General features: G+C 35.3%; 1 pseudogene; it reads right to left on the reverse strand.

The window, feature by feature from the left end:
- Window positions 1-30,218: 30,218 nt before the first annotated feature.
- LOC139854657 (uncharacterized protein At4g26485-like) lies at window positions 30,219-33,530 on the reverse strand (annotated as a pseudogene).
- Between the last annotated feature and the right edge of the window lie 33,502 nt (window positions 33,531-67,032).

Below are 67,032 nucleotides of genomic sequence, written 5' to 3' on the forward strand. Positions count from 1 at the left end.
CATATCATATAGATATAGAACATGTGTTTAGTTGATTTTAAAAGTCAAGTTAGAAGGATTAACTTTTGTTTGCGAACAAGTTTAGAATTAACTAAACTATGTTCTAGTGATTACAAGTTTAAACCTTCGAATAAGATAGCTTTATATGTATGAATCGAATGATGTTATGAACATCATTACTACCTTAATTTCCTTGGATAAACCTACTGGAAAAGAGAAAAATGGATCTAGCTTCAATGGATCCTTGGATGGCTCGAAGTTCTTGAAGCAGAATCATGACACGAAAACAAGTTCAAGTAAGATCATCACTTGAAATAAGATTGTTATAGTTATAGAAATTGAACCAAAGTTTGAATATGATTATTACCTTGTATTAGAATGATAACCTACTGTAAGAAACAAAGATTTCTTGAGGTTGGATGATCACCTTACAAGATTGGAAGTGAGCTAGCAAACTTGAAAGTATTCTTGATTTTATGAAACTAGAACTTTTGGAATTTATGAAGAACACTTAGAACTTGAAGATAGAACTTGAGAGAGATCAATTAGATGAAGAAAATTGAAGAATGAAAGTGTTTGTAGGTGTTTTTGGTCGTTGGTGTATGGATTAGATATAAAGGATATGTAATTTTGTTTTCATGTAAATAAGTCATGAATGATTACTCATATTTTTGTAATTTTATGAGATATTTCATGCTAGTTGCCAAATGATGGTTCCCACATGTGTTAGGTGACTCACATGGGCTGCTAAGAGCTGATCATTGGAGTGTATATACCAATAGTACATACATCTAAAAGCTGTGTATTGTACGAGTACGAATACGGGTGCATACGAGTAGAATTGTTGATGAAACTGAACGAGGATGTAATTGTAAGCATTTTTGTTAAGTAGAAGTATTTTGATAAGTGTATTGAAGTCTTTCAAAAGTGTATAAATACATATTAAAACACTACATGTATATACATTTTAACTGAGTCGTTAAGTCATCGTTAGTCGTTACATGTAAGTGTTGTTTTGAAACCTTTAGGTTAACGATCTTGTTAAATGTTGTTAACCCAATGTTTATAATATCAAATGAGATTTTAAATTATTATATTATCATGATATTATCATGTATGAATATCTCTTAATATGATATATATACATTAAATGTCTTTACAACGATAATCGTTACATATATGTCTCGTTTAAAAATCATTAAGTTAGTAGTCTTGTTTTTACATATGTAGTTCATTGTTAATATACTTTATGATATGTTTTCTTATCATAGTATCATGTTAACTATATATATATATGTCATCATATAGTTTTTACAAGTTTTAACGTTCGTGAATCACCGATCAACTTGGGTGGTCAATTGTCTATATGAAACATATTTCAATTAATCAAGTCTTAACAAGTTTGATTGCTTAACATGTTGAAAACATTTAATCATGTAAATATCAATCTCAATTAATATATATAAACATGGAAAAGTTCGGGTCACTACACCTTTAACATTACACGATCACCAACGTTGAATTCAAAGTCTTTATGTTTAAGATCGGCATAACTCTTTTGGCGATCACGGGCAGTCTTAAGTCTAGCTTGAATCTGAGCAATCTTCTCCGTCGTTTCGTGGACTACCTCGGGTCCGGTGATTTGCTTTTCACCTACTTCGGCCCAACAAATAGGAGATCGGCACTTGCGGCCATACAATGCTTCAAAAGGTGCGGCATTAATGCTCGAGTGATAACTGTTGTTGTACGAGAATTCGGCGAGTGGCAAATGTCTTTCCCAGGCCTTTCCAAAATTAATGACACATGCACGCAGCATGTCCTCCAAGGTCTGAATCGTTCGTTCACTTTGCCTGTCAGTCTGGGGATGATAAGCAGTGCTCATGTCGAGACGAGTTCCCATGGCTTCTTGCAAAGAACGCCAAAATCTAGAAGCAAAACGGGGATCGCGATCGGAGATGATCGATAAAGGTATACCATGACGAGATACAACCTCTTTGATGTATAATTGGGCAAGTCTTTCCATTGTATCAGTTTCCTTCATCGCTAGGAAGTGTGCAGATTTGGTGAGGCAGTCAACAATAACCCAAATGGTATCGTATCCGCCCACCGTCTTTGGTAGGTTGGTGTTGAAATCCATTGTTATCCTTTCCCACTTCCATTGTGGGATCTCCGGTTGTTGAAGTAAACCATAAGGTCTCTGATGCTCGGCTTTGACCTTCGAGCAAGTCAAACACTTACCAACATAAGTCGCAACGTCCTTCTTAAGATTCGGCCACCAATACTGTTCTTTAAGGTCGTGGTACATCTTGCCCGCACCGAGGTGAATCGAATATCTCGATTTGTGTGCTTCATCAAGTATCAGGTTTCGTAGATCTCCATAATAAGGTACCCAAATTCTTCCGGCATAACATCGGAGTCCAGACTCCCTAACCTCGAATCGAGAGACAAGTATGTTCAAATGTTCGTGAGATATGTTCTCCTCCTTGAGAGCCTCAACTTGGGCTACTCTAATCTGGTTGTTGAGGTTCGAATGGATGGTGATGTTCAGAGCCCTAACACGAAGAGGTGTCGTCCTCTCCTTTCGGCTTAAAGCGTCAGCTACAACATTGGCCTTTCTAGGGTGATAACGGAGTTCACAATCGTAGTTGTTGAGCTTCTCGATCCATCGACGCTGTCTCATATTTAGTTGCTTCTGATCAAAGATGTGCTGGAGACTCTTGTGGTCGGTGAAGATAGTGCTCTTAGTTCCATACAGATAATGTCTCCACAATTTGAGTGCAAAGACAACGGCTCCAAGTTCAAGATCGTGAGTAGTGTAGTTCCGCTCGTGGATCTTCAATTGGCGGGAGGAATAGGCAATAACCTTTGATCGTTGCATCAGTACACAACCAAAACCACTCTTCGATGCATCACAATAAACAACAAAGTCATCATTGCCTTCAGGAAGTGATAGGATAGGTGCGGTGGTTAACTTCTTCTTCAAAGTTTGAAATGCTGATTCGTGTGCGGGTTCCCAAATGAACTTCTTGCCCTTGTGAGTCAGCGCGGTCAAAGGACGCGCAATCAGAGAAAATCCTTTAATGAACCTTCGATAATTACCGGCGAGACCTAGGAATTGGCGAATATGTGTCAGAGTAGTGGGGGTCTCCCACTTGCTGATGGCTTCAATCTTGGCGGGATCAACTTTGATACCCTGGTTGCTTACAACATGACCTAAAAATTGTACTTTCTTCAACCAAAATTCACACTTGGAGAATTTGGCATAAAGTTGCTCTTGTCTTAAGAGTTCAAGCACTAATCGGAGGTGTTGCTCATGTTCTTCTTCGCTCTTAGAGTAGATGAGGATATCATCTATGAAGACGATAACAAACTTGTCCAAGTAAGGCTTGCAGACACGATTCATGAGATCCATGAACACGGCAGGTGCATTTGTCAAACCAAATGGCATCACGAGGAACTCATAATGACCATAGCGGGTTCTAAATGCAGTCTTCATCACGTCACTTTCCTTCACCCTCAACTGGTGATAGCCGGATCGCAAATCAATCTTTGAATAAACGCTCGATCCTTGTAGTTGATCAAAAAGATCGTCAATTCGTGGAAGAGGATACCGATTCTTGATTGTCAATTTGTTGAGTTCACGGTAGTCGATACACATACGGAAAGATCCATCCTTCTTCTTTACAAACAACACAGGTGCGCCCCAAGGCGAGAAGCTTGGTTGAATAAATCCTCGATCAAGTAGTTCTTGTAGTTGACTCTGTAATTCTTGCATCTCGGAAGGTGCGATTCTATAAGGTGCGCGAGCTACAGGTGCAGCTCCTGGCACAAAGTCAATCTGAAACTCTACTGCTCTCTGCGGCGGCAATCCAGGTAATTCCTCTGGGAAGATATCGGAAAATTCGTTCACAATTCGAACGTCATTCACGCTCTTCACCTCAGTTTCTACCGCTTTCACATGTGCTAGGACAGCAAAACGTCCCTTCTTCATAATCTTTTGCGCTTTCACGCAACTAATGAGGTTCAACTTCGAGGTACATCTCTCTCCATAGATAACCAGTGGTTTGCCATCTCCTTGTGGTATGCGAAGTGCTTTATCTCCACAGATAATATCGGCCTTTATCTTGCTCAACCAATCCATACCGACGATCACGTCAAAACTTCCCAGTTTGATAGGTATCAAATCAATTTCGAAATCTGCACCAGCTATGTTGATAATAGCTCCTTGACTAATGTGGTCAACTTTTTCAAGTTTACCATTGGCGACCTCGACAAGCATACTCTCTTTTAACGGGACTAATGACCAATTAATCTTATCGCAAAAATGTCTACATACATAACTTCTATCCGCACCAGTATCAAACAAGACAGAAGCTAAAAGATTGTTGATTGTGAATATACCTGTCACCAAGTCGGGGTTATCGCGTGCATCCCTTGCATTAACATTAAAAGCTAGTCCACGGGGTGGTCCTCCGTCTTTTCGCTTGTTTGGGCACGCATTTCTAAAATGGCCCGTCTGTCCACATTCGTAGCACTTCTTTGGCCCATTGGTGTTCGGCTTTCCATTCAAAGTGGTGACCTTGCAGTCCTTCCCGATGTGCCCAGCCCGTTGGCACTTCTCACAGACAACATTGCAATATCCAGTATGGTGTTTGTAGCACCGTTTGCATTGTGGTAAGGTTCCTTTATAGTTCGGGTTGGTGTTGGTGTTGTTGTTGGGATTAGGGTTTCCACCATTGTTGTGCCTCTTGGCGGGGGTTTGATCGTAGTTTCTCCCCCTGTTGTTGTTGTTGTTGTTGTTGTGGTTGTTGTGGTTGTTATGGTTGTTGTCCCATTTCCTCTTTTCATTACTACCGGCTTCAAACTTAGCCTTCTCCGGCTCGTCAAGGATGATTTGATTCAGGAGAGTATGCGCCATGCGCATTGCTTCGGGAACATTCGGTGGTTTGGATGAGGTGACATTTCCTTTGATGGACTTAGGGAGTCCCGAGAAGTATTTCTCCATGCGCTTAAATTCGGGGGTGACCATGGTCGGACACATCAGTGCTAACTCCAAAAACCTACGATTGTAACTGTTAAGATCGTTTCCCACGGCTTTCAACTGCATAAATTCGATCTCCATCTTTTGTATTTCGGTCCTTGGACAGTATTCCTCAATCATAGCACACTTAAACTCTTCCCAAGGCGTAGCATACGCCTCATCAATCCCTTTTGCTTGAGCTAACGTGTTCCACCACGTTAGCGCGCCGTCAGATAGCGTGCAAGATGCAAACTTGGTCTTATTGTCCTCCGAACAGTTGCTAACTCGGAATACTGATTCAAGTTTCTCAAACCATCTGGTGAGACCAACTGGTCCCTCGGTGCCGCTGAAGTTATGCGGTTTGCAGCTCTGGAATTCCTTGTATGTACACCCATTTCGAACTGGTGGAATAACCGGTGGTGGTGGCGGTGGAGCTTCGAGATTTCTTTCTGCTAGGGCTGCAGCGACCCATTCGTTGATCATGTCCTCAATCTGGGCGGCAGTAGGTGTGGATCTTCCGTTAGCCATGGTATTCTAAACCAAAATTTTGACCCAAATCAAAATCCAGCATGCAAGTAGTAATAATACAGTATATAGTGACCAACATGGAATCAAAACATCACATGTTATTAAATAATGCATCTAGGTACAAATACCACAGAATCATCGTACAGCAATGTAAATAGAACATCGTGCAAGAATTAAATAACGCAAAGTTCCATTCATTAATAATAATAAGTTTCATACATCTGAATAAGTTCGTACAATACATATGAAATACATGAAACTATATCTAGATTACATCATGAAATCTAAATACAAGGTCCTACGGTGAAGGCGGGTGAACTGCTCCTCGAGCCAACTGCTCCTCGAGCTCAGTGACTCGAGCTCGGAGAGTCTCAATCTCCCTCATCAGTTCCTCATTAGAGGGAGCTGGTGGGGCAGGCGGTGCAGGTGGGGCGGGTGGTGCGGGTGGTGCTGGTGGTGCTGATGTAGATGGTCCGGCTCCGGATGTAGACGGTACGTCCCTAGATGTAAGTGGTCCGTATCTAAATCTAGGTGGTACGGTTCCAGGAATAGTCAATACGTAACGGGGAATCTTACGTATCTGTGGGTCGGTAGGGTATGGCACAACTCGTTTACGAGCAGTAACCATACGACGATGGCCAAATGCGTCAGTAAAATCACGACCTCCATTCACCCCTGGAATGATGGTGCCGTCGAAACGGTACCGCTTCTTCGGCGGGGTGGAGGGTGCCTGAATAGGTCTATCAGCAGGATCCTCATCATCGCTGGAGTCGTCTGATGATGAAGAATCGGCGGATGATGAGTCATCCGAATCGTGTGGTGGTGACACTGGTGGCTGAGCTGGTAATTCGAAGCGTCCGAAGGCGGCCAACATCTGTCTGTGTCTGCCTGGCGGAATCATGACTAAACGTCCGTCGGGAGTGCGTCGGCAAGGCGTGCGCATGTGGTTACGAAACGGCCCTTCCCCGAACTCCGCGAGGATCTCAATACCACCAATGCGGGGATGTGACCTCGAGGGTCCGGGAGTAGACACTGGGGCAGGTGCACTAGTACCAGCTCCGGAAGTAGAAACGCCGGGATCACTAGTGGGTGTCGGGGCCGGTGTATCGGCAGTAGCAGCAGCAGGTGTAGCAGTAGGTAGGGCGACGGGGTCTGAGTCTGTACTGCCCGAAATGCCAGCAGGTGGAACATCCGACATCTGAATAAGGAAAAATAAATTTTCCATGTCAGTATGTCATAAAGCAAGCAAATAATAGGCCAACAGTTTAAATCATGTATAACGGTAACTAGCATGGCAATAACAGTAATTCGTATGAAAGTAGCATGCAATCGAAAGCAAGTAGCATCATGCAGTAGTGAAATCATGTAGTAGCATACGGCATATAGCGGAAAAAGTAAGCAGTAGCATGCAGTAAATTCAGCGGAAACAAGTAAACTAGCAAGTTGTAGATTAGTCCTATTAGTGAATCCTAATCGGGTCGGTCTTAGACTCACTAATGCAACCTAATTCCCTACAACTATTGCTCTGATACCAAATGTGATGCCCCATACAAAACCATCGTGTACGAATCATCAATAACAGGATCATTACAAGGTTAAGTACTATATGTTGTAATTAAAGAATTTGCATTCACGATAAAAAGGTGATGTCATAACCGACATCAAATGTTTTACATTTCAAAAAGCATGCTTCACTAAGTAGAAGAAAATAAACAAGTGTACGTGACCCCAAATGGTCGTTACAAGTCATAGTTCAAAAGTACGAATGTTTGAATGCAAAGTAAAGTAGTTCATGCGATGACAACTCTAAGCAGCGGGTGTCTACAGCACGACTAGTACACAGCGGAAGCTAACCTCAAGCACATGAGAAAAACATGCTTAAAAACGTCAACACAAAGGTTGGTGAGCTATAGTTTAAGTATAACAGTATGTAAGGTAGGCCACGAGATTTCAGTGCTACAAAGAGCGTTTCAAAACAGTATGATAAAGTATATGTTAACCGTAGGCACTTGGTAACTAACTTAACGTTTATACCCCCTGAAAGTACACTTGGAAAGTGCGTATGTTTACGAAGTATTAAACACTCGTTAAATGCTAGTGCTACTAGCCCGAGTGGGGATGTCAAACCCTATGGATCCATATCTAAGATTCGCGTTCACAGTTCAAAAACCGATGATTAAACGTTACCGAGCTAAAGGGAATGTTTATGCCGTTGTATAACCCACACATATATAAGTTTAAGTACTCGTGCCTAGTATGTAAAACATAAAATCCGCATGTATTCTCAGTTCCCAAAATAAGTTAAAGTAAAAAGGGAATGCTATAACTCACAATGATAATGTAGTCGTAAAGTCGGTTCGGAAAAGGTATGCAAGTAAACGGTCCGAAGGTCCTCAACCTAAGGCAAATAATACTAAGTCAGTAAATCATCTTAATAGGTTTAAAAGTATGTAATTAAGGTCTTAAGGGTCATCATCATTCATCATCAAACAAAAGGCGTAAAGTAAGTTTCGTTTATGAAAGTAGTTTTCAACAAAGTCTGACTTCAGTCAGTCACCACGGCCTCTACCCTTACTGAATTATGGTGAGACCAGTGGCCATGGCTCCGTCTATGAGTCCCTTAAGTGTGGTAAAATTTATAGAAGGAAACTCGGCTTCGTTTAACCGTGGTGACGGTTTAAATGCGAGTAGGTCTGAAATTTCTGCACAACGTTAAAGGACATAGTAACGATCGGAGGGCCATAAATCCTAAACCGTAACTCGGATTAAGACGAGTCCTATATGAAAAGTTATCTACTCGAAAAGATATATCTAAAAATAAAGGTTAGAACAGCCCAAGTCTACTGGTCTGTTACAGAATCACCAGACCAGTAGCTTTTAGACAGAACAGTGAGTTTAAAAGGGTTCCGGTGGTCTTGGTGCTTGATGTTCATCATGGTTCTCATCCTTGATGCATATAGCTTCAAGTGTACAACTCATTGATGTATTTACATCATCTTAACCAAGTCTTGACCATCATAACCCATGTGCAAGTCTAAGACATGAAGCGCAACTCACTTAAGAGTTGTATGAAGTTTGATGAACCAAAGTTGCATCAAAGTCTTAGATCTAACACATACATGGACTTTAAAGCTAATAACAAGTTACAAACTTGAAAGTAAACTAACTAATCAAGATCATAAGTAGTAGAACATAGTTCTTAGTTTGATCTTGAAGATCCAAGACTCAAAAGTCTAGATCCAAAGTTATATTTAAAGAAAACTTATTTGTGTGTTCTTGAACTTTCAAAGTTAACTTAATTTGTTCAAGAGATATGAGATCAAGACTAACTTGTAGTACTTGACCATATAAACTAACTACATGAAATTAAAGTACATAAATTGAAGAAGTAAACTTAAATAAACAAGAAAAGGTTCATGGTTGTTCATACTTTAAAGATTCAAACCAAGGTTTGATCTTTAGAAAGTAAACTTTAAAGTTTACTTCATGAACTTCAAGTATGTCTTTCAACCATGAACTTTATAAACTTTGAACAAGTATTTAGTGGAGATCATAAACTAGAGAGTTTATGTCTTGTATGTTCTTGAAGGTTCAAGATAAAAGAAGAATTAAAACTAAAAAGTTAGATTCTTGAAAGTTAGTAAGTAAGTAAAAACAACTTGTAACAAGAATCAAACAACAAATAAAGATTGATGATGATGAATGCTTATGAATTCAGTTTTTAGCAAGGAAAAAGAGGAGAGAAAAGTTCATATTACTTACAAGTATTTGAGAGAAAAAGAGAGAAAAAGCTTGAGAGAAAAGTGTAGTAAGTTGTGTGTGTTTTATGAAAGAGTAAATGCAAGTAATTGTAATACAAAAAAAAAAAGAATTTTGAACACCCTTCATGGCCATAAGGGCCACGACCAGCTGCTCAAAAAAAGGGGGAAAGAGTTGGTTCTTTGGTTACTAGTATGTAAAGATGACAAAAGTTGGATAAAATGGGTGTTTGCATGGGAATGAACAAGTAACTTGATTCCTTACTAAGTTAACTAACTAGTTTGCTTCTAATTGATACTTACAAGTGTTAGTGGGCTAACTAAGTCCACTTAAAATGTAGGGTGGGCTTGGAAGTCCAATAACATGAGTCCATTACACTAACAAAGCCCAAGTTCAAATAAATCACAAGTTAAACCAATTAAAGCCCAAGTAACTAACTAATAGCCTTAGTTAATTAAAATGATTAATAAATTTAATCATGAATGTAAATAATATCTAAAAATATTATTCGTGAAAGTTCCGGGTGTCACAAAGACGTTTCGGGCAATTAAAGTCAAGTTCGGGCAATCATGGCAACATGTAAATGTAATGACATACATTCGTTTTATCACACGTATTAATAATAATAATTATTAATAAATAAACGTTGGAAATTCCAGGGTCGTTACATCACCGATTTAAAGGGGAAAATTACTCTTATTTGGATATAGATAGAGTAGAGTTAAGAGTAATTCATAGGTTTTTAGCTAATTCGATTACACAAAGAGGTAAGAATAAGGAAAAGGTAAATGAACAGGATTTGTTTTACCATATGTGTATTCGAGACCCACAAAGCGCTGTAAGTATACCTTATTGTGTGAGTTGTTATTTATCAGCTATGGTTAGGGGGATGAGACCGCATAGCATAATAGGAGGTGGTATATTTATTACTTTGATTGCTGAATATCTCGGTGTGGATATAAGTTGGGGGGGATTATTAGTCGAAGAACCAGTACCCCGCGATACAATAGGTTTAAATGTATACCATGGTGCGAAGGTTTTGAAGAGGCGAAATAACGCCACAGTACAATACCATGGTAGACATCCACAGGTTGAGAGAAACCAACAGCCAGGTAATGTGGGAGGGGGAAATGAAATGACAGAAATGCAAAGGTTTATAGCTTCACAAGAGTATGAAAATGCTAGACATCGAGCATTTGAAGATTGGCAAGTTCATCAAAACCAAATCATAGCTTATTGCCAACAAATAGGTAGAAACTATATTCCTACTCAATCGCCCGTATTTCCTCCCTGGTCTATAGAGATCCAACCACCGTATCCTACGTATAACCCAGCCGAAGCATTCTATAACACATACGGTTATGCATGGAACCCCTACTGGCATCAGTATCATCCCTAGTCTACTTAGTTTTATTTATTTTATAATTTATAATGTTGATACATTTAATACTTATGTTAATATTGTAATAGTTTTTATATTTTTCTAACTTTTATTATTAGATTTTAATAATTTTTGAATGTGGGGTAATATACCAAACTTCAAAAATATGTATATATGTTTGCAGTTTATCTTATGTACACAACAGGGTAAAACAACGCATTTTCAAAGACTGGCATTAAGTTCAGCAAAAGCAACTAATTTTGACGACAAGATGCAAAATAAATGTGATATAACAACAAGACGGAATGAACAAATGATATGCACCATTTATCATTCAGCAAACAAACGCCAATATGTTTGGAAACTTTGGTAAAATTTAATCATTTTCACACAAATCACCCTCAATAATTTAAATTGTTACTGATTTCTTACAAATGAGGGCATTGCAAGATCTTAAGTGTGAGAAGGGGTTAAATTCTTTTGGATTTTAAAATTTTTACTTTATACACTTGGTTACCATTAGAAATACTAGTAAAGTAGTAGTTGTATTAGAATCTAGTGCTCTCTGATAATAAAGAACAGCCCTAGTCTTATATACTGACTACCCAATTCTAGTAAATTTTTTCAAAATTTTCAATTAAATGAACTCAAAATCATGTTTATACATATTTATGAACGATAAAACTAGGTGTTAACACCGAAATTATTGTTACCTCGGAAAGGACATAAATTGAGAAACAAACCAAAATGTTAAAATTCATTTAAAATGGAATAGAGGACAATAAAAAGGAAAATAAAAGCCAAGTGTGAGAAAATTCTCCAAGTTATTCAAAACATATGTCACATATTTTTGTACAAATAACTGAAAATACTTTTGCTTTGGACTAAACTAAAATTTTTTACCTGATTTACTGTAAGAAAGATGGATCTACACGATGAATCAATTCCATCATTAAAAGGAAGTAAAGTCTTCCGAAAAAGAAACGCGCTTCTTTAGGTCAGGAAGTTGTCGTCCAGACCAGCTGTAGGTTGACGAAAAATCTAGAAAAGTCATCACTAAAATCAGCAAGAAATCCACGGACCTCAGCATAAAACAGAGTCGCCAAGTGGTCAGATTTATCCTAATCATGAGAAGGATTTATCTCGTAAAATGGGGGGGCACCGTGCAAATTAGCTTGATAAGACTAATGAATCAGATCCCCAGAAAGGATAATCTCCTTAAAGATTAAAAATCAGCTTTTAAGACTGATATTACTCAATCCTTGAGATTGACCTTAAAGATTGAGAATTACAAACTCATGGAATTCAATGATATCTAAACTCGAGCCTGAACGAGAAAATATTTTGATCAAAATTACAAACCGATTTGTTTTCTAAAAACCCATTTTCAATGCGTTCATTACCATTAAACGTAAAATCCTAGGAATTCACCTGGAATTCATTAGGTCACCTGAATCAAATCGGGTGTCAACCGTAAGAACGGTGGTTGCATAGCATGGTCAAAGACAGGACCTTGTGCCAGACCAAAAAATCATAAGAGTGAGCTTTACTATTGCTCCTACCAAGGATAGTAATTGCGTCCGACACGTTATAGACCATAATTAAAAGCATGTCAGGGGACATTGCCTTAACAGTTGCTTGTTCAACGCTTTCCTTTACAACCGGACGGTAGTTTACCGAAAGGTAATATACGGGACAAGTAAACTGGACGTGTTGCTTTCCTAATACAAGGTTAGCAAGTGGGTGACACAAAACCATAAGTTTTGAGCTAAAATTTTCAAATATGAAACCCACCAAACCCACAAAAATATTTTGCAAACACCGGTGAAGGGTTATTCCGGAAAACTTATCTAGGGTAAAAACTAGATTTAATTTTCAAAAGATCAAATATTTTCATAAAGATCCAATTTCCTTAATGGATCTAAATTTTTATAGTCATGTGGGACTGTAAACCATATCGTTACTACCATTGTTTATACCGCCGTATAGAAGTCACTGATGTACAAAGTGTGAAGAATAAAGAAGTGATTCTAGTATTTCAAGACTATATTGCTTGAGGACAAGCAACGCTCAAGTGTGGGAATATTTGATAATGCTAAAAACGAACATATATTTCATAGCATTATTCCTCAAGAAAGACAAGCTTTTAGTTGCAATTGTTCTATTTACAAGTGATATTCGTTTAAATAATAAAAGGTGAAGACAAAAGACAGATTCGACGAATTGAAGACGCAAACGACCAAAAAGCTCAAAAGTACAAAATACAATTAAAGAGGTTCCAATTATTGATAAGAAATGTCTCGAAATTACAAGAGTACAAGATTCAAAACGCAAAGTACAAGATATTAAATTGTACGCAAGGACGTTCGAAAATCCGGAACCGGGACCAGAGTCAACTCTCAACGCTCGACGCAACGGACTAAAAATTACGAGTCAACTATGCACATAAATATAATATAATATTTAAATAATTCTTATAATTATTTAAATATTATAATATATTAAAAATTCGTCGGCAAAGAAAGACTCCAAAGTTGGTGAGCTGGAAAATCAAACTCCGCGACTCGCGGAGTTTGAAGGCAAAAATTGCCGCGAGTAGCGGAGCCCCAAATTCTGAAACCACCTATAAAAGCAAACGCAGTTTGATCGCAAAAATATCAATATATATCCATCCATCTATCTATACGTAATATTTATATTTATAATTTATATTTTAATTTTAATTTTAATCCTAATAATAAGGGTATGTTAGCGAATGTTGTAAGGGTGTAAGTCGAAATTCTGTCCGTGTAACGCTACGCTATTTTTAATCATTGTAAGTTATGTTCAACCTTTTTACATTAATGTCTCGTAGCTAAGTTATTATTATGCTTATTTAAAACGAAGTAATCATGATGTTGGGCTAATTACTAAAATTGGGTAATTGGGCTTTGTACCATAATTGGGGTTTGGACAAAAGAATGACAATTGTGGAAATTAGACTATGGGCTATTAATGGGCTTTATATTTGTTTAACTAAATGATAGTTTGTTAATTTTAATATAAAGATTTACAATTGGACGTCCCTATAAATAACCATATACACTCGATCGGACACGATGGGCGGGATATTTATATGTACGAATAATCGTTCATTTAACCGGACACGGGAATGGATTAATAGTCACTAGAATTATTAAAACAGGGGTGAAATTATGTACAAGGACACTTGGCATAATTGATAACAGAGTATTAAAACCTTGGGTTACACGCAGTCGATAACCTGGTGTAATTATTAAACAAAGTATTAAAATCTTGTTACAGTTTAAGTCCCCAATTAGTTGGAATATTTAACTTCGGGTATAAGGATAATTTGACGAGGACACTCGCACTTTATATTTATGACTGATGGACTGTTATGGACAAAAACCAGACGGACATATTAAATAATCCAGGACAAAGGACAATTAACCCATGGGCATAAAACTAAAATCAACACGTCAAACATCATGATTACGGAAGTTTAAATAAGCATAATTCTTTTATTTCATATTTAATTTTCTTTATTTTATATTTAATTGCACTTCTAATTATCGCATTTTATTTTATCGCACTTTTATTATTCGTAATTTCATTATCGTTATTTACTTTATGCTTTAAATTAAGTCTTTTATTTATTTAATATTTTACATTTTGTTTTAACTGCGACTAAAGTTTTAAAATCGACAAACCAGTCATTAAACGGTAAAAATCCCCCTTTATAATAATAATATTACTTATATATATATTTGTATTTTTATAAAAGTAAACTAATATAGCGTTAAGCTTTGTTTAAAGATTTTCCCTGTGGAACGAACCGGACTTACTAAAAACTACACTACTATACGATTAGGTACACTGCCTATAAGTGTTGTAGCAAGGTTTAAGTATATCCATTCTCTAAATAAATAAATATCTTGTGTAAAATTGTATCGTATTTTATAGTATTTTCTTGTAAAATTTAATAGCTATTTTATATACACCTCGCATAACATCATAGTCCATCAGTCATAAATATAAAGAGCGAAAGCCTTCGTCAAATTATTCTTATTCCCGAAGTCAAATATTCCAACTAATTAGGGATTCAAATTGTAACAAGGTTTTAATACTTTGTTTAATGAATACACCAGGTTATCGACTGCGTGTAAACCAAGGTTTTACTACTTTGTTTACAATTACACCAATTACCCTTGAATGTAATTCACCCCTATTTCAACAAGTCTATTAACTATTAATCCAGTTCCGTGTCCGGTAAAATGAATAATTATTAGTATTTATAGATATCCCGCCCTCCGTACCCAGTCAAGCGTATGTGGTTATATATAAATACGTCAAATTATAAGTTTGTATATTAAATTAACAAGGTATTGTTTAGTTAATATAAAACCCATTAATAGCCCATAGTCTAATTTCCACAAGTGTCGTTCTTTTATCCAAACCCCAATTATGTTACAAAGCCCAATTACCCAATTTTAATATTTTTAGCCCAACATCATGATTACTTCGGTATTAAATAAGCATAATAATAACTTAGTTACGAGACATTAATTTAAAAAGGAGAACATAACTTACATTGAGTATTTACCGCGTAGTGTTAAACGGACAGAATTTCGACTTCAAAAACCCGTAAAATAACCTTTACATAACCCGAACTAATCTAATATAAAACTACCCTATACTATATATATATATATATATTATATATATATATATATATATATATTTATTTATTATTTATTACAGAGTATTATTATTATTATTTATATATTTTTACTTGGCAGAATGCATGGCCTTTTATAGGGATTTCTGATTTTTCAAACTCCGCGAGTCGTGGAGTTTTTGGCCTTCAAACTTCGCGAGTCGTGGAGTTTGATTTTCCAGCTCACATCAATTTGGATCTTAGCTTTGCCGACATAATATATAAATAAATATAATATATAAATAATTTTAAGAATTATTTAAATATTATATTATATTTATGTTCATAGTTGACTTGTAATTTTTAGTCCGTTGCGTCGAGCGTTGAGAGTTGACTCATGTCCCGGTTCCGGATTTTCGAACGTCCTTGCGTATTATTTTATATCGTGTACTTTGCGTTCCGCAACTTGTACTCTTGTCATTTTTAGACGTTTCTCATCAATAAATTGAACCACTTGGATTGTATCTTGTACATTTGGGCTTTTTGGTCATTTGCGTCTTCAAATCATCGTTTTCGCCTTTTGTCTTCGCACTTATTTAATATAAACGATTACAACTTAAAATAGGAAAATTACAACTAAATAATTTACATATTGGGAGGATATTGCTACTAAATATATGTTCATTTGGAGCACTATCAAATATCCCCACACTTGAACGTTGCTTGTCCTCAAGCAATACAGAACTTGAAATTAAATCACACGAATCACTTCTTTATTCTTCACACTTTATACATCAGTGATTTTGATACGGCGGTATAAACAATGATAGTAACGATGTGGTTTACAGTCCCACATGACTATGAAAATGTAGATCCTTAAGGAAACATTTGATCTTTTTGAAAATTTAATCTAGCTTTTACCCTAGATAAGTTTTCCGGAATAACCCTTCACCGGTGTTGCAAAATATTTTTGTGGGTTTTGTGGGTTTCAGATTTGAAAATTTTAGCTCAAAACTTATGGTTTTGTGTCACCCACTTGCTAACCTTGTATTAGGAAAGCAACACGTCCAGTTTACTTGTCCCGTATATTACCTTTCGGTAAACTACCGTCCGGTTGTAAAGGAAAGCGATGAACAAGCAACTGTTAAGGCAATGTCCCGTGACTTGCTTTTGATTATGGTCTATAACGTGTCGGACGCAATTACTATCCTTTGTAGGAGCAATAGTAAAGCTCACCCTTATAATTTTCCGGTCTGGCACAAGGTCCTGTCTTTGACCATGCTATGCAACCACCGTTCTTACGGTTGACACCCGATTTGGTTCAGGTGACCTAATGAATTCCAGGTGAATTCCTAGGATTTTACGTTCAATGGTAATGAACGCATTGAAGATGGGTTTTCAGGAAAAAAAATCGGTTTATAATTTTGATCAAAATATTTTCTCGTTCAAGCTCGAGTTTAGATATCATTGAATTCCATGAGTTTGAATTCTCAATCTTTAAGGTCAATCTCAAGGATTGAGTAATATCAGGCTTAAAAGCTGATTTTTAATCTTTAAGGAGATTATCCTTTCTGGGGGTCTGATTCATTAGTCTTATCAAGCTAATTTGCACGGCGCCCTCCCCATTTTACGAGACAGATCCTCTCATGGTTAGGATAAGTCTGACCACTTGGCGACTCTGTTTGATGCTGAGGTCCGTGGATTTCTTGCTGATTTTAGTGATGACTTTTCAAGATTTTTCGCCAACCTACAGCTGGTCTGGACGACAACTTCCTGACCTAAATCAAGAAGCGCGTGTCTTTTTCGGAAGACTTTACTTCCTTTTAATGATGGAATTGATTCATCGTGTAGATCCATCTTTTCTTTTCTTTCATCGGGTAAAATAGTTAATTTAGTCCAAAACAAAAGCACCTGCAATAAATTTACAGAAACATGTGCTAGATAGTTTTTAATTGAATAACTAGGTACATTCTCCCCACACTTAGTTTCTTTCTTTGCCTTTTTATTCTTAAATAAATGAATTCAAGCGTTTTAGGGTGTTTCTCAATTTATGTCCTTTTCGAGGTAACGATAATTTCGGTATTAACACCTAATTTTCACCGTTCATAAATATATATAAACATGATTTTAAATTCATTTAGTTGAAAATTTTTCAAATATTCATAAAATTTGGCGTATAAACCCGAGAGAATTTATAACCCTTCCCCACACTTGAGATCATGCAATGCCCTCATTTGCATGAAATCAGACTCTAATTATAAATTCATGAGGGTGATTAGTGTAGAAAAGTGATTGAAAATACCCAGTTTGTAATTACAAAGCTCGTCAAATGATAGACGGCGCGCCTCATCGTTCATTCCTTCTTGTTTTATCACACATGTTTTTCTTCAAAAACGGTTGCTTTTCTGGACTGTTTGCTAATATTTGAAAAAGCGTCTTTTACCCTAATCATGCATTTTTATTAACGAGTTATGCACTAACCCGAACCCCTAATTTAACGTTAAGTGGGGTGAGACTTCCCCACATTTAGCTGACGACATGTGAAGTCGGTAGAATAAGTTCCACGAATTAAAATAGTGAGCCAGTTATTTACATCTCGGGTGGTATAAAATATATCAATGGGTTTAAAGTTTAGACTCACCCGAATATCACTACTTAATTCTTTTTTAAGTGTAGCTTTTAGTAAATGGATATGTCTCTTTTCTGGTTCTTGGTCAAATGGATCGATATACACTGACATACATATTTCTATAAGGTGGACAATTCATAACACTTCATTTCGTTCATTCTCGGAATCAAAGTTTTCACCTCTATTACCCAATTCGGTGAAATTCGAGGTGTCAATATCTATTACAGCTTGTAGTTCATCTTTGGTAGATGACTCGTCTATTGAGAATATTGGGTTGGAAGGTTGTGGATGGATTGAAGCAAATTCTTCTTCATTAACGGTACTTATCGGTCCCACCATTTTGGTCTCGGGGGTAAAATTTTCAATGTTATCGTTTTCCCAAGAGTACCAATTTGTCATCCTTACTTCTTCTTCATCCATAGATGGATCGATGATTTCGTCGGTTGAGGCTAATGTGTCGATATGTTGTGAAATTACTAAAGCTGAATAAAAAGTATCATCGGGATAATTGGTGATTTCGGAGCTCTCGAATTCATCAAAATTCGATGATATGAGATTTTCTTGCACACGACTCCTCAGATCAACAGGTGTGTAATCTGATAGAGTTTCAGCTTGCCGATTTACAAACTCTCTCATTTGTTCATTTTGAGCATCAAGTTCTTCGAGTTTGATTTTCATATAATCTAAAGAATTTTCAGGCACATAATTTTCCTCGTCTTCTGGTTGTTGAGTTTGGATATATTCTTGGGAATAATCCCAATTAGAATTGTATTCCTCATAATCATTCCATTCAGGTTCCATGGGTGCGTAATTTTCCATAGGAACGTAATTATAACATTCCCATGTTGAGTGATAATCTCCACAGATTTCACAACCAGTTATTGTTTCGTCATTCGTGATCCAAGATTGACCGAACGAATTGTCATCAACACTCGGTTGAGAGTATTGATTTCGTATGTCGTAAAGAGTTTCCAAAATATCTTCGAGACTTTTCATAATGCGCTTATTACCAAATTTTAATTATCCTATTAGTTATAAATATAAAATTATATAAGTTATCAAATTAATACACTTTTCTGCTTTTGCCCGCGTTTCGAATAGCCAATAGATGCAGCAGGGAGCCAGAACCCTTTAAATCGGAAGCTCACAACTCAGCCACTAACAAATCCAACTAATACTACGAAGCAGAAAATTTGGATGTCTATCAATTTAACCGCTTAAAATAATTTTTCATTTTGAAATTTTAGAGAAGAAATAGAGAAAATGTCTAAGTCCTAAAAACTAGCGTGTCGAGAAATAAGAAAGAAAAAGAGTACGCATCGAAAAACGTCGAAAAATAAAAATAAGAAAGAAAAACGTCGAAACTTAAAAGTCTAAAAATTAAATCTAAAAGTTACGCCTAAAGGTATTAAAGCTTAAAGGAATTCTATATCCAAAACGGCAATAACTTAAAAGGCACTAAAATTTAAAACGGCGTCGTAAAATTCTAAAGCGCCTAAATCTTAATCTAAAGAAAAAGCACTTAAGGGATTTTACGGCAAAGCCTAAAAATCTAGAAATAAAAATAAGCTACGGCAAAATACTAAATTTAAAACTAGCTACGAACAATAAAAATACAAATATTATGCTAAAAATAAATAAAAATAAACAAAAAAAATAAAAATAAACTTAAAGTTGTAAAAAGTACAATTTTTATAAAAATATTATTTTTATCTTTATTATTTTATAAAAGTATTAATTTTTATTTATAATAAAACTAATTAAAATATAAAATACAAATTAATTTAAAAACTAAAACTAAATATTAATAATAATAAATTAAATAGGGTTTATAAATAATAATAATTAATAATATTCCGTAATTAATGCGAAATAGGGTTTCTGGGTGCGCCTGTCAGGGTGGCTCCACGAGTCGTGGAGTTTTAAGCCTGCAAACTCAGCGAGTCGTGGAGTTTGAAAAACGTGTTTTTTTTTTTTAAATTTTATATTGTTTTTCTAAAAATATATATAAATATATTTATACAAAAATAAATTAAAAATATAGCGTTTCGCCGAGTCCTCGGCAGCGGCGCCAAAAACTTGATGTCGTAGCGTGGGGGTACGAAATAGTTTATATTTTACTAGGAAAAACTATTAAATACGATACAATTTTACACAAAATATGACAAGTTTTAATTATTTATTTACAAATGGGATATACCTAAATCTTGCTACAACACTATAGGCAGTGTACCTAATCGTAGAGTAGTATAGTTTTTAGTAAGTCCGGTTCGTTCCATAGGGAGCGGGCTTATTGCACACTATATTTTTAAACAACTATATTTGTACAAAATATATATAATTATATATAATAATATATAAAAAGGGGTTTACCGTTTAATGACCGGTTTGTCGAGTTATATTTTAAACGAAGCGTATAGTAAATGACGATATTTAAATAACAATATAAAATAAATAACAATAATTAAAATGACAATAAATAAAAGTACGAGGAAAAATGAAATAAAATATATTATGCTTATTTAAACTTCCGTAACCATGATGGTTGACGTGTTGATTTTAGTTTATTCCCATGGGTTAATTGTTCTTTGTCCTGGATTATTTAATATGTCCATACGGATTTGTCCATAATAGTCCATCAGTCATAAATATAAAGAGCGAAAGCCTTCGTCAAATTATTCTTATTCCTGAAGTCAAATATTCCAACTAATTGGGGATTCGAATTGTAACCAGGTTTTAATACTTTGTTTAATGAATACACCAGGTTATCGACTGCGTGTAAACCAAGGTTTTACTACTTTGTTAACAATTACACCAATTACCCTTGAATGTAATTCACCCCTGTTTCAACAAGTCTATTAACTATTAATTCAGTTTCGTGTCCGGTAAAATGAATAATTATTAGTATTTATAGATATCCCGCCCACCGTACCCAATCAATCGTATGTGGTTATATATAAATACGTCAAATTATAAGTTTGTATATTAAATTAACAAGGTATTGTTTAGTTAATATAAAACCCATTAATAGCCCATAGTCTAATTTCCACAAGTGTCGTTCTTTTATCCAAACCCCAATTATGGTACAAAGCCCAATTACCCAATTTTAATATTTTTAGCCCAACATCATGATTACTTCGGTATTAAATAAGCATGATAATAACTTAGTTACGAGACATTAATTTAAAAAGGAGAACATAACTTACATTGAGTATTTATCGCCTAGTGTTAAACGGACAGAATTTTGACTTCAAAAACCCGTAAAATAACCTTTACATGACCCGAACTAATCTAATATAAAACTACCCTATACTATATATATATATATATATATATATATATATATATATATATATATATATATATATATATATTATATATTTATTTATTATTTATTAAAGAGTATTATTATTATTATTTATATATTTTTATTCGGCCGAATGCATGGCCTTTTATAGGGATTTCTGATTTTTCAAACTCCGCGAGTCGTGGAGTTTGATTTTCCAGCTCACATCAATTTGGATCTTAGCTTTGCCGACATAATATATAAATAAATATAATATTAAAATAATTTTAAGAATTATTTAAATATTATATTATATTTATGTGCATAGTTGACTTGTAATTTTTAGTCCGTTACGTCGAACGTTGAGAGTTGACTCATGTCCCGGTTCCGGATTTTCGAACGTCCTTGTGTATTATTTTATATCGTGTACTTTGCGTTCCGCAACTTGTACTCTTGTCATTTTTAGACGTTTCTCATCAATAAATTGAACCACTTGGATTGTATCTTGTATATTAGAGCTTTTTGGTCATTTACGTCTTCAAATCGTCGTTTTCGCCTTTTGTCTTCGCACTTATTTAATATAAACGATTACAACTTAAAATAGGAAAATTACAACTAAATAATTTACATATTGGGAGGATATTGCTACTAAATATATGTTCATTTGGAGCACTATCAGTAACACCATTTTCACCCTCATTTCTCGAATATCTCGCCACGACTATATCATAACTCAGATTCTAAACCTTATTCATCCGCTCGTTCCGACCGACAATCATCCCGGAGTAATACAAGAAGTCAATGAACTTCGCGCTCTAGTAATCAATTTGGAGAATATGGTGCAAAATGTACCAGCTTCAGCAACATCACCAGCACCAACATCAATACCAGTACCACCAACTACTCAAGTTCACATCATACACCTCAACATCTAATTATGTACCTCGAGCATAATCATCAATCTGCGAATCGTTCTACATCATTTATCTTCGTTCGACATGACGATTATGTAATCTTCAATGTTTTAGAGATTATATATTCTAGTTCTAACGGTAAATCAAATGAGATTAATATTATATTAACTCATTAAATCTATGATTACATCTGAAGAAAATATATCTGTAAGTATATTTTCATAAAGATTGTAATAAAAAAATTCTTTCGTATAAAGTGTTAATGGCGAAAATGTTTTAACGGGTAGGTAATACCCGAGGAATATTTAGATTTCACTTTAATAGGTTATACTGTACATTCTTCGAATCTGATCTAACATCCATTTACTATCCTACTTACATCTACAGAGATACAAATCCGTTCACCGCAGAATAACCATTTTTTTATTCAATTTCATATTTGGATTTTGATTTATCACAATCCAACAAGTGGCATAATGAAGAAAACATTGGACAAAATAAAAGTTGTTAGAAACAAACGAATTAACTAATTGAAATTTTGTTAAGAATCCACGCTAACTGTTCCTAGCTAACTGTTCCTAGCTAACTGATTACATTATAGTTATCGCAGTTTATTTATCGCAATTTAATTATCGTAATTTTATTTATCGTTATTTAATTTCTGTTATTTACTTTACGCAATTAATTTTATCGTCATTTAATTTCTGTTATTTATTTTACGCACTTTAAATATCGGGACACGTATACAAGGTTTTGACATATCATATCGACGCATCTATATATATTATTTGGAATCACCATAGACACTCTATATGCAGTAATGATCGAGTTCTCTATACAGGGTTGAGGTTGATTCTCAAATAATATATATACTTTGAGTTGTGATCGAGTCTGAGACATGTACACGGGTCACGATACGTATTAATTAATTCGAATATTATATATTAAACTATATATGAATTATTGGACTGTAAACTGTGGACTATCGACTGTGGACTAATAATATTGGACAATTAAAGTGAATTAAAATACTGATTATAACATATGAAACTAAATAATTCTTCAAGTTTGCCACTTGATTTCATCTTAAACCTCATTTGTATCCTGACAATTATAATCCGCGTTCAAACCTTTCATGATCCTTGAAAATACCTCAATCGAGAAGATGAATCAACCGCACTTCATCTATGGGAGAAAAGATTGATGCATTTAGTTATGCATCTGAAAAACTCTCAGAAACTGAGTAAACGTTTAATACGTAGTTGTGCTAATTCCTTTAGTGTTATTATTACCCAAAATAACTTTACATTCCCTTTCCAAATTAGCAAATTTTGTCACAGCTCCAGCAAGTCAACTTTGACTTTTCGTTCGAAACAACCTTATTATAACCTTGATATATATATGTGCACTCTTTTATTATTACCGGGGAACCTTTTATATTCCACCATAGTACCATCAGCGTTTAATCATCTAAAAATACAATTCTCCTGAAACCACCTCGGATTGATAACCGATGATTCAAATATCGTAGCATTAAATGCAGAGGAAACAGAAAAATGGTAGATGGTCTAAACGGCCAAAAGTTTGATAATAAAGAAGGGAATGTTAGGAACGCTCGATAGAAAATTTGGTACTGAAAAACAGATTGAGCAAACTATGAAGGAGACCAAGGCCAAATACAAAGACCATACCCTATATTCAAAAAAATCCAGATAATTCTGGATCCGTTGAAATCTTTAGAGAATATCTTGCTCCGAAGTCATGTTAAAATCTTGCGGAAAATCTTTCTCCATCAACCATCGAACTTAGAAATTTCAAAATATCATCATAAATATCTTCGATATTTCTGAAGATATTTTCATAAATATTCTCGTCCAAAATTATTTCTCTCTTCGTGTTATCTACATTATATCATAAAGGAAACTACTTTAGTTTCTAAAATTCTTTAAAATTCGAATTTGAAATATGAATGTTATTGAAGTAATGTTGGGAACTGATGCATGAGTTAGTATAATATAATGACACTTGATCAATGTGATTATATTACAGTAAGTCATGCTTAGCTTCTAAATGGAATATGATGATTCACAGATTATAACGTCATCATGTGACATGCTACATAACTCTTTCATTCTGATTAACTTCTGAACATATCAAGAAAATATATTCTTGATAGTTCAATTCTCAGTTATTCTGGTAATTTGACAAATCAAATCGTGCTATTACGTTCTTTCTTGTTTAGAACTTTAAACTCATTCGAAACTCCACACCTATGAATTCTGGACCGTTATTTGCGAAAAGAAAACCAAAGCATGAAGCTCCGAAATAGAAAGGGGGTATAAATCGCAGCAATTAAGAGAAAGCATTAACTGTGAATGACAATGATTATAGAAGACGGAAACAGGTACTCCAAAATATAAGAGAAAATATAAAACCCAATAACAACACGGAGGTTACAAACCATGAATATTAATACGAATAGCAATATAAAGACACGGTATAATTAAGAATAGTATCACCCCAAGGTAATAGTAGAAGTAAACAGATTCTTCTAATGGAAGATTGAAAAGAAGGATGATAGAAATGATAATTAGGAAAATATCAAGGATTAGAACTGGACTAAGCATTTTCACAATCTTTTGGATGTATGAACTAAGAAAGAAAGTATAGGAATGGTGAGAATAATGGAACGGAGGAGTTTAATTTATACTGGAAATATCAGACAGAGTGATCAAGGCAGATCCCTGTATTTAATTATAGAGATCTTATTTTCTTTATTCGCCAAAGAATCAAATCTTTTCGATTTCGAAGATTTTCTATAAATCCCTTGAATTCCGGAATTCAACCAAGACAACGTCAAAGGTTAAGAAGCATCTTATTTTCTAAATTCAACTCTGACTACGTCAAAAGCTAAGGCGAATCTTATTTTTTATTTATTTTTTTTTTTCTCATTTCAATTTTTTTGTGATAGCTTCATTCGTGCTCTTCGAATAATCGAATTATTTTATCTGTATTATTCAATAATGATAAAACTCTATTTATCAGCTCATACTCGTCAGGGAAACATATTTATTGTTAGCCATGACGACCTCACTCAAATTTCGGGACGAAATTTCTTTAACGGGTAGGTACTGTGATGACCCGGGAATTTACGACCAAATTTAAACTTAATCTTATATGATTTCGATACGATAAGCAAAGTCTGTAATGTTGATGTTTCAAAAACTTTGAACTGTGTTCATATATTCACTTAACCTTTGACTATACCCGACGATTCACGAACAATTATCTGTAAATAAATATGTATACATAAAAGTATATGTAATAATCTGAAATTATAAAATATAATCTAAACGTTAGGATTAAATATATAAAATAAGATACAAAATAATTAAGTGAAATTTAAAATTAGTTTATATATATATATAAATATGATTTCTATGTATAATTAGTAATTATATGTAATGTATATACAAGATATAAATATTATGTATTAATATTTATCGCTATGATGAAACAACATGCTATAGTAAATCAATAAATATATATGTATATATGTATAACCACATTAATATACTCATGACATAACTAAAATGTAAATACAATTATATAATAATAAATATGTATAATGTATAAAGAATAAATATTCAGTACATGTTATTATATAATATATGTTTTAAAATTTATAAAATATAAGATTAATATGTTAAATTTAATTACAAGTTGAAATATAGTTGTTAAGTAGTTTATTACTTTCATTATCATGATTAATGTAAACATTCAATATTAATATTAATACGTTCATTATTATTATTAATACCATTTTCAATATTAGTATTACTAATATTGTTATAATTAAACTTTTAATGAGCTTCAAGGTTATGCTTACCAAAATAAATATTTTAAATATATATTAGGAATGATAAAATTTATAATTTAAATGTGAATGCAATATTATTAGTATGTTTATTATTATTAATAATAATATCAATATTATTATTATTAATGTATTATAATTATTTATTTATTAAAAAAAAATTAAGTTTTATATTTATATCAGTTATATCACGCGTAATATTTTTTTTTTCTTTGTATATGACAAAAATCTGTTTTGGTTTTATCTTTTTATTTTTCTCTCCTATCTCTATTACGCTTGTGAGAGACCAGTCGATTTTGTCTTCAGTAATCCAATCAATCAGTTATATTGTTAATAACAGCTACACAAATTCAATTATCAGTATCCATAGTAAACCTTTTATCACTATCTAATTTTTTTTTTAAAACAGAAATAAACAGCTCATTCCTCTTTACGCCTACTTTTTCCTCAAATCTTGATTTCGATTGATTTTGAAAAATCTAAAAATGCAGAAGTGTTAAGAATCTTTCAATCGAACTATCTGCAAAGTTTCATGATCAAATTCCCTTTATTAATTGTTAATTTCCGAGTCAAAGTTTTGAGAATAAAAAGTCAACAGATCGTTCTTCATCAAATTTGAAATCTCTGTTTCAATTTGAGTTAAGATGATAATTTTTATAGATTCTAGAGGTAATTTAAAACATATTTCGTGTTATCATAAATATCCAAAACGTTCTCCAATTCAAGAACATTTTTTTTTCTTCCTGTGTTGCGACGGCAGTCTGCTGTTGTCTTTGCTTTATATTTTTTTTTCCTATTAAATCTCAGATAACCTCAAACAAACGTTTCTGTATTGATAGGACGTCCTAAATTGGGTTCATAATTTCACTAACATGATTTTTGGGTGAAATTGGTCGATGATATATGGAAGAAGAAGAAGTTATAGATCACATAAATTTTCGGTTAAATAAAATAGCCTGCGGATTTAAAACAGATAAACAAGCCAGCCCAGCTGGTGTAGGCGTGTGTTGGGTTTTGAGAGGTCTCGGGTTCGATTCCTACTTGGTGCATTTCTTTTTAAAGTGAACTCCTAAGGTAGCTTTACATATTAAAACTCATTATTATTATTATCATTATTATTGTTATTGTTATTATTATTATTGTTTTTATTATTATTATTGTTATTATTATTATTATTATTATTATTATTATTATCATTGTTATTATAGATTATTATTGTTATTGTTATTATTATTATTAGTATTATTATTATTATTTGAATTATTAAGTATTAGATAATATTATTATTAAGATCATCATTATAATAAGTATCAATAATGTTATTATTAGTAATATAACTATTATTATTATTATTACTATTAAAATTATTATCATTAGTATTAAAATGATTGATAAAATTATTGTTATTATTATTACTTGCATTAGTATTGGAAATAACATTATTATTTTCATTAATACTAGTATTAATATCATTGTTATGTTTATTAAGATTATTATGATTATTACTAACATAGGTATCATTATTAACAAAATCACTATTATTATTAATATTCATTATTAATAAAGTTATTATTACTATTTAGTAGAACAATAATATCAAAACTATCATTTCTAACAAATAAATATTTGGTATATAAAAACACCCTTATTATATATATCTATATATTATAATTATATTGATAATCCATATAACTATATGAAAAACATATTATCATTATATATGGTTACGTATAACAAATTAGGTATTTTTAAAATAATACTAAATATATATAAATTCTAATATAACTATAATAATCATTTTTGATATAAATACAAAATAAACATATATAACATATAATTTAAGATATAATATAAATATATGATTTTAAATGAAATTTAGTATAAATTTTATATAACTACACTTACATAAATAACATATATTAACAAATGAAATTATGTGATTTCCAGTATACGTTTTAATATATAAATGAATGATATAGGTTCGTGAATCGAAGGCCAACCCTGCATTGTTCTGTTGTTCAATATCGTCATATGTATTTTTACTACAAAATACATTACTGTGAGTTTCATTATTCCCTTTTTATATATATTTTTGGGCTGAGAATACATGCAAATGCTTTATTAACTGTTTTACAATATTTATATGCGTGAGTTTCATTAATCCCTTTTTAAATGCTTTTGCAATATATATTTTTGGGACTGAGAATACATGCGATGTTTTTATAACTGTTTTACGAAATAGACACAAGTAATCGAAACTACACTCTATGGTTGAATTATCGAAATCGAATATGCCCCTTTTATTAAGTCTGGTAATCTAAGAATTAGGGAACAGACACCCTAATTGACGTGAATCCTAAAGATAGATCTATCGGGCCCAACAAGCCCCATCCAAAGTACCGGATGCTTTAGTACTTCGAAATTTATATCATGTCCGAAGGAGGATCCCGGAATGATGGGGATATTCTAATATGCATATTGTGAATGTCGGTTACCAGGTGTTCAATCCATATGAATGATATTTTTTTCTCTATGCATGGGACGTATATTTATGAGAAATGGAAATATGAAATCTTGTGGTCTATTAAAATTATGAAATGATTATTTATGATAAAATAATGAACTCACCAACCTTTTAGTTGACACTTGAAAGCATGTTTATTCTCAGGTATGAAAGAAATCTTCCGCTGTGCATTTGCTCATCTTAGAGATATTACTTGGAGTTATTCAGGACATATTTTAAAAGACGTTGCATTCGAGTCATTGCGTTCATCAAGATTATTATTAAGTCAATTATAGTTAGATATATTATGAAATGGTATGCCTGCCGTCAACTTTCGATGTAATGAAAGATTGTCTTTTCAAAAACGAATGCAATGTTTGTAAAATGTATCATATAGAGGTCAAGTACCTTGCGATGTAATCAACTGTTGTGAATCGTTTATAATCGATATGGACGTTGTCCGGATGGATTAGGACGGGTCCCTTCATTAGGGTTTAGATTTAGGATTTAGATTGAGTTTTTAACACGAACGGTTTAGAGTTTAGGGTTTAGGGTTTGGTGTTTTGGGTTTATGGAATAAACCCAAAACACCAAACCCTAAACCCTAAACCCTAAATAGGGCTAAATTTTACTTCACAAAATATGAAGAAAAAAAACGTTCATATTCTTCACGAACAATATTATCTTGAATGTTATTTTTGTCGATCGTTTTCCCGACTAAATAATAACATTCATCACGAAGTGTCTCTTCTAAATGTTCATATTTTCGTGTGATCTTGATGCCGGAAAAAAAAAATTCAAAAAAAACGAAGAAAAAAAAATTTGCTTCCCCCCGCTTGGTTACTTCCCCATTGATCCTGCCCCTATATATATATATATATATATATATATATATATATATATATATATATATATATATATATATATATATAATCCAAAAAAAAAACTCCGTTTCGAATATAAATAGTTGCGTTTTGTTCGTAAAATTATTCGTGTTGAACGGTGATAACGGATAAATTTAACTCGCGCAGGAAAAAAAAAGATAAATCCCGTTAAAAATTTGGGTGAGATTTATTTAAGGTTTATTATACTCCGTATTAAATTTGGACGTTCCATTTTGCCCCCTAATTTCTTAAATGTTTACACTTTTTAACCCGAAAAATTGACAAATATTACCCCTCAAGTTTGAGCCAATTGACCCTTCCCTTACTTGTCCAAAACGACACTTCACTTACACTCAAACGAGTGTAAAAAGACCAAAAATTTTGTAAGTATCAGTATAGAAGGTAAGGTGTTGGATGTGTGTTTGACTTTCAATAAAAAAAATTATATAATAATATGTATGTGATATATACCAGTATGTATGTAATGTGTAATGCTAATAACAAGATAATGGTATGATAAAAACACAAGATTCAAACAGGAAACAAACCCAAGAGCCACACAAGAAAAATACTAAACATTACTGGAAATGCATTTACAAAATAAGCCAAGAGCCACATATTACATATCTTATAACACTGTGTCTACGAGCATTGCATATAAAAAAATGCAGTGACTACAAGCATTGCTAACAAACTGCTAACTTAATATGTAGTAACACCAAAAACAGAGTGAAACCAAGGTTTATTGAGTTGAACAACGACAACCTACAAGGCATACATTTAATCTACTTCCAGCAAACTGTTTCGAAGATTAGCTATCCTTAGTTTACTCATGCATTGAATCTCCTTCAAATGATTTATGTAATCATTTAAAGGATCAACACGATTTTCGGCTTTGCATCTTTCAAACCCAATTGCCAACATATTTGGAACATGACTCAAAAGATTCCTATTAGTATTCCCAAATGTCAATCTTGCATGATCGAAGTATTCCCTAAACATCTGGAAGCAGTTAGAGTTGTTCTTAACGTGACCAGGATTCATAACCATACGAGCATTTGTTCTCTGTGATGAAACTTTGAAGATAATACAAATTTGAAAGTTTTGCATTTTCCTAAGGGAAATGGCTGGTCTGATCGTTTACCTTCTCCTCGCTTGTTATGGTAACCAGGATAATCTTGAATATTAAACTCGACATATTCAAGCAGCTGTAACGAACTTTGAATATCAAGTTCTTCGATGTTCCAAAAGTCAAACGCGTATGTATCCTTATGTGTTACATGAACCTCACCGTCTAAATGTAACATGCAAGCATTCTTTAAGAAATCTCGAACCAGATTTCTATGTATCCTATATAAGCAGCAACATATGACATATGATGACATTCAAATAGCAAAGTAAGTCGTTTACGCTTAACTTTTAAGTAACAATTATAAATTGTTTTGTGCTTGCTGCATATAACTTATGTGTGCCGCTTACAAATTTGTCAAGATAATAGGAAAAATGTATAGCTTATAGTCATGTAAAAGAGAGCTTACTTTATGACTTGTGTGTCGCTTTCATGCCCAATAAAACCGGCATGTGGAAAGTTGTATATAATCCGGTCAAACTTTCTGTTTTGAAGATCTGGATGAAACTGCATTTTGGTTGCATCGACATCATGAAACAGTCGAGCTCCATAACTATATAGGATTTTCAAAGTTGTTTCTGCTCCCTTGTATTTCTTGATCACGTCATCTAGTAAAGTATAAAGTAATCATAACCATAAGATAATAATTAACATATACAAATAAACATTGATTTGTAGCTCAGCTGGTACTCTGGTAGTGGTCTGCCTATCTTAGCAAGACGTCAGGATTTTGACTCCGCTGGACTGCAACATTGCACTCAATGTTATCCCTGACCTAAAGTATCCACCCAACTCTCCTTTCGCTTAGTGCGGGAGCGGGGAGGGAGGTTTTTACCGGTCAAGCCCTCGGATTGGTCAGGGTTTCCTCCAGGGCAGTAGTTGGGGCGGGTTATGCAACTACAGGAGATGAACGAGTGGGTGGTTAAGTCTAAAGGGATCCCAAACTGATGTCCAAAATAAATAAATAAATAAATATATATATATATATATATATATATATATATATATATATATATATATATATATATATATATATATATATATATATATATAGTGGTAGGATCAAGAGGGAAGTAACCAAGCGGGGGGAAGCGGGGGGAAGCAAAAACTTTTTTTTCGTTTTTTGAAAAAACTTTGTTCACGAACATTATAGATGTGATGAAAATATGAACATTTTGTAGAGACACTTTGTGATAAATGTTTTTATTTTGACGGAAAAAACGCTCGAAGAAGTAATATATAACAATTATCGTGTTTTTCGAGCGTATGTTGAGGTTTTAGCTATTGGAGTTTAGATATTAGGGTTTAGATATTAGGGTTTAGAAATTTAGGGTTTAGGGTTTAGATTTAGGGTTTAGATTTAGGATTTAGATTGAGTTTTTAACACGAACGGTTTAGAGTTTAGGGTTTACGGTTTAGGGATTAGGGTTTAGTGTTTTGGGTTTATGGAATAAACCCAAAACACCAAACCCTAAACCCTAAATCCTAAACCCTAAACTCTAAATCGGGCTAAATTTTACTTCACAAAACATGAAGAAAAAAAACGTTCATATTCTTCACGAACAATATTATCTTGAATGTTATTTTTGTCGATCGTTTTCCCGCCTAAATAATAACATTCATCACGAAGTGTCTCTTCTAAATGTTCATATTTTTGTGTGATCTTGAAGCCCGAAAAAAAATTCCAAAAAACGAAGAAAAAAAATTTGCTTCCCCCCGATTGGTTACTTCCCCATTGATCCTACCCCAATATATATATATATATATATATATATATATATATATATATATATATATACAAATTTTTTATAATTCAATATCAATATGCAAGTAAAACCATATTATTAGATTGAAACAGGAACATGAACCTAATTGTTTGGTTAAAGCGAGCGAATAGTGATCAGCATCAACAACACTCGATCCCACAAATGTGAGTAAAAGAAGAAAATGTCTGAAATTACAAAACAAAGAATTTTTCTTATAAATGTCTAACTTGAGTGTTCAGTTTGTTTATGGTACAATGGGGATGAGAACTACGTAGTACTGTAATATGTAAACCTAACCTGCACTTTGGGTTTAATAATCATTCTTATCTTAAATCCTTACCTCGTGGACCTGAACATTTTCGATTGAGTGAAGTGCATTTCTTCATTATTAAACCAAACACACCAGGTTTCGAAATATGTCAAATGTTGTTTTTTAAAACAATTTGAATTTGAATAAAGCAAGACAAAGGTTGTCAATAATTTATTTATACTACGTATTTGATTAAATAATACAAACAAGTAACTTCAGTGGATTTTGAATGATCAAATTCATCACAAGTCACAATCATAAGTTAACATTAAAATAGAAACATTAAGTCAAAAAAGCAAATTTAAAATTGCCACTCATAATATGGAAAGGGCAATTTTATAGACCCTTATTTTCCGTGAAATTAAATAAAAAAGTCAAATTTGACATCCAAAACATATGTATCACTCAGATTATATGATCAAGAACTCAGTTTTATTTAGGGGGCAAAAAAATTGGGTTCCTTTTTAAGGTAAAGCTATACAGAATTAATAATTTTTACCAAACTTTGGTTCCTTTTTTTAGTTAAAACACGACCATAAACATATGAAAGTTAACATCAAAACTTATAATGCACAATACTAAACAATATGTATTGAAACCCTAGATGATGATCAGTGAAACAAGTTAAATACAAATGCCAATATCAACAAGTATAACACATTTTTATTAAGTAATAACAACTTAAAACAAGAACAAAAGGAATTAATGATTAAGTTACCATAAGAATCAAGTGAGGTAGCAACAATATTAGTAGCAGAACCAAAAGATTTAGCTAAACTAAGACCAAATGAAAAATCTCCTTCTCATACCAACAATATTTCATTTTCAGAATTGTAATGTTTACACCATTTCACTTCACACACTTTTTGTTCTTCATACCTCCACATAATTTTACCCCTTTTTTAGAAAAAAAAGTAAAAAATAAATAAAGGGACACCACTAAGTTTTATCCTTACACCACCAAACGTGCATTATAATATTGTACTGTACAACACTGTAAAACATATTTAGTGGTGTACGGCTAAAACTTAGTGGTATATGAATCATCAACCATAAATAAAATGTTTATAAAATATGGCGAAGGTGGTGCAGGGACGTGTGTATTACTCCCACAGTCCCACGGTTACTAAAAGATGTTTCAAAAATCTTGGCCTTTAAACATGCTGGTTATTACAGATGTGCCATTCAAATGTTGAAACGTTGAACAATCAAACCATGTATAGCCGTATAGAAATGGAAGGGTAGTATTGGATAAAGATTTATTTTTTGAACCTGCTCCTAATTACTGAATTTTTTTTTGAAATGGTAATTATTGGAACACCATTTACAGAACTAGAAATTTTGAAATGATTTTTACAAATCTAGTAAAACCGGTGTTTGAAACACCGGTTTGCAACTTTTCACTCCAAACCGGCTTTTCAAACGCCGGTTTGTGTACTTTTTATCATTTGGTCAAACATCCAACGGCATGGATAGCAACAGGTGGCATAAAAGCATCTGGTAATGGGACAATCTGAAAAAGTGTACCCAAACCGGCGTTTGAAACACCGGGTTGGGGTGAAAAATGGCAAACCGTGTTTCAAAAACCAGTTTTACTACTTTTATAAATATCCTCTCCCAAATTATTAGTACTGTAAACATGTCCCTAATTATTACTAGTTCAAAAAAAAAAAAATCCCTAATTACTAGCGTTTTAGGTAATTATAAGCTATTGCTATAATTTCAGTTAGACCCCCTACAAGTTCAGAGATCATCATTTGTGCACGAAATGATTATTTTTAAAAGATTTAACGAAATCATTATCATAATAAGTTCACAACACTAAAGCAAAAATACAACCTAATTTGTATACATCATTAGGTATTATTCAATATTTGGTTTAAAACTGTTTAAACTAAATATCGAATCGAAATCAAATTAAAAAAAAAAGTAAATCGAATTTAAAAAATAATTTTCGGATTGAGCAAAACCGAAACCGAATTGAAATTCGTTTTCTCAGTTCAGTTTTCAATTTAAAAACTCTGAATTTGGTTAACCAAAAACCAAATACAATTTATACAACACTAGTGAAATGACCCGTGTGTAGCGACCAGACCAAATCATGTTTGACGGCGCCGGCTACTTAGGTCCCATTACGTGGTCATAAGTCTTTAAAATGACGTTTGACCGAAAATATGTCGCATTCATTTCAAAAGTTAAGATTTGTTCCCAAGTTTACAAGAATCGTTCATCCAAAAGTTACGTTACACAGTTATAAGTACAATTGAAATCTATGCCACACGATTTAAAAGTAGCCAAAAGATGCTCCATGTATGCATGTATATACTCGACATCCAAGCAAGTATCAAAAGAAATGAGCGGAAGCATGTATCACAAAACGTTCAAGGACCTGAGAAAGACATAGAAATCTGTCAACGAAAACGCTGGTGAAATCATAGGTTTAAGTAATTAAGTACAAGTGAACCACAAGATTTGTAACATTGATATAATAGTAATACATTCCAAAAGTTTGTTTCACGAGCACCCAATTATCAATGCTTAACATTCCTTCCATAGAACCCCATCACAATAGTGTTAGAACATACACTGTTTCTCGAAAATATATTTCATTCGTAAACGGTAGCGAACCGTTTGAATGAGGGTTTGTCAAACCCATATGGCCATATAACATAAGTTCTTGCTTACACCCGGCAAGTGTAACTAATGATAATCGAATTGAGGATTTTTATTCAAACTCGTATGTAGAATGTTTGTTTTCCTGTACTTGTGTTCACTTAGTAAAAAAGAAACGTTTATGTTTTCTCATCCCAAATGTAAGTTTAAAAGAGTAAAAGTGGGACTATGATCTCACCTTGAGCGCAAGAGTAAATAAGTACTTCGACAAGTAACGTGTGCAAAGAACAATGCTAGTCTTGACCTAAACAAATAGGTTGTATCAATATTGATAATCATGTTTGATCAAAGAAGTTCAATTAGTCCTATGGCTCGTTAAGACTCGATTATGTAGCATGTGAATCAAATTGTCAAGTTTCATGCAAGATACAAGTATAGAAAACAAGTTAGGAAAGTTGCATAATCGTTTGGTTAAGTTTGACAAAAAGTCAAAGTTTGGTTGGTCAAAGTCAACAAAAAAGTCAACACGTTCGGGTCGGGTCCCGAACTATTTTTCTGAGGTTTTTATTCATATATAAGCATGTTAGAATAAGTCTCATGTGAATTGGAGGTCCATAGCGTGCCAAACATTTTTCGTATCTTGACCAAGGAGGTCAGAACCTGGCCACGCCTTATGTCGTGCCGCGTGTGATGTCCCGTACAAAACCATCGTGTACGAATTATCAACAACAGGATCATTACAAGGTTAAGTACTATATGCATTTCCAAAAAGAGTTTGCATTCAATAATAAAGTGATGTCTAAACCAACATCGAATGTTTTACAATCCAAAAGCATGCTTCACTAAGTAGAAGCAAATGATAAGTGTATGTGACCACAATGGTCGTTACAAGTCATAGTTCAAAAGTATTAATGTTTGAATGCAAAATAAAGTAGTCCATGCGATAACAACTGTAAGCAGCGGGTGTCTACAGCACGACTAGTACACAGCGGAAGCTAAACTCAAGCACCTGAGAAAAACATGCTTAAAAATGTCAACACAAAGGTTGGTGAGCTATAGTTTAAGTATAACAGTATGTAAGGTAGGCCACGAGATTTCAGTGCTACAAAGAGCGTTTCAAAACAGTAAGATAAAGTATATGTTAACCGTGGGCACTAGGTAACTAACTTAACGTTTATACCCCCTGAAAGTACACTTGGCAAGTGCGTATGTCTACGAAGTATTAAACACTCGTTAAATGCTAGCGCTACTAGCCCGAGTGGGGATGTCAAACCCTATGGATCCATATCTAAGATTCGCGTTCACCGGTTCAAAAACCAATGACTAAACGTTACCGAGCTAAAGGGAATGTTTCTGCCGTTATATAACCCACACATATATAAAGTTTAAGTACTCGTGCCTAGTATGTAAAATATAAAATCCGCATGTATTCTCAGTTCCCAAAATAAGTTAAAGTAAAAAGGGAATGCTATAACTCACAATGATAATGTAGTCGTAAAGTCGGTTCGGAAAAGGTGTGCAAGTAATCGGTCCGAAGGTTCTCAACCTAAGGCAAATAGTACTAAGTCAGTAAATCGTCTTAATAGGTTTAAAAGTATGTAAATAAGGTCTTAAAGGTCATCATCATTCATCATCAAACAAAAGACGCAAAGTAGGTTTCGTTTATGAAAGTAGTTTAAAACAAAGGCTGACTTCGATCAGTCACCACGGCCTCTACCCTTACTGAATTAAGGTGAGACCAGTGGCCATGGCTCCGTATATGAGTCCCTTAAGTGTGGTAAAATTTACAGAATCAAATTCGTCTTCGTTTGACCGTGGCGACGGTCTAAGTGCGAGTAGGTCAGAAATTTCTGCACAACGTTAAAGGACATAGTGACGATCAGAGGGCCATAAATCCTAAACCGTAACTCGGATTAAGACGAGTCCTATATGAAAAGTAATCTACTCGAAAAGATCTATCTGAAAGTCAAGGTTACAGTAGCCCAGGTTTACTGGTCTGTTACAGAAACAGCACAACAGTAGGTAGAGGACAGAAAGCAGTAAAATAACGGGTTCCGGTGAGTTTGATGCTTGATGCTTATCACGGTTCTCATCCTTGATGCATATAGCTTCAAGTGTACAACTCGTTGATGTGTTTGCATCATTTTCACCAAGGTTTGACCATCATAACCCAAGTGCAAGTCTAAGACATGAAGCACAACTCACTTAAGAGTTGTATGAAGTTCGATGAACCAAAGTTACATCAAAGTCTTAGATCTAACACATATATGAACTTTAAAGCTAATAACAAGTTACAAACTTGAAAGTAAACTAACTAATCAAGATCTTAAGATGTAGAACATAGTTCTTAGTTAGATCTTGAAGATCCAAGACCCCAAAAGTCTAGATCAAGCATAAGTATACAAAGTTATATTTAAAGAAAACTTATTTACATGTTCTTGAACTTTCAAAGTTAACTTTTAGTTCAAGATTAATGAGATCAAGACTAACTTGTAGTACTTGACCATTTAAACTAGTTACATGAAATTAAAGTGCAAGAATGAAGAAGTAAACTAAGTAAACATGTAATTTGTTCATGGTTGTTCATACTTTTAAAGATTCAAACTAAAGTTTGATCTTTAAGAAAGTAAACTTGAAGTTTACTTTATGAATCACAAGTATGATTTTAATCAACACATGAACTTGCAATCTTTAAAGAAAGTATATGTAGAACCTAAACTAGAGAGTTTATTTCTTGAATGTTCTTGTTAATACAAGATAAAGTGATGAACAAACTAGTGAGTTTGATTCATAATAACATGTAAGTAACTAACTAACAAAGACATGTAACTAACAACAATGAACAACAAGTATCAAACAACAAATGATGATGATGATTATGTGGTGTTAGTATTTGGTTTTACAAAGAGAAAAAGAAGAGAAAAGAAGTTCATAATACTTACAATCTTTAGAGAAAAATGAGAGAGAAAAGAGAGAAAAAAAAAGTATGCAAGTAAGTGTGTGAGATGAATGAGGTTTACTAGTGAACAAGTAATACAAAAAAAAATGTTGAACACCCTTACCCATGCTAGCCCACGGCCAGCAGCAAAAAGAAGAGGGGGAGGGGATTAATTCAATGGTTTCTAGCATGTAATTGTCCTTAAAGGTGGTTACTTGAGGTGCATGCATGGGGATAACAAGCAACTAGATTCCAATGTGCGTAAAACTAACTAGTTACCATCTAAAATGATACTTACAAGTAGTGTTGGGCTAATAAGTCCATAAAAGATGTAGGGTGGGCTTCTAAAGTCCAATAACACTAGTAAAGGCCCAAGTTCAATTAATTAGAAAATAAATCCAATTAAGGCCCAAGTAATTAACTAATAACCTTAGTTAATTAAAATAATTAATAAAACTAATCATGAATGTAAATAATACTCTAAAAATATTATTCGTGAAGTTTCGTATGTCACAAAGACGTTTCGGGCATTTAAAGTCAAGTACGTTAAGTCATGGCAACATGTAAATGTAATAACATACATTTGTTTAATCACACGTATTAATAATAATAATTATTAATAAATAAACGTTGGAAAATCCAGGGTCGTTACATTACCCACCTATTAAAGAAAATTTCGTCCCGAAATTTTAAGCTGAGGTAGATGGAGGAGTCGGGAAAAGGTAAGGATACTTCAGTATCATTTGATCCTCTCGTTCCCAAGTAAACTCAAGTCCTCGTTTGGCATTCCATCGTACTCGGACGATCGGAATCTTGTTACGTTTCAAAGTCTTGACCTCTCGGTCCATAATTTCAACAGGTTCTTCCACAAAGTGGAGTTTATCATCAATCGTAAGTTCCTCCAGTGGTATGATAAGTTCAGGTGCAGCAAGACACTTCTTCAAGTTTGACACGTGGAAGGTAGGATGAACTGAGCTCAATTGTGCTGGTAGATCCAAATGGTAAGCAACGGGTCCAACATGTTCCAAGATTTCAAAACGACCAATGTATCGTGGGTTTAACTTTCCACGTTTTCCAAAACGAATCACACCTTTCCAAGGTGCAACTTTCAACATTACACGGTCACCGATGTTGAATTCAAAGTCTTTACGTTTAAGATCGGCATAACTCTTTTGACGATCGCGGGCAGTCTTAAGTCTAGCTTGAATCTGAGCAATCTTCTCCGTTGTTTAATGGACTACCTCGGGTCCGGTGATTTGTTTTTCGCCTACGTCAGCCCAAAAAATAGGGGATCGGCACTTGCGGCCATACAATGCTTCAAAAGGTGCGGCATTAATGCTCGAGTGATAACTGTTGTTGTACGAGAATTCGGCGAGTGGAAAATGTCTTTCCCAAGCCTTTCCAAAATCAATGACACATGCACGTAACATGTCCTCCGAGGTCTGAATCGTTCGTTCACTTTGCTCGTCGGTCTGTGGATGGTAAGCAGTACTCATGTCAAGACGAGTTCCCATGGCTTCTTGCAAAGAACGCCAAAATCTAGAGGCAAAACGGGGATCGCGATCGGAGATGATCGATAAAGGTACACCATGACGAGATACAACCTCTTTGATGTATAATTGAGCAAGGAAGTGTGCAGATTTGGTAAGGCGGTCAAGAATAACCCAAATAGTATCGTATCCGCCCACCGTCTTTGGTAGCTTGGTGATGAAATCTATTGTGATCCTTTCCCACTTCCATTGTGGGATCTCCGGCTGTTGAAGTAAACCAGAAGGTCTCTGATGTTCGGCCTTAACTTTTGAACAAGTCAAACACTTCCCAACATAGGTCGCAACGTCCTTCTTAAGATTCGGCCACCAATACTGTTCTTTAAGGTCGTGGTACATCTTGCCCGCACCGGGGTGAATCGAATATCTCGATTTTTGTGCTTCATCAAGTATCAGGTTCCGTAGATCTCCATAAAGAGGTACCCAAATTCTTCCGGCATAACATCGTTGTCCAGACTCCCTAACCTCGAATCGAGAGATAAGTATGTTCAAATGTTCGTGAGATATGTTCTCCTCCTTGAGAGCCTCATCTTGGGCTACTCTGATCTGGCTGTTGAGGTTCGAATGGATGGTGATGTTCAGAGCCCTAACACGAAGAGGTGCCGTCCTCTCCTTTCGGCTTAAAGCATCAGCTACAACATTGGCCTTGCCAGGGTGATAACGGAGTTCACAATCGTAGTCTTTGAGCGTCTTGATCCATCTTGTCTCATATTCAGTTGCTTCTGATCAAAGATGTGCTGGAGACTCTTGTGATCAGTGAAGATAGTGCTCTTAGTTCCATACAAATAGTGTCTCCACAATTTAAGCGCAAAGACAACGGCTCCAAGTTCAAGATCGTGAGTAGTGTAGTTCCGTTCGTGAATCTTCAATTGGCGGGAGCCATAGGCAATAACCTTTGATTGTTGCATCAGTACACAACCAAAACCACTCTTCGATGCATCACAATAAACAACAAAGTCGTCACTGCCCTCAGGGAGTGATAGGATAGGTGTGGTGGTTAACTTCTTCTTCAAAGTTTGAAATGCTGATTCGTGTGCGGGTTCCCAAATGAACTTCTTGCCCTTGTGAGTCAGCGCGGTCAAAGGACGCGCAATCAGAGAAAATCCTTCGATGAATCTTCGGTAGTAACCGGCGAGACCTAGGAATTGGCGAATATGAGTCGGAGTAGTGGAGGTCTCCCACTTGCTGATAGCTTCAATCTTGGTGGGGTCAACTTTGATACCCTGGTCGCTCACAACATGACCCAGAAACTGGACTTCCTGCAACCAAAATTCGCACTTGGAGAATTTGGCATAAAGTTGCTCTTGTCTTAAGAGTTCAAGCACTAATCGGAGGTGTTGCTCATGCTCTTCTTCGCTCTTAGAGTAGATGAGGATATCATCTATGAAGACGATAACAAACTTGTCCAAGTACGGCTTGCAGACACGATTCATAAGATCCATGAACACGGCAGGTGCATTTGTCAATCCGAATGGCATCACGAGGAACTCATAATGACCATAACGGGTCCTGAATGCAGTTTCATCACGTCACTTTCCTTCACCCTCAATTGGTGATAACCGGATCGCAAATCGATCTTTGAGTAGACACTCGATCCTTGTAGTTGGTCAAAAAGACCATCAATTCGTAGAAGAGGATACCGATTCTTGATTGTCAATTTGTTGAGTTCACGGTAGTCGATACACATACGGAAGGATCCATCCTTCTTCTTCACAAACAACACAGGTGCGCCCCAAGGCGAGAAGCTTGGTTGGATAAATCCTCGATCTAGCAGCTCTTGTAGTTGACTCTGTAATTCTCGCATCTCGGAAGGTGCGAGTCTATAAGGCGCGCGAGCTACAGGTGCAGCTCCTGGCACTAAATCAATCTGAAACTCTACTGCTCTCTGCGGTGACAATCCAGGCAATTCCTCTGGGAAGATATCGGAAAATTCGTTCACAATTCGAACGTCATTCACGCTCTTCACCTCAGTTTCTACCGCTTTCACATGTGCTAGGACAGCAAAACGTCCCTTCTTCATAATCTTTTGCGCTTTCACGCAACTAATGAGGTTCAACTTCGAGGTACATCTCTCTCCGTAGATAACCAGTGGTTCGCCATCTCCTTGTGGTATGCGAAGTGCTTTATCTCCGCAGATAATATCAGCCTTTATCTTGCTCAACCAATCCATACCGACGATCACGTCAAAACTTCCCAGTTTGATTGGTATCAAATCAATTTCGAAATCTGCACTAGCTATGTTGATAATAGCTCCTCGACTAATGTGGTCAACTTTTTCAAGTTTACCGTTGGCGACCTCGACAAGCATACTCTCTTTTAACGAGACTAATGACCAATTAATCTTATCGCAAAAATGTCTACATACATAACTTCTATCCGCACCAGTATCAAACAAGACAGAAGCTAAAAGATTGTTGATTTTGAATATACCTGTCACCAAGTCGAGGTTTTCGCGTGCATCCCTTGCATTAACATTGAAAGCTCTACCTCGCGGTGGTCCTCCGTCTTTTCGCTTATTTGGGCACGCATTTCTGAAATGGCCCGTCTGTCCACATTCGTAGCACTTCTTCAGCCCATTGGTGTTTGGCTTCCCATTCAAAGTGGTGACCTTGCAGTCTTTCCCGATATGCCCAGATCATTGGCACTTCTCGCAGACGACGTTGCAATACCCAGTGTGGTGCTTGTAGCACCGATTGCATTGTGGTAAGGTTCCTTTGTAATTCAGGTTGGAGTTGGTGTTGTTGTTGGGGTTGGGGTTTCCACCGTTGTTGTGCCTCTTGGTGGGGGTCTGGTCATAGGTTCTCCCCCTATTGTTGTGGTGGTTGTTGTTGTTGTTGTTGTTGTTATTATCCCACTTTCGCTTTTCGCTACTACCAGCCTCAAACTTAGCCTTCTCTGGCTCATCAATAAGAATCTGATTCATGAGGGTATGCGCCATGCGCATTGCTTCGGGAACATTCGGTGGTTTGGACGATGTGACGCTTCCTTTGATGGACTTAGGGAGTCCCCAGAAGTATCTCTCCATACGGTTGAATTCCGGGGTGACCATTGTCGGGCACATGAGAGCTAGTTCCAAAAATCTCCTGTTGTAACCATCAAGGTCATTCCCAACAGCCTTTAACTGCATAAATTCGATTTCCATCTTCTGGATTTCGGTCCTCGGACAATACTCATCAATCATAGCCGCTTTGAATTCCTCCCATGGCGTAGCATACGCCTCATCGATACCTTTCGCTTGAGCTAACATGTTCACCACGTTAGCGCGCCGTCAGATAGCGTGCACGAAGCAAACTTGGTCTTGTTGTCCTCCGAACAGTTGCTAACTCGGAATACTGATTCAAGTTTCTCGAACCATCTGGTGAGACCAACCGGTCCCTCGGTTCCACTGAAGTTATGTGGTTTGCAGCTCTGGAATTCCTTGTAAGTGCACCCATTTCGAACGGGTGGGATAACTGGTGGTGGTGGCGGTGGAGCTTGGAGATTTCTTTCTGCTAGGGCTGCAGCGACACGTTCTTGGATCATCTCTTCAATTTGAGCAGCAGTAGGTGTGGATCGACCGTTAGCCATGATGTTCTAAACAAAAATTTTGGCTCAAGTCAAAATCCAGTATGCAAGTAGTAATAATACAGTATATAGTAACCAACATGGAATCAAAACATCACATGTTATTAAATAACGCATCTAGGTACAAATACCACAGAATCATCATACAGTAATGTAAATAGAACATCGTGCAAGAATTTAAATAACGCAAAGTTCCATTAATAATAATAAGTTTCATACATCCGAATAAGTCCGTACAATACATGAGTAATACAATAAACTTCAACTAGATTACATAACGAAATCTAAATACAAAAGTCCTACGGTGAAGGTGGGTGAAGGATGTCTAAAACCTGAGCCATCTGCTCCTCAAGCTCAGCTACCCGAGCTCGGAGGATCTCTACCTCCCTTGTCAATTCCTCGACTGTGGGAGATGGTGGGGCAGGCGGTGCTGGTGGTGCAGGTGTGGCCGGTGGATCGGATGGTGCTGGTGGAGCGGGTGGTGCTGGTGGAGCTGGTGGTGCAGACCGCACGAAGCGGGGTGCAGATGTCCCGACTCCAGAAATAGTCAGCACGTAACGAGGTGCCTTACGTATGAGTGGGTCGGCAGGGTACGGCACAAGCCGCTTACGGGCAGTAACCCTCCGACGCTGACCAAAAGTGTCGGTGAAAGCACGACCTCCATTCACCCCTGGAATAACGGTGCCATCAGGACGGTACCGCTTCTTCGGCGGGGTGGAGGGTGCCTGTATAGGTATATCAGCAGGGTCCTCGTCGTCACTGGATCCTGATGAAGAATCATCTGATGAAGAATCGGCGGATGATGAGTCATCCGAATCATGCGGTGGTGGCACGGGTGGCTGAACTGGCAGTCCGAAGGCGGCCAACATCTCTCTGTGTCTGCCTGGCGGAATCGGCACTAAACGTCCATCTGGAGTGCGTCGGCACGGTATGCGCATATGGTTGTCGAATGGCCCTTCCCCGAACTCCGCGGGGATCACAACTCCACCGATGCGGGGCTGTGAATCCGAGGGTCCGGGAGCAGACGGAGCTGGAATCTTCGTAAGGCTCACGTGTCCATCAGAAGTAGCCACTGGTGCAGGCGGCTGGCTGCTAGTCCCGGAAGATGAACCACCGGGGTCACTCGTGCGTATCGGGATCGGTGGATCGGCAACAGTGGTAGGTGGAGTAGCTGAAGAGTCTAAACTACCCAAAATGCTAGCAGGTGGTACATCTGACATCTGAACAAGGAAAAATAAATTTTCCATGTCAGTAAGTCATAAGCAAGCACGTATTAGGCCAACAGTTTAAATCATGTATAACAATAAGTAGCATGGCAATAACCGCAAATCGTACGAAGGTAGCATGCAATCGAAAGCAAGTAATATCATACAGCAGTGAAATTATGTAGTAGCATACGGCATATAGCAGTAAAAGCAAGCAGCAGCATGCAGTAAGTTCAGCGGAAACAAGTAAACTAGCAAGTTGTAGATTAGTCCTAGTAGTGAATCCTACTCGGGTCGGTCTTAGACTCACTAATGCAACCTAATTCCCTACAACCAATGCTCTGATACCAAATGTGATACCCCGTACAAAACCATTGTGTACGAATAATCAACAACGGGATCATTACAAGGTTAAGTACTATATGCGTTTCCAAAAAGAGTTTACATTCAATAATAAAGTGATGTCTAAACCAACATCGAATGTTTTACAATCCAAAAGCATGCTTCACTAAGTAGAAGCAAATGATAAGTGTATGTGACCACAATGGTCGTTACAAGTCATAGTTCAAAAGTACTAATGTTTGAAAGCAAAATAAAGTAGTCCATGCGATAACAACTCTAAGCAGCGGGTGTCTACAGCACGACTAGTACACAGCGGAAGCTAACCTCAAGCACCTGAGAAAAACATGCTTAAAAACATCAACACAAAGGTTGGTGAGCTATAGTTTAAGTATAACAGTATGTAAGGTAGGCCACGAGATTTCAGTGCTACAAAGAGCGTTTCAAAACATTAAGATAAAGTATATGTTAACCGTGGGCACTAGGTAACTAACTTAACGTTTATACCCCCTGAAAGTACACTTGGCAAGTGCGTATATCTACGAAGTATTAAACACTCATTAAATGCTAGTGCTACTAGCCCGAGTGGGGATATCAAACCCTATGGATCCATATCTAAGATTCGCGTTCACCGGTTCAAAAACCAATGACTAAACGTTACCGAGCTAAAGGGAATATTTCTGCCGTTATATAACCCACACATATATAAAGTTTAAGTACTCGTGCCTAGTATGTAAAATATAAAATCCGCATGTATTATCAGTTCCCAAAATAAGTTAAAGTAAAAAGGGAATGTTATAGCTCACAATGATAATGTAGTCGTAAAGTCGGTTCGGAAAAGGTGTGCAAGTAATCGGTCCGAAGGTCCTCAACCTAAGGCAAATAGTACTAAGTCAGTAAATTGTCTTAATAGGTTTAAAAGTATGTAAATAAGGTCTTAAAGGTCATCATCATTCATCATCAAACAAAAGACGTAAAGTAGTTTTCGTTTATGAAAGTAGTTTAAAACAAAGGCTGACTTCGATCAGTCACCACGGCCTCTACCCTTACTGAATTAAGGTGAGACCAGTGGCCATGGCTCCGTATATGAGTCCCTTATGTGTGGTAAAATTTAAAGAAGCAAACTCGTCTTCGTTTGACCGTGGCGACTGTCTAAGTGCGAGTAGGTCAGAAATTTCTGCACAACGTTAAAGGACATAGTGACGATCGGAGGGCCATAAATCATAAACCGTAACTCGGATTAAGACGAGTCCTATATAAAAAGTTATCTACTCGAAAAGATCTATCTGAAAATAAAGGTTAAAGTATCCCAGGTTTATTGGTATGTTACAGAAACAGCACAACAGTAGGTAGAGGACAGAAAGCAGTAAAATAACGGGTTCCGGTGAGTTTGATGCTTGATGCTTATCACGGTTCTCATCCTTGATGCATATAGCTTCAAGTGTATAACTCGTTGATGTGTTTACATCATTTTCACCAAGGTTTGACCATCATAACCCAAGTGCAAGTCTAAGACATGAAGCACAACTCACTTAAGAGTTGTATGAAGTTTGATGAACCAAAGTTACATCAAAGTCTTAGATCTAACACATATATGAACTTTAAAGCTAATAACAAGTTACAAACTTGAAAGTAAACTAACTAATCAAGATCTTAAGATGTAGAACATAGTTCTTAGTTAGATCTTGAAGATCCAAGACCCAAAAGTCTAGATCAAGCATAAGTATACAAAGTTATATTTAAAGAAAAACTTATTTACATGTTCTTGAACTTTCAAAGTTAACTTTTAATTCAAGATTAATGAGATCAAGAGTAACTTGTAGTACTTGACCATTTAAACTAGTTACATGAAATTAAAGTGCAAGAATGAAGAAGTAAACTAAGTAAACATGTAATTTGTTCATGGTTGTTCATACTTTTAAAGATTCAAACCAAAGTTTGATCTTTAAGAAAGTAAACTTGAAGTTTACTTTATGAATCACAAGTATGATTTTAATCAACACATGAACTTGCAATCTTTAAAGAAAGTATATGTAGAACCTAAACTAGAGAGTTTAGTTCTTGAATGTTCTTGTTAATACAAGATAAAGTGATGAACAAACTAGTGAGTTTGATTCATAATAACATGTAAGTAACTAACTAACAAAGACAAGTAACTAACAACAATGAACAACAAGTATCAAACAACAAATGATGATGATGATTATGTGGTGTTAGTATTTGGTTTTACAAAGAGAAAAAGAAGAGAAAAGAAGTTCATAATACTTACAATCTTTAGAGAAAAATGAGAGAGAAAAGAGAGAAAAAAAAAGTATGCAAGTAAGTGTGTGAGATGAATGAGGTTTACTAGTGAACAAGTAATACAAAAAAAAAATGTTGAACGCCCTTACCCATGCTAGCCCACGACCAGCAGCAAAAAGAAGAGGGGGAGGGGATTAATTCAATGGTTTCTAGCATGAATTGTCCTTAAAGGTGGTTACTTGAGGTGCATGCATGGGGATAACAAGCAACTAGATTCCAATGTGCATAAAACTAACTAGTTACCATCTAAAATGATACTTACAAGTAGTGTTGGGCTAATAAGTCCATAAAAGATGTAGGGTGGGCTTCTAAAGTCCAATAACACTAGTAAAAGCCCAAGTTCAATTAATTAGCAAATAAATCCAATTAAGGCCCAAGTAATTAACTAATAACCTTAGTTAATTAAAATGATTAATAAAACTAATCATGAATGTAAATAATACTCTAAAAATATTATTCGTGAAGTTTCGTGTGTCACAAAGACGTTTCGGGCATTTAAAGTCAAGTACGTTAAGTCATGGCAACATGTAAATGTAATAACATACATTTGTTTAATCACACGTATTAATAATAATAATTATTAATAAATAAACGTTGGAAAATCCAGGGTCGTTACACCGCGACATAGGCTGGCCGCGCCGCGGCATATAACGTGTGCTGGTGCCTGGTTAGTTTCAATTGTTCAAGTCTTTTTCCGAACTTCGATCAAACACAAATCACAAACCGTAAACACTTATGACACGCATTTTATATCATTGGAAAGCTAATTTGACAAAGAACACAACTAAACACATTTCATCAACCAAAAACATCATTTGCAATAACCGACTTTCCAACATTTAATGCTCAATTAATACACAAGTTCATAAATGCACAAAATAGGATTCGGGAATTAAATGCATACATATGACACGCCGTTTCGTAGGTAATCAAACATACACTCTAACTGACCACTTACCAACCACAATTCATGGCATTCAATACATTAAATGTTCACATTCAATTCTATCAAACCCTAACCAACAACATCAAAATCACTAATCATGTTTATGAAGTTTTCTAAAACAACCTACACATCAAATTGAAGCTAGTGATGTTAGGAACCCATTTAATACATGCATTTATAACATTTAACATCATCCACACAACCAAATCACCAAATCAAACACACCAAAGTTTATGTTCATGCTAGTTACTTCAAATAACAAAATCGAACATATAAATCATATATTCATGTTAGACTTGAGCCATAGACACTAATTAACAACTTTATAACTTAAAAACATCAAGAACACAAAATCTAGTGATTTTAGAAAGTTACCCAAATGCAATGAAATCGGTATGGAATCGAAGAGGAAGTTGCAAGGATTCTAAATATGTAATTTGTTTTGATTGAAGCTTGTTTGAACGAATTTAGATGATGATTCTTGAAGATGAAGTTTGAGAGAAAAGTTGAAAGTATTAAATGAAAAGTGAAAATGAAAATGGAAAATAATGGGTGGAGGAGATGGAGTGTTGACCATTTGACCTAGTCAAATGTTTGGCACTTGGGCAAGTTTGGTCCCTCTAGTTCCATTCGAGTGCGTGAATTACCTAACGAGATAATTTAAAATGCATATTAACGGGAGGTGTTATAAACATATAACGGACTTTAAATAACTAAACGGAAAAGTAAACAGAAAAGGCGGGATGTTACATTACCTACTCTTTAAAAGAAATTTCGTCCCGAAATTTAAGTAGGCGTAGTAGTCGTTGTTTCTTCCTCGGAATCTGACGTTTCCGGAACTGGGAATAGATGAGGGTATTTCCTTTGCATTTGATCTCGCCTTTCCCAAGTAAACTCGGGCCCCCTTTTGGCTTTCCAACGGACTTTAACAATCAGAATTCGGCTTTGTTTCAACGTCTTGACGGAGGTGTCCACAATTTCAACCGGTTCTTCCATAAAATGAAGTTTGTCATCAATAGTAAGTTCCTCGAGAGGGATGACGATATCGGGTTCGGCAAGACACTTTTTCAAGTTCGATACATGGAAAGTAGGATGGACGGAGCTTAGTTGAGGTGGAAGATCTAAACGATAAGCAACGGTTCCAATACGCTCCAAGATTTCGAAAGGACCAATATACCGCGGATTTAGCTTCCCACGTTTCCCAAAATGGATTACACCTTTCCAAGGTGTGACTTTTAACATTACTCGGTCACCGACTTGAAATTCGAGGTCGTTGCGTCGTTTGTCGGTATAGCTCTTTTGACGACTTCGGGCCGTCCTAAGCCTATATCGGATTTGTACGATCTTCTCGGTGGTTTCGTGAATGAGTTCGGGTCCGGTGATTTTCACGTCGCCTACCTCGGCCCAATAAAAAGGTGAACGACATTTTCGGCCATATAGCGCTTCAAAAGGTGCGGCTTTAATACTCGCGTGATAACTATTGTTGTAAGAGAACTCGGCGAGAGGTAAGTGCTTGTCCCAAGCTTTTCCAAAATCAACCACGCAAGCTCGTAACATGTCCTCCAAGGTTTGAATTGTGCGTTCGCTTTGTCCATCGGTTTGAGGATGATATGCGGTGCTCATGTCTAAACGAGTTCCCAACGCTTCTTGCAAGGTACGCCAAAATCTAGAAACAAAAAGGCCATATCGGTCGGAGATAATCGATAAAGGTACACCGTGTCGGGCTACAATCTCCTTAATATAAAGTTGTGCAAGTTTCTCCATTTTGTCGGTCTCCTTCATGGCGAGAAAGTGTGCGGATTTGGTAAGACGGTCAACAATAACCCAAATGGTATCATAACCGCTCGTCGTTTTTGGTAGTTTGGTGATAAAATCCATCGTTATCCTTTCCCACTTCCATTGCGGGATTTCGAGTTGTTGGAGTAACCCGGACGGTCTTTGGTGTTCGACTTTGACTTTGGAACATGTCAAACACTTGGAAACATAAGTAGCTATGTCCCTCTTGATGTTCGGCCACCAATATTGTTGTTTAAGGTCGTGGTACATCTTATTTGCACCGGGGTGAATCGAGTATCGTGACTTATGGGCTTCATCTAAAATAAGACTTCGTAGGTCCCTATATCTAGGCACCCAAATCCTTCTGGCAAAATATCGGAGTCCGGTTTCCTTAGTTTCGAATCGAGAGACGAGAATGTTCAAGAGCTCGTGTGAAACGTTTTCATCCTTGAGAGCTTCATCTTGGGCTACCCGAATTTGGCTATTAAGGTTTGTGTGGATGGTGATGTTTAAGGCTCGGACACAAAGAGGCACCGCTCTTTCTTTTCGACTTAAGGCATCGGCTACTACATTTGCCTTTCCGGAATGGTAACGAAGCTCGCAATCGTAATCGTTTAAGGTTTCAATCCACCTTCGTTGTCTCATATTTAGTTGCTTTTGATCGAAGATGTGTTGGAGACTTTTGTGATCGGTAACGATAGTACTCTTGGTTCCATAAAGATAGTGTCTCCACATTTTAAGTGCAAAGACAACGGCTCTGAGTTCGAGATCATGTGTCGTGTAGTTTCGTTCATGAATTCTGAGTTGTCGAGAAGCATAAGAAATGACTTTCGTTCGTTGCATCAACACACACCCAAAACCATGTTTCGAGGCGTCGCAATACACAACAAAATCATCGTTGCCTTCAGGAAGTGACAAGATAGGAGCGGTGGTTAACTTTGTTTTCAAGATTTGAAATGCGGATTCTTGTTCGGTTGCCCAAACGAATTTTCTTCCCTTATGAGTTAACGCGGTTAGAGGACGAGCGACCATAGAGAAATCTTTGATGAATCTACGATAGTATCCGGCGAGACCCAAGAATTGACGAATGTGAGTAGGAGTAGTAGGAGTCTCCCATTTACTAATGGCTTCGATTTTCGTTGGATCGACTTTAATACCTTAGTCACTTACAACATGACCAAGAAATTGAACTTCCTTTAACCAAAATTCACACTTGGAGAATTTGGCATAGAGTCGTTCTTGTCTTAAAAGTTCAACCACAAGTCGGAGATGTTCCTCGTGTTCTTCTTTGCTTTTAGAATAAACCAAAATATCATCGATGAACACGATAACGAATTTGTCAAGATACGGTTTGCACACGCGGTTCATAATATCCATGAACACCGCCTGTGCGTTAGTGAGACCAAATGGCATGACAAGGAATTCATAACTCCCATAACGAGTTCGGAAAGCGGTTTTGGAGATATCTTCCCCTTTAACCCTTAGTTGATGATAACCCAAGCGGAGATCGATTTTCGAATATACACGTGATCCTTGTAATTGATCAAAGAGGTCATCGATGCGCAGAAGAGGATATCGGTTCTTAACCATCAATTTGTTTAGTTCACGATAATCAATGCACATTCGTAGGGATCCGTCTTTCTTTTTAACAAACAAAATCGGAGCGCCCCAAGGTGAATGGCTAGGTTGGATAAAACCACGATCAAGTAGTTCTTGGATTTGACTTTGCAATTCTTGCATTTCGAATGGAGCGAGTCTATATGGTGCACATACTACGGGTGCGGCTCCTGGAATAAGATCGATTTGGAATTCAACCGGTCGATGAGGTGGAAGACCCGGCAATTCGTCGGGAAATACATCGGAATAGTCACTAACAATTGGCACATCATTGATGTGCTTCTCATCGGACTCGACTTTCTTAACGTGAGCAAGGATCGCAAAACAACCCTTACGGAGTAGTGTTCTAACTTTAATGCATGAAACGAGGTTGAGTCCGGTGCAACTCTTATCGCCATAGACGATCAAAGGTTCACCATTCTCGATAGGAATTCGGATTGCGTCAAGATCACAAAGGATGTGAGATTTCGTTTTGGATAGCCAATTCATACCGATTATTACATCGAAGCTTCCTAGTTCCATTGGTATCAAGTCAGTTTCAAACTCATTACCCAAAATGTTTAACGTACACCCCCGGTAATATGTGTCAGCACTCAATAGTTTTCCGTTGGCCACTTCAATGGTATAAGTGGTAGCTAGTGGAAGTGGTGGAGTGTTAAAAGAATGAGTCAAAGTCTTGGATACAAAACTCTTATCGGCACCCGAATCGAATAAACAAGTAACATAAGTGTTGTTGAGAAGAAACGTACCCGTGACTAATTCATTGTCATCTCGGGCTTCCTCGGTGTTGATGTTGAAAGCTCGGCCGCGTGTGTTGGGGTTATCTTTCTTCTTCGGGCATGCATTTCTATAATGGCCCATTTGGCCACATTCGTAACAAGTGCCCGTTTTTGGTGCATTGGGCCCCTTTCAAGCGATGGGGGCTACACTTTTACACTCATTGGCCTTATGACCAATTCCTTGGCACCGAAAGCAAATTAGTTTGCCACATTCGCCAAAGTGATGTTTGTTGCATTTGTTGCAAAGAGGTAGGTTTCCGGCATAACCCTTCTTGCCGTCGGAGGTGTAAGGCTTCTTGGCAAAGTTGTTGTTGCTTGATTGGGGGGTTTCCCACTTTCTTTTGTTGTTACCCGACTTATCCTCGGCTTTAGGTGCCGGCACTACAATTTCGTCCATCGTTTCTATCAACTTGCGGGCCATGTTCAAAGCTTCTTGATGATTAGTGGGTTTAGATGACATTACCCCGTGTTTGATGCTCTTTGGGAGACCATCCATGTAAAGTTCAACCCTTAAAGCTTCGGGTTCACAAGGTTTGGGCACATCAAGGCTAGTTTGGAAAATCGTTGATTATAAGCCTTGAGATCGTTTCCGACCGCTTTCAAAGTTCTTAGCTCTTGTTCGAGCCTTCGGGTTTCTTCACGAGGGAAATATTCGACGATCATCTTTTCCCTTAAATCGGCCCAAGAGAGGGCGTGAGCTTTGTCGATACCCACCGATTGTACATAGGTGTTCCACCATGTGAGGGCGACACCGGCGAAAGTGTGAGTGGAATATTTGACTTTATCTTGGTCTCGACAACCGCTTATGCTAAAAACGGCTTCCGTTTGTTCGAACCATCGAGTGAGTACAACCGGTCCCCCGGTCCCATCAAAGGTGTGAGGTTTGCACCCCATGAAGGCTTTGTAGGAGCACCCTTCGCTTGAATTACCGACCCCTTGATTGTTGTTGTTGTTATTGTTATTGTTATTGTTGTTGGTAGAGTGATCGGCCATGGCCGCCTCTACGGCGGTGGCTACCATTCGTTGTAGAGCTTGTTCGGGTGTCTCATGGCGTGGCACACGACGAGGAGGCATTTTTCCTTCAAAACACAAGAATACCGTTGATTAGTATTCTTAATAATACTAACCATGATATGGAATAAGGATAGAGAGAAAATTTAACTTGACTCGCCTTAAATTCTTTATGTCATAATGTTGAAATGTTCATATGAGTCACCGTAATAGAATCCCGAAAATTATATTACCCTAATTCATATGTGCATTCGACACTATTTCATATAGTCAAGGTGGCGCGTCAATTAAATCAAGTAACGTGAGATTAAGGTTGAATAAGAATTAGATATGATAGAAGAGTTCGAGTATAATGCACAAGTAGTCAAGTAATTCCTACTTCAAGTCTATATGCCGGTTGTAGTCTAGACTCACAAATGTACCCTATGACTCGGGGTTGACACCAATGAACTCTAAATCCCTACAACCAAAGCTCTGATACCATCTGTAGCGACCCGACCAAATCATGTTTGACGGCACCGGCTACTTAGGTCCCATTACGTGGTCATAAGTCTTTAAAATGACGTTTGACCGAAAATATGTCGCATTCATTTCAAAAGTTAACATTTGTTCCCAAGTTTACAATAATAGTTCATCCAAAAGTTACGTTGCACAGTTATAAGTACAATTGAAATCTATGCGACACGATTTAAAAGTAGCCAAAAGATGCTCCATGTATGCATGTATATACTCGACATCCAAGCAAGTATCAAAAGAAATGAGCGGAAGCATGTATCACAAAACGTTCAAGGACCTGAGAAAGACATAGAAATCTGTCAACGAAAACGTTGGTGAAATCATAGGTTTAAGTAATTAAGTACAAGTGAACCACAAGATTTGTAACATTGATATAATAGTAATACATTCCAAAAGTTTGTTTCACGAGCACCCAATTATCAATGCTTAACATTCCTTCCATAGAACCCCATCACAATAGTGTTAGAACATACACTGTTTCTCGAAAATATATTTCATTCGTAAACGGTAGCGAACCGTTTGAATGAGGGTTTGTCAAACCCATATGGCCATATAACATAAGTTCTCGCTTACACCCGGCAAGTGTAACTAATGATAATCGAATTGAGGATTTTTGTTCAAACTCGTATGTAGAATGTTTGTTTTCCTGTACTTGTGTTCACTTAGTAAAAAGAAACGTTTATGTTTTCTCATCCCAAATGTAAGTTCAAAAGAGTAAAAGTGGGACTATGATCTCACCTTGAGCGCAAGAGTAAATAAGTACTTCGACAAGTAACGTGTGCAAAGAACAATGCTAGTCTTGACCTAAACAAATAGGTTGTATCAATATTGATAATCATGTTTGATCAAAGAAGTTCAATTAGTTCTATGGCTCGTTAAGACTCGATTATGTAGCATGTGAATCAAATTGTCAAGTTTCATGCAAGATACAAGTATAGAAAACAAGTTAGGAAAGTTGCATAATCGTTTGGTTAAGTTTGACAAAAAGTCAAACTTTAGTTGGTCAAAGTCAACGAAAAAGTCAACACGTTCGGGTCGGGTCCCGAACTATTTTTCTGAGGTTTTTATTCATATATAAGCATGTTAGAACAAGTCTCATGTGAATCGGAGGTCCATAGCGTGCCAAACATTTTTCGTATCTTGACCAAGGAGGTCAGAACTTGGCCACGCCTTATGTCGCGCCGCGACATAGGCTAGCCGCGCCGCGGCATATAACGTGTGCTGGTGCCTAGTTAGTTTCAATTGTTCAAGTCTTTTTCCGAACTTCGATCAAACACAAATCACAAACCGTAAACACTTATGACATGCATTTTATATCGTTGGAAAGCTAATTTGACAAAGAACACAACTAAACACATTTCATCAACCAAAAACATCATTTGTAATAACCGACTTTCCAACATTTAATGCTCAATTAATACACAAGTTCATAAATGCACAAAATAGGATTCGGGAATTAAATGCATACATATTGTGATGACCCGGGAATTTCCGACCAAATTTAAACTTTATTCTTATATGATTTTGACACGATAAGTAAAGTCTGTAAAGTTGAGTCTCAAAAATTTTGAACTGTTCAATTGACCATTGACCGTTCACGAAGATTCACGAACAATTATTTGTAAATAGATATGTACATATTTAATATATACTAATTTGAAATGTTATATGATTCAATTATTAGAATTTACTATGTAAAATAAAATAAAATGCGATATTATAATAATTATTATCTAAAACATAACTATATATAAATAAAGTATAAAAAATAATAATAATAATAAATATTAAATGATTGTAATACTCGTTGGACGTTTTGATTATTATTTAGAGAAGTTTAATTCGAACTTATGAGATTTAAAATAACGGTGATCCGAAAATGAGTTTTACAAATTATAGGCTTATTAAAAATGTATTTAGGAACTATTTGTTGAATCTTAAAACTTTTTATATTTTACTTGGGGTTGGGAGTGAATAATTAATGTAATTTTTATTTAATAATTAATGACCAAATTCTACATCATAATGACTAAAAAGAATAAATATATTTAACATAAAAAAATTTGAAATTTATCTGAAGACTTTTAATCCGCCACTGATTAATAACGGAGCATAATATTTGAATCTGTATGTCGACAGTGGATGACTACTAAATATTCCTTTATCACAAGTTGTTATAATAATTGATTGATTAGTAATTAAAGTAGAAGTTACTGTGTTTAATTTCAATCTTCCGGTACAATAATGCAACAATAAAATACTTTTCATTACATTCATCCGTGAACATAATTTGGATTATTGATAGATCACTGTGTATGTTTTTACTTTTGGTTTCTTCACAAGAATCTATATCTATACATACAAATACACATATTTGATCACTAACACCTTCTTCCTTCTATTCTTGATCGAACACCGTAGCATCAATTCACTTGAATACCACCGGCAACCACCCTCGGTGTAACGACCCGGAAATTTCCGACCAAATTTAAACTCTAATCTCTATATGGTTCCGACACGATAAGCAAAAACCCTAAAGTTGACCCGCACTTTTTCGATCGTTCTATACTTATAAGATTAATATTTACATAAATTAAACCTTACCAACATGATAAGCAATCCAAATTGTTGAGACTTATGTTTTCGAAAAGAGTTTTACACAACGTTTGACCGTCTAGTTTGACCGATGATATCACGAACTATACAATATATGATAATTATACGTTTGTGTATATATATGTATATATACATATTTAACATGATCTAAGAATGTTTTAATATCTCATTTTGTATTAATAACAATAAGTTATAAGTATATTTTGAAACTACTAACTTAAGTTTTCAAAACGATAACCATACGTAACGTTATTTGACTTAAATACTTATGACCTATAATGTTTATACATATATCGTATAAGTAATGTATTTAATCACTTTTAAAGACTTAAATACATAAAAAAATATAAGTATATTTACAAAAGATAGCTATATTTGAATCCTCGTTCCGTTTTCTCAAAGATTTCTATACGTATACCTAGGGTATATGTACCCGTATCATACGCAGCTTCTAGATGTATTTACTATTGGTATATACCAATAAAAATCTGCTCCTTAGCAGCCTTAAATGATTAAGAAACATGTGGAACCAACCATTTGTCAAGTAGCATGAATTATTTAGCAAGAAAACAAAGTTAGGTATCTTTTTTTTCCTTTATAACCTAAAAACGTTTTTATGCATGCACACCATTTCTTCACCCCATTTTCTCATACTTACACTTCCATTTCTCTCTCAAAATACTCTTAACTTCATACTTGATCATCTCCAAGCATTTTCCCCATCATTTAGCTTCAAAAACCTTACTTAAACACCATAAGAAAACCATACAAAAACACTTCAAGAAATCCTTCCAAGAACACAAACTTACTTCCAATCTTTCATCCAATTCCATCACCCTTTTGGTTCTAGCTTTTTACTCCTCTTTTACAGCAACCTTGTCCAAGGAACTTGAGGTAGTATCTATGTTCATAACCTTATTCGATTCATATATATATAGCTATCATATTTTGTGATATACAATTTTAACAACAAGAACATAGTTTGAAAGTTTTCAAACTTGTTTGCAAACTAAATAGATCCTTCTAACTTAACTTTTAAAATACTTCAAGACCTGTAATATAACTTAAATATATGCTAACTTAACAAGGTATAACTTGGTTTTTCAAAGAATATCTTAAAAACTGTTTTTACGACGTCGGAGTGTAACCGGGGACTGTTTTGGGTTGGATAATTAAAAACTATCTTAAACTTTGAATTGGAGGTTTATGTTCTGGAAAAATGATTTTTACTATAAATATGTTAACACATAAAAATTTCATTATTTAATTCAAAGTATAAGTATTTTTAGAAAAATGGTCATTAAGTGTTATTTTTTTGTAACAAAAATGTTTAACTTCATAAGTTTTACTAAAGTTTCACCTATGCCGTGTGATTTTGAATACAAACCAAGGTATTTTCAGTTCATAGTATTAAAGAGGGACTCGATCCAAGGAGATGGCAAGTTGAATCAACGAAAACGGATTTGTAACGAAGAAACTATGACCGAAACAAAATTGGTTATCCTAGACTTGTTTAACTTCGGGATTAATTGGGAAAAATTAAATAAATCACATATTTCTAAGATAACATGATATTTTATATATATGTACTTATAATTCAATTTTATATGGTTCAGGATCACCCGTAAACAACACGAGAAGATTAATCATAAGATCCCATGTTTGTACGCAACACGTCATTTGACAACACCGGTACTTTATGTACGCAACACGTCATTTGACAACACCGGTACCGTGGGTCAAGATTAATCTTGACCAATACATATACGATGGGGTTTTATTTATTTCGTTGGGGGTTTTATTTATTTCATTGCGGGTATATTAAACATCTAAAAATGAACCATTAAAATTGAATTACTAACAACGAGCTGCTAACTACGGACTAAGGAATTATTCAAAGTATTAAAAGTATAACAAGTATATATATGTGACGTTTGTTTAAAAAGAAAAGGTATTGATATATTATATATGGATAGGTTCGTGATATCAACCGGAGACCAAGTCAAATTATATATATCTTCAAGACGAAAGTGAGTATATAGTCCCATTTTTAAACTCTAAATATTTCGGGATGAGAATACATGTATTTTATGTTTTACGTTATGGACACAAGTAACTGAAAAATATATTCTACGTTGAGTTGTACCACTGGCATACTTCCCTGTAGCTTGGTAACTAATATTTACAGCGGTATTGTAAACGCGAATCCTGTTGATAGATCTATCGGGCCTGACAACCCCAACCGGACTGGACGACCAGTATTCAACGGTTGCACAGTACTTCGTTTCGTGACTACACTTGGTACAGTGTAGTAAGATTTCATATTAAAGGGAATATGCGACGTGATTAATTGTTAAGTATGGTTACCAAGTGCTCAACCACTTAGAATATTTTTATTAAAATGTTTATATATGAAATCTTGTGGTCTATATTTATATCGCTGTCGACATTAAACCTATATCTCACCAACTTTATGTTGACATTTTAAAGCATGTTATTCTCAGGTATGAATTAAGTCTTCCGCTGTGCATTATCTCGTACTAAGGATACTACTTGAGGCCATTAAGGACTTATATCATAAGGCGTTGCATTCGAGTCATTGAAGTTCATAGAGACTATTATTAAGTAAATGGCGGTTTAGGTCATTTGAATATTATGAAATGTCAGGCGAATATGTCAATTATGGATGTAACTATAGATTGCCTTTTAAGAATAAATGCAACGTTTGTAAGATGTATCATATAGAGGGCAAGTACCTCGCAATGTTATCAACTATTGTAATTCGTTTGTAATCAATATGGACAACGTCCGGATGATTAGTTTCGGATCCTTTCAGTTGGTATCAGAGTGTTGGTCTTAGCGAACCAGGCCTTGCATTAGTGTGTCTAACTAGTAGTTGTTAGGATACATTAAGTGAGTCTGGACTTTGACCGTGTCTGCCTGTCAAAAGTTTTGCTTATCAATCCTAGTCGGAAATCATCTGCTTATCATTCTTAGGGAACTGCCTGCTTATCATTCTTAAGTCTAGACACGTCTTACTGCATTTAGTGCATCGATAGTGTATAGACAAAATTCATATCCTAGCGTATCTGTTACGATAGACATTGCCTGACGTATTTCAAAGATTCTCCGTAATTCATGGGATTTTGATATTATATATACATATGTAAATTATGTATTGAAGAGTACCAAACCCAACTCCTATAATCTATTCCAAACCAAAAATTCATTTCTCCGACCATACAAGATGGATTCTTCATCCAGCTCAAATTCCTCCGACTTCGATAGCTTCGCCGATATGGATTTCCATTCGAGCTCCGAGAACAGCGTTACCGGAATGGATCAACCAATTTCCCATCATCTATTCTGGATGAATTGGGGATGGGTTCGTAATATACTAAATTTCTGGAGGCAAGAAGAAGGTGATCCATTCCATCCACCAAATTGTCCTCTTAACGATGAACCTGAAGCACTTACCGGCGAACCTATTCGAAACACCATTTTCTCGCTCATTTCTAGAGTATCTCATCATGATTACATACTATCCCATATTTCAAATCTTGTTCATTCGCTCGTTCCAACCGTCAATCATCCCGGTATAATAGAAGAAGTCAACGAACTCCGTGCTCGGGTAGTGGTTTTGGAGAATATGGTGCGAAGGTTACAAACACCAACAGCAGCACCAGCAGCATAATCCGTACTACCATCGTCAACGCCGACAGTACCTTTATCACCCCAATCACAACCGCGCCTTAAATCTCAACATCACAATCTGTATCTCGAATATCAACATCACACGACTCAATATCTGTACTTCGAGTATGATCTTCGTTCTATATATCGTTCTACATCGATTATCTTCGCTTTACGTATCGTATGACGATTATGTAATTTCTAAAGTCTTAGAGATTATGTAATCTAGAATTAACGATAAATCAAATGAGTTTAATATCATATTGACTCATTAAATCTATGATTATCTCTGAAGAAAATATATATGCAAGTATATTTTCATAAAGATAGTAATTAAAAATTCCTTCGTACAAACTATTAATGATGAAAATATTTTAACGGGTGGGTAGTACCCGAGGAATATTTAGAATTCACATTAATAAGTTATATTGTACATTCTTGAATCTGATTCAACGTTTATCTATTATCTTACTTACAACCACCGATATTCGTATCCGCTCACCCCAGAATAACCATTTTCAATCAAATTTCATATTCGGATTTTGACCTACCAGAATCCAACAAGTGGCATAAAGAAGAAAACATTGGACAAAATAAAATAAAAAATTGTTATAAACACACGATTTAACTAATTAAAAATCTATTAAGGATTCCACGCTAACTGTTCCGGCTAACTCTGGACAATTAAAATGAATTAAAATGTTGATTGTAACATAAGAAGCTAAACAATTCTTCAAGCTTGCCACTTGATTTTATCTTAAACCACATTCGTAACTTGACGATTACAATTCGCATTCAAATCCTTTCATGATTCCTGAAAACACCTCGACCGAGAAGTTGAACCCGCCGCACCTCGCCTACGGAATGAAGATTTATACATACAGTTATACACCTGAAGAACTCTCGAACCCAAATTCATAATTTAACACATAACGTATTGAATCCTTTGCCATTTATTAGCAAGAATAACCCTACAATTCCTTTTCAAGAAGCTAATTTTGTCACAGCTCCACTTCGACTTTTCAGTGAGATTATTTCTATTATAATCATGATATTTATACCTTGTCCTTTCGCCGTCATTACCGGAACACCTTTTATATCCCTCGACAACATCAACAGGTGCACCAGCAGATCGTTATCCTTTTGGCGAAATCAACAATCAGTATTTTGAAAATCTCGCGGAACTTCTTCCATCATATCTATAATGTCTATCCCTAAGAATTTCATAATCTGAACGTGAAGTTTCTGAAAAACACCCGGGACTATGAAATAGTTCTTGAAATGCTAACGAAGCAGCAAAAACTGTAAACGACTTTAACGGTCAAAAGTTTGATGACAAAGAATAGTAAGGTGGTAAAGCTGAAAAAAAAAAAAAAAAAAAGTTTGGAACTAGAAAACGGATGAAGCAAAGTATGAAAGAGGCTGTGGATAAATCACAGGGACTGAACCTGCTCTCAAAGAATACAAACGATTCCGTACCTGCTGAAACCGTCAGTAAGAACCCTACTCTTTATTCAAAACCTTGCCCGGATGATATTTTTCATCATCATCTTATCTTAGATATTATAAGATATCTTCATATCATTCGTTATACATATTTTTCATATTTCTGGAGATATTTTTACAACTATTCCTATCTGCGATCATTTATCTCTCCGTAACATCTGCGTTACAATATAAAAGAAACTGTGTTAATTTCTAAATTCTGAAACCTCCGAGATTAAAATATAAATGATTTGAAGTAGTGTTGGGAACTGATGCATGAATTAGTATAATATAATGAAACTTGATCAACTTCATTATATTACAGTAAGTCATGTTAAGTTTCTAATGGAATGTGATGATTCACAGTACCGTCATCATGTGCCATGTTACACGGCTCCTACATTCTATCAAGTCTCCAAACATATTAGAACGTATCACCTTGATAGTTCTATTTTTCCGGAATATTCGAGTAATTTAACGAATCAAGATCGTGCCATTACAATTTCATTCTAAAACCAATAGCTAGGTTCATTCCAAATTTCCTACCTACGAATTTCGGACCATTGTTCGCTTGGCTCGAGGACGGGAAGAAGAAACGAAGGGACAAAACCTCAGAATAGAAATAGGAACATAAACCACAGCAAATAAGAGAGAGCATTAACTGTGGATGACAATGATTTTAAGGGACGGGAGTAGGAACATCGAAATATAAGGGAAGGTATAAAACCTAACAACAACCCCGAAACTACAAACCGTGCATATCAATACGTATTGCAACGTAAAGGCACAGGAGAATTAAAAACATTATAATTCCAAGGAAAGGATAAAAGAGAATATATTCTTCTGGTGATAGATGAAAAAGAAGAATGAAAGATATGAAAGTTAGAAATATAACAAGGATTAGAATGGGATGGAGCATATTAGCGAATGTCTTAAAGTAGGAACTAAAGAGAAAGAATAGAAGATGTGGGAAGAAAGAAAGGGAAGGAGGTAAATTTATAGTGAAATATTCGACAAAGAAATCAAAACAGATTGCCGCGTTAAATCAAAGAAGATCCTGATCGCCGCAAAACTAAATCTTATTACATAAGATTTTCTTTAAAACCCTTAAATCCCGGAAATCGATCATAATCACGTCATCGGTTACAACAATTCTATATTTACTCATTTCACTCTTTTGTGATAGCTTCGCTCGTGCGTCTCACATAACCGAATCGTTTTATCTAAATCTTTCAATAATGATAAAATTTCATTATTACCTCATATTCGTCATGAAAACATTCCTATTGTTATTTATGACAACCTCTACCAAATTTCGAGGACGAAATTTCTTTAACGGGTGGGTACTGTAACGACCCGGAAATTTCCGACCAAATTTAAACTCTAATCTCTATATGGTTCCGACACGATAAGCAAAAACCCTAAAGTTGACCCGCACTTTTTCGATCGTTCTATACTTATAAGATTAATATTTACATAAATTAAACCTTACCAACATGATAAGCAATCCAAATTGTTGAGACTTATGTTTTCGAAAAGAGTTTTACACAACGTTTGACCGTCTAGTTTGACCGATGATATCACGAACTATACAATATATGATAATTATACGTTTGTGTATATATATGTATATATACATATTTAACATGATCTAAGAATGTTTTAATATCTCATTTTGTATTAATAACAATAAGTTATAAGTATATTTTGAAACTACTAACTTAAGTTTTCAAAACGATAACCATACGTAACGTTATTTGACTTAAATACTTATGACCTATAATGTTTATACATATATCGTATAAGTAATGTATTTAATCACTTTTAAAGACTTAAATACATAAAAAAATATAAGTATATTTACAAAAGATAGCTATATTTGAATCCTCGTTCCGTTTTCTCAAAGATTTCTATACGTATACCTAGGGTATATGTACCCGTATCATACGCAGCTTCTAGATGTATTTACTATTGGTATATACCAATAAAAATCTGCTCCTTAGCAGCCTTAAATGATTAAGAAACATGTGGAACCAACCATTTGTCAAGTAGCATGAATTATTTAGCAAGAAAACAAAGTTAGGTATCTTTTTTTTCCTTTATAACCTAAAAACGTTTTTATGCATGCACACCATTTCTTCACCCCATTTTCTCATACTTACACTTCCATTTCTCTCTCAAAATACTCTTAACTTCATACTTGATCATCTCCAAGCATTTTCCCCATCATTTAGCTTCAAAAACCTTACTTAAACACCATAAGAAAACCATACAAAAACACTTCAAGAAATCCTTCCAAGAACACAAACTTACTTCCAATCTTTCATCCAATTCCATCACCCTTTTGGTTCTAGCTTTTTACTCCTCTTTTACAGCAACCTTGTCCAAAGAACTTGAGGTAGTATCTATGTTCATAACCTTATTCGATTCATATATATATAGCTATCATATTTTGTGATATACAATTTTAACAACAAGAACATAGTTTGAAAGTTTTCAAACTTGTTTGCAAACTAAATAGATCCTTCTAACTTAACTTTTAAAATACTTCAAGACCTGTAATATAACTTAAATATATGCTAACTTAACAAGGTATAACTTGGTTTTTCAAAGAATATCTTAAAAACTGTTTTTACGACGTCGGAGTGTAACCGGGGACTGTTTTGGGTTGGATAATTAAAAACTATCTTAAACTTTGAATTGAAGGTTTATGTTCTGGAAAAATGATTTTTACTATAAATATGTTAACACATAAAAATTTCATGATTTAATTCAAAGTATAAGTATTTTTAGAAAAATGGTCATTAAGTGTTATTTTTTTGTAACAAAAATGTTTAACTTCATAAGTTTTACTAAAGTTTCACCTACGCCGTGTGATTTTGAATACAAACCAAGGTATTTTCAGTTCATAGTCTTAAAGAGGGACTCGATCCAAGGAGATGGCAAGTTGAATCAACGAAAACGGATTTGTAACGAAGAAACTATGACCGAAACAAAATTGGTTATCCTAGACTTGTTTAACTTCGGGATTAATTGGGAAAAATTAAATAAATCACATATTTCTAAGATAACATGATATTTTATATATATGTACTTATAATTCAATTTTATATGGTTCAGGATCACCCGTAAACAACACGAGAAGATTAATCATAAGATCCCATGTTTGTACGCAACACGTCATTTGACAACACCGGTACTTTATGTACGCAACACGTCATTTGACAACACCGGTACCGTGGGTCAAGATTAATCTTGACCAATACATATACGATGGGGTTTTATTTATTTCGTTGGGGGTTTTATTTATTTCGTTGCGGGTATATTAAACATCTAAAAATGAACCATTAAAATTGAATTACTAACAACGAGCTGCTAACTACGGACTAAGGAATTATTCAAAGTATTAAAAGTATAACAAGTATATATATGTGACGTTTGTTTAAAAAGAAAAGGTATTGATATATTATATATGGATAGGTTCGTGATATCAACCGGAGACCAAGTCAAATTATATATATCTTCAAGACGAAAGTGAGTATATAGTCCCATTTTTAAACTCTAAATATTTCGGGATGAGAATACATGTATTTTATGTTTTACGTTATGGACACAAGTAACTGAAAAATATATTCTACGTTGAGTTGTACCACTGGCATACTTCCCTGTAGCTTGGTAACTAATATTTACAGCGGTATTGTAAACGCGAATCCTGTTGATAGATCTATCGGGCCTGACAACCCCAACCGGACTGGACGACCAGTATTCAACGGTTGCACAGTACTTCGTTTCGTGACTACACTTGGTACAGTGTAGTAAGATTTCATATTAAAGGGAATATGCGACGTGATTAATTGTTAAGTATGGTTACCAAGTGCTCAACCACTTAGAATATTTTTATTAAAATGTTTATATATGAAATCTTGTGGTCTATATTTATATCGCTGTCGAAATTAAACCTATATCTCACCAACTTTATGTTGACATTTTAAAGCATGTTATTCTCAGGTATGAATTAAGTCTTCCGCTGTGCATTATCTCGTACTAAGGATACTACTTGAGGCCATTAAGGACTTATATCATAAGGCGTTGCATTCGAGTCATTGAAGTTCATAGAGACTATTATTAAGTAAATGGCGGTTTAGGTCATTTGAATATTATGAAATGTCAGGCGAATATGTCAATTATGGATGTAACTATAGATTGCCTTTTAAGAATAAATGCAACGTTTGTAAGATGTATCATATAGAGGGCAAGTACCTCGCAATGTTATCAACTATTGTAATTCGTTTGTAATCAATATGGACAACGTCCGGATGATTAGTTTCGGATCCTTTCACTCGGCCGCCACTCAACAACCACAATTATCTCTCTCCCTCTCTTACTATTTTCCTTATATATATATATATATATATATATATATATATATATATATATATATATATATATATATATATATATATATATATATACATACATATATATGATAGAGATATATAACCCATGATCAATCATAGCCCTCTTGAACAACCATGAACCATCATCATAAAACGCTAGTAATTACTGTTGTTACTGTTATTCCTGTTATTCCTGTCTCACAGCCACCCCAACACCTTGGAACCCAAATTGTTGTCGGTCCTTTCTGTCACCAAAACCGTCACCACAAATACAAACACCACTAACAACGCTATACCTATAACCTACTTCTATTCTCGATAACCGTCACTATTTTTTTTCTTTGTTTGTTACTCGATTATAATCAACGACCACCAAAGATGAAACCATCCGTAATAAGTTCTTGTTTCACTCGTGAATTACCCAACAGCCAACCCCTTTTATATTTTTTTTCTCTTTCGTTTCTTTCTTTTCGTTTTCATTTTATCACAAACAGCTGCTATTGCTTTTGTTCCATCACCTCCATAACCACCAACACCACCTTAAATCATCACCCTACCGATATATGTTATATTTTTTTTATATCATTTCATCACTACTATGAACTGCTATATCCTTATTGCTATTATGAAATCATACTTGGTTATTACAGAAGATTCATCCAAGATTTTTCCAGAGTGGCAAAACCCTTGACTATATTAACGCATAAAGGGAAGAAATTTGACTGAAAGGGTGAGCAAGAGAATGCATTTCCTCGAATAAGTTGCAGTACCTACTGATAAATATATTCCTTATTCTGTTTCGCATTAACGAAGTGAATGACAGAAAATCACAGTATAAAGACTTGGCCATTTGATAGTATTGAACATTGTTATATAATGCATTACCAACCTCCTCAACAAATGTTAGTGCTTGTGGGGCAATGTAAACTTTGTGGCGAACAATCTGAGCATGCGTTAGTATTTTTATTCCCAGACAAACCCTACCAATTGTTTCCCACTTAAGACATGAAATAGATTCTAGTGATTTGGAACCGAATATGATTAAA

This window comes from Rutidosis leptorrhynchoides, chromosome 6 (genome assembly GCF_046630445.1).
Source record: "Rutidosis leptorrhynchoides isolate AG116_Rl617_1_P2 chromosome 6, CSIRO_AGI_Rlap_v1, whole genome shotgun sequence".
Lineage (NCBI taxonomy): Eukaryota > Viridiplantae > Streptophyta > Magnoliopsida > Asterales > Asteraceae > Rutidosis > Rutidosis leptorrhynchoides.